The 71,139-nt window shown below is 48.5% G+C and overlaps 1 protein-coding gene across 1 annotated transcript; it reads right to left on the bottom strand.

Annotated features, from left to right (window-relative positions):
- Positions 1-14,741: 14,741 nt before the first annotated feature.
- CDH5 (cadherin 5) lies at positions 14,742-38,552 on the bottom strand. Its single transcript, XM_007940217.1, has 11 exons — positions 38,316-38,552; positions 30,677-30,965; positions 29,474-29,590; positions 28,419-28,583; positions 27,362-27,549; positions 26,914-27,164; positions 22,343-22,485; positions 18,829-18,953; positions 18,375-18,483; positions 15,623-15,868; positions 14,742-15,256 (listed from the first exon to the last, which is right to left on the bottom strand). The coding sequence occupies exons 1-11, from the start codon at positions 38,520-38,522 to the stop codon at positions 14,742-14,744; spliced, it is 2,355 nt and encodes a 784-aa protein (XP_007938408.1). The 5' UTR covers positions 38,523-38,552.
- Positions 38,553-71,139: the final 32,587 nt, after the last annotated feature.

The raw sequence follows: 71,139 nt of genomic DNA, 5'->3' as shown, positions 1-71,139 counted from the left end.
ACCGTGTGAATATCCCTGCTCCATAAAATCTGGCTTATTCCTCAGACTGGAACCCAGAATGGATTTCCAGCTAGGCTGGGCAGTGTGGGGTTTACAGGAGTTGGAACATGACTGTCTACCTCTGTCTGTGTATTCATCCATCCATTCATAAATACGTATTAGAGTAGGACACTTGGAAAAACACCAAGAAGAGATGGAAGAAAAGAAAAATGAACCATTGTTAATACTGAGATTCTTTTAATTGCATAACTCTACAGATGTCCATAAGTGGAGTGACCTTGCTGACTATAATCTCTCCTCTCCTCTCCTGTGTCACACTTTTAATGGCTGTGTAGCATTGCATCATGTAGGTTGTAATATATTTTATTTAACCAATCCCCTGCTGCTGGGCATTTTGTTTGCTTCCAGTTTTTCACACTTCTAGACAACTCTGCAGTGAACATCCTTGGGGGTAAGTCTTTGTGCATATCTGTGATGATTCTTTATGTCAACAGTAGGTCCATATATTTTTGAAGCTTTCTTCTGCATGGGGTCATATTTATAGGAGAGACCACTTCTGGACACCAGGGAAGAACAGTGTCTAGAGTCTGGTTGGCCAGGAGCAGGCAGGTTGGTAGGAAGGGAGCACCCAGTGTGGACTCAGGACAGTGCGATGCTCTGAGAACCCCCAAGTGCCCAGGCTTTTTGTACTTGCCCTGGGTTGCCCCATGGGGAATCCCAAGGAGTGGTCCTTCTTTCTTTACTTCAGAGTCCAAGATGCCATCCATCCCAAGCAGAACCCATGAGGTGAATATAATGGAGGGGCCTTCTAGGCCTGTTCAGCTTGCACTTGACCATGATTCTTCTGTCCTTTAACCTCTGCTCTACTGTCTTCCCTGCCTGCATGCACTCCCACTCCCTCCATGATGGTCATCTTACCAATTTCATTGTCATGGGATCTTCTGATAATAAGGGTGAAGGAGTTGAGGGGGAAAGACCTTCAGGGTGGTCTCAGGATGGGATGTCTATCTAAAAACCCCACCAGACCTTTTGGGAGGGTTGCCTCCTTGCTAGTATACGTCTCATACAGAATTATGTTGAAAGTGTGTCTAGCATCTTTCCAGCCTTGAATGATATTACGAAGGACGGGGCTTCCTGTATTGCCTTGGCCTTGGAGGTTGAGAGCACACCAATCTCTAAAATAGGAGGAAGATGGGGGAGGGAAACCTGTCCCACCGGCTTTGCAAACAAAGAATTCTCCTCTTTCCCTCTGATATTGATGGTGCTAAGGGGAGATGAAAGGAGGTTCTGTTTTTTGCTTTGGGGAAGACTGGGGGGTGAGGCAGAGACAAGGAGCAGGGCCATCCTAAGGCCCACAAACTCAGACTTGGCCGCTGAAGTGGGTGGGGCTCAGGGACACACCTGTGACACCTGAAGAAGCTCCTTGTGGAGCTCCAGCTCAGGGTTTTGGGTCTGCAAGGCCACCAGGGAGTGGCTCGGCTCCATGCCCCACTTTTCTGCCTTTAAAATGTGTTAATCCTTTAAAACCTGTTAATCCCCATCAGTCATGCCATGATGTTTCGGCTGGCCCAGTGACATCTCTGTCCTGGTAGCTGCAAGTGACTCCTGAATTTCTCTGCTCTTCCGTAAGGAAGACAGCGCTGTAGCTCGAGAGTAAGATCATTCTTCAATTCTAGCCCTAAGCAGAACTGACCATCTTTCAACCATAAGCCCAAATTCCAAGAGAGAATCTGATTGGATGAACTGGATTAGGTGGCTACCCTTGGTCCAATCAACTGTGACCAAAGAGATGGGGTCAGATAGGGCAAACAGGGCAGCTAGGACATATGCATGGGAGCTCTGGTGGCGTAGTGCCTAAGGCACTTGACTGCTAACCAGAAGGCTGGAGGTTCAAACCCACCAGCCCCTCCTTGGAAGGAAAGTTGGGCAATCTACTTCCGTAGTGATACTGCCTCGGAAACCCAAGGAGGGGTCTCTATGAGTCCAGTCTGACTCGATGGCACATAACAACAACAACAGGACATATGCACAAGAAGGGGCTAGTTTTCAGAGAAAGTGGGGACTTTTACACTGGGCAGAAACCCCTGCAGGTGTCTCCTATGTTACTGTAGAGGTTTGTTGGGAACAGGATAATGAATGTAAATATTTGGCACAATGCCTGGTATATGTTGTTGTTATGTGCCGTCGAGTCGGCCCCGACTCATAGCGACCCCTCCTTGGGTTTCCGAGGCAGTATCACTACGGAAGTAGGATTGCCCAACCTTCCTTCCGAGGAGTGGCTGGTGGGTTTGAACCGCCAGCCGTCTGGTTAGCAGGCAAGTGTCTTAGCCACTATGCTACCAGAGCTCCCGCCTGGTATATAGTAAAGTAGTAAAAACCTGTTGCTGTGGAGTTGATTCTGACTCATAGCAACCTCAGGTGTGTCAAAGTAGAAATGTTCTCCGTTGGGTGTTCAGTGGCTGATTTTAGGGAAGTGGGCTGCCAGGGCTTCATCCTGAGGTACCCCTGGATGGACTTGGCCCTCTAGTCCTCTAGTTAGAAGCCCAATCAATGCTTTAGCACTTGTACCGCTCACTCAGGGATGCCTACTGTGTACTAAGAACTCAGTAGATGGTAAACCCAGAAAACCAAACCCACTGCCATCAAGTCGATTCTGACTCATAGCGACCCCCATAGGGTTTCCAAGGCTATAAATCTTCAGAAAGCAGACTGCCTCATCTTTCTCCCATGGAGCTGCTGTTGGGTTTGAACCACTGACCTTTTGATTAGCGCCCAGTGCTTTACTACAGCTTTACTATTACCAGGGAACCGTCCAGTAAATGGTAGCAGCTGTTATTCATTCATTGTCCTGGTGCGTGCCTGGCTGGGACTGGACACTACACTAGATGCTGAGAATGAAGGACCAGGCAAGCAGACAAAGCTTGAACAATGACAGTAATAAAAGAACTGTTTTACAGTGTTGTCAGGATTAAATGAAGTAATACATGCGAAGTATTCAGTTCAGCTCCTGACACGTCGTAAAGTCTCAATAAATGTTGGATACAAGTGTTGAATCTCTAGTTGCAAACGAGAGGAAAAAGACATTCCGTATGGCTCTTCCATTTGTTGTCTGCTCCCCTGGCCACAGGACTGAGACATCCTTGGTTACAAAAATAGACTTTAGTGATCAAAATAATGTCAGTTGCCAGACTGACAGTTTTCAGATGCTGCATTTAAGTCTAATTTGAAAGCTTAGAAAAATAGCATTGGCATCTTCTGAACCCAACCACTGCATTATTGCATTATTGACAGTGCGTGCAGCGATGCCCACGTACATCCCATGACCCTCTTTGTTTTCTTGACCAAGAATGGATGGACCTGCCAGAATAAATTGTGTTAAAGTCCCATGATAGACCATTCTACAGAAATGGGAATGATCATACTACAGCTACATGCAACCATAAGGAAGGTTCTCACAGACATAAGGTTGAGCAAATGGAGCCAGACACTGTACGATTCCTTTTATATAAACTTCCAAAACAGGCAAAGTAGATCTGTGGTGTTAATAGCACATTGACAGTTTGTACCATCCAGGGAGGAGCTTCCTTAAATTAAGCCACACCCTTGCTCAAGTCCTTCAGTGGCTTCCCACTGCTACAGGACCAAGTCCATGCTGAAGCATGACCCTCGAGGGTCTTTCTGATTGGGTCCTGGTCCGCCTCTGCAGGGTCTCTTCCATGCACTCTCTGCCCAAACCCCTGCTCTACTCACCAAGCTCTCTTTTCTCCAGCTGTGATTCTATACACTTCATTCTGCCCTGAATACCCCTGCTCCGATGCCGGCTATTCTTCTGACACCCAAACACCTCCTTCTTCAATGCTGTTGTCCCTCACATTGAATTCATAACTCCCTTGTCTGGGGTCGCCTAACATACTTCTCAATCTAAAGTGCTAGCAATGGTGTAAGGTTTTCTTTGTTTCTTTGTTCCGCCCCAGTCGTGAGCCTTTGGAAGGCAAGAACCTGTCTTGTTTATTGCATTGTCCCCAGCACTGGAGCTGCCTCGGGGCTGCATAAACATTTGCTGCCCACATGGAGTCAGGTACTAAGGACATCAGCGACTGGGCTGCCTCCGAGGTTCTTCAGGTGTACAGGTTGACTGTCCTTGCACTATATGGCCCCAGACTGCAATGTGGTAGTTATTTCTCTCTCCCTGCCACTCCTCAGTGACACTTCTAGCTCACTTCCTCCTTTCATTGATACTTCTAAGCTTCACTTCTAAGCTTCACTGCAGGTTTCTTATGAGAACAATATCCATGATTGTGAAACAAATAAGCTATCTTTTCATACAATACAGCCACACCAGGTTTGGTGAGAATGACTTCATATCAGGGATATGGCTGTATCAAAGTCCTTTAAAAGACAAAACAAAGCACCCTTTTTGTTTTAAGATCATTTTAGACTTACAGAAAAATTGCAAAAATAGAACAGAGAGTTCCTATATACACTTTACCCAGCTTCCCCTAATGTTAACAGAATACACGATCAGAATGCAATGGCCAGCACCTGGGAATTAACAAGACCATGGAAATGAACATTGGTACAGCACGACTGAAGACAGAAGAATCGATGCATTTGAACCGTGGTGCTGGCGAAGAATATTGACTATGTGGTGGACTCCCGAAAGAACAAACCAATCCATTTTAGAAGAAGTGAAACTAGAATGTGCTTTAGGAACAAGGCTGGTGAGACTTTGGCTCACTTACTTTGGGGACATCAGAAAAGACCAATCGCTAGAAAAGGGCATCATGTTTGGTAAAGATGAGGGCCACCAAAACAGGGGAAACCCTCCATGAGATGAATTGAGCCCGTAGCCACAGCAGTGGACTCAAACGTACCAGCAGTTGTGGGGATGGTGCAACGCGTCAACGTTTCACCGTACGCTGGAGCTATTGTCCAAACCACAGACATTATTTGAGTTCATCAGTTTTTCCCTGATTGGTTTTATAGAAACTTTTTATTTGTTTCTGGTTCTTGTTTTAAGGAGCCCTAGTGGCATGGTGGGAGCTCTGGTAGCATAGTGCCTAAGGCACTTGACTGCTAACCAGAAGGCTGGCGGTTCAAACCCACCAGCCACTCCTTGGAAGGAAGATGGGGCAATCTACTTCTGTAGTGATACTGCCTCGGAAACCCAAAGAGGGGTCACTATGAGTTGGGTCTGACTCGATGGTACATAACAACAACAACAACAGTGGCATGGTGGTTAAACCTCTCAGCTGCTAACCAAAAGGTTGGAGGTTCTAACCTGCCAGCTTCTACACAGGAGGAAGACTTGGTGATCTGCTTCCGTGAAGATTCTAGCCTTGGAAACCCTATGGGGCAGTTCTGCTCTGTCCCTAGGGGTCACTATGAATTGGAGTCAACTTGAGGGCTTTGGTTTTGATCCTGTTTGGCTCCCAGATGACTGAAGTTCCTGGAGTTCTGCCTTAGCACGAGATCTGGATGAGCAGTGGAGTGTCTATGCTGCTTTTTCTTCTTCCCTGTCATTCTTTTTTTGCTTCCCTTGGGATTTACCAGTGCATGAGTCAGTTCGAGGAACAACATTATGACAAGATGCTTCTTGCCTCTTGACTTTGGATGTTGGGCTCACCATCATATTTAGACTGCTGGTCATCTTTGTAGTCAGTTATGCTATTAGCCATGTGCATTGACCATAGAATGGGTGAGGATTACACTTTGACCCTCCTTTCTTGCATATTGTTCTCCATTTCTCCCTCCTCCCCACTGCCCCCTTTTAGTACCAGATGGAAGGGGGTCCAGGCCTGGAGACCCGACACATACACTTCTCTAGAGTCATGCCCTCTGAAATACCTTCACTATGCCTGCTGGGGGAGTGGGCAGTAGATTTGAGAAGTAGGGCATGTATTGAGCTTCACAGTCTGATGCCCTCATTGATGGGGCCAGGTTGCCATGATGTTAAAGACAGGAGCAGAGACCTAAGAAAGGAGTCAACTGCGGTAACAAAGAGCCAATCAGCTCCGTCCCTGTTATACTCTGAGTCACCCTCCAGTCATAAGCCTGGACTTTTCTGAGGGACACTGGAGGAGTATGCTAAAACCGACTCACGTGAATTCATTCATTCAGTCAGATACTCCTCCATCCATTTATTTGACTATATAAGCCCTGGTTGGTTGTCATTGTTTTTGTTATTGCCATTATTATTAAGTCTTAGGCATGAGGACTGTTATGGATTGAATTGTGTCCCCCAAAATATATGAGTTATAAATCCTAACCCTTATACCTGTGGTTACAATCCCATTTGGAAATGGGTTTCTTTGTTATATTAGTGAGACAGGATTAGTGTAGGGTGTGTCTTGAGTCAAAAGGAGCACATTAAGCGATGAAGAGAGCATGGAGATATGGGGGAAGATATATGCCATGCCACATGAAGCTCACCAAGGGGCCAAGGGCCAAGGACCTTCCCCCAGAGGTGACAGAGAGAAAGACTTCTTCTAGAGCTGGTGCCCAGCATGTGGACTTGTAGCCTCTTCAACTGTGAGAGAATAAATTTCTGCTGGTTAAAGCCACCCACTTGTGGCATTTCTGTTACTGCAACTCTCGATAACTAAGACAGGGACCTAGGGATGAATCAGTCTTCAGGACACTGCTAGAGAGAGAACCAAACCCATAGATCATTCCAGCATTGTGCAATCAAGGCTGTTAAGGGATGTGTTAAGTCTGTGGAACAAGGAGAGAGTGACTAATTGTGATGGGGTGTACAGTGGATGGAGCAGGAATTCTTCAAGGATTCAGTAGAATTAGGCAGGCAAACAGGAAGAGGACTGGCACTCAAGGTCAGGGAAGCAGCCTGTGCAAAGGCTGGGGGCGTAGAGAGGCGTGGCTGCCCACAGCACTGAAAACTCCCTGTGGCCCCAGGCCTTCATTCACTCAGCCACACATTGGCTCCATCTTGGACTCTGTGCTAGGCACAGAGTCCACCGAGGTGGGACAGACCTGACCCTGCCTAAAGGGCTTGTAATTGGGGCAGGGAAATCAATGATTACTATAAGGACTGAAATACATACATGTCTTGGGGAGAAAGAATAATTTTGGAAGTAAAAATAGAATAAAATTAATCAGCCCTCCAACGGCAGCTTTGCTCAGTTTGAAAGTAATGACTTCAAAAGCAATTTAGTTAATTAAACAAAACAAAACAACAAAAACCTCTATTACATGAATATTTAATGAACTCAAAAACATTTTTTAAAAATTTAATATTTAAAAAATTGTGATTAGGGTGAAAGTTTACAGAGCAAATTTGTTTTCCATGTAGCAGTTCATACACATGTTGTCTCATGACATTGACTGCAATTTCATACAATTTAACAGCTCTCTTCCCACCTCCCTGTAGTTTCCTCTTCCCTGTGTCCTTTCCTATGCATTCCTGCCCCACGAACAATCTCTCTGTGCAAATACTGCCCTTCTGATCTCCCAGGGTTGATTGTTCTAAGGAATGTACCTATCTGGTGTAATTGTTCACCTTATATGTCTATTGTATGGCTGAAACCATGGAAGTGAGTTCAATTTCAGGCCTGAAGGGTGACTAGGGGCCATAGTTTCGGGGGGTTTCACCAAGCTTTATCAGACCAGTAAGTCGTTTATTTATTTATTTTTTTAACGATTTTGAGTCAAAACCATTTTTTGAAGCAGAAAAGTTTCACTTTTTTTTTAAAAAAATGGTATTTGAGGACAAACTCTGCCTCTCAGTTTGTTGTTTTTTAATTAGAAGAAAATATTTAGAATTAGCTTTAAAATAGCCCCCTTTTTTTTCCTGATGAGGAGCTCTGATGGTACAGTGGTTAAAGCACGTGGCTGGTAATCAGAAGATCAGCAAATCAGCGCACCCTTCACTTCAGGGAGAAATATGAGGCAGTCTGCTTTTGTACCCTATGGGGGCAGTTCTTTTCTGTTGTGAAGGAGCACTATGAGTTGGAATAGCCCCGGCAGATGGCAAGTTTTTTTTCCCTTGATTATAAAAGTAATATAAACCCATTATACAAAATTTGGAAAACACAAAATAAAGGAAAGAAACAATGTTCATAGTTCTGTAGCCTGGAGATGGATATCTATTAGTAAAATTGGAGTCTGATTGTCAGTAGGGTGCTGGGTTCTGCTTTTTTGCTTGACCTTGAATTTATCTCAAGGTTACTGCATCACAACATGCCTCTTAATGGCTGCCCAGTATTCTGTTTAAGGGATCTGCCATAATTTATCTAACAATCTCTTGTTGTATAGTTATGTTGTTTCCAGCTTTTTAGTATTATAAATAACGCTGAAATCAACATGATGGTAAGTACACCCTGTGCCAGTCTTTTAGGCTAGACTGCTGGAAGGGGGATTGATGCGTGGCCTGAAGTTTTACTTGTGAGGATTGGTGTCAAACCATCCCTTTGAGGACAGCAGGACTTGTCATCAGGATTCATGATGTGTTTTTTTGGGGGGGGGGGGGTTGGCGCCAGGAACCCGGGCCCTGAGGCTCTGTTGCTCTCTTTCTGGCAGAATCAACCCTCCGCGGGAGGCTTAGAGAGAGCTGGGCGGGGCCGGGCAGGAAGGCTGGGTGTGGACACTGAGGCAAGGCCCCGGGCACTGGGAGAAATGATTGGGTGCGCTGTGACCCCCGCAGCGTAGGGCTTCCGCCGCCAGGGCCAGCTGCCTTCCAACAGGTTATGATTTTGGTGAGGACAGCGCTCCTGGGGGTCACAAGTATCCCGGCTCTCTCCCTGCCCCCGACCCCGGAAGGGCGGGGACTAGGTCCCTATCCCGGTCTCTTCCATCAGAGCTTGGCGCTGGGGAGTCGCTGTTCTGGAGACAAAGAGGCCTGTGGGCTGTGACCGCCGTCTTGTTTGCTGATCCAAGTACTCTTTCTTGGCCCAGGACAGGCGCCCTGCCCCCTCTGAGTCTGCGGTCTAGCCGGATGCCTAGGGCGTCGCACCTGGTTGCCAGCGAGGGCTGAGCATTTGTTGGCGCACGTCGCCCTCTAGTGGTCAATTTCCTCATGAACAGCGGCATGAGCACTGGCGTTGCAATTTGTGGCCTGGGGAAAACTTGGAGCTCAGCTGCTTCCTATAGATCCATACTTTTCTGCGAACAAGGAGGCCAGGCTCTAGGCCCAACTCTGCCCCTAACTAGCTGAGTGCGCTGGCCATGTGGAACCCCTCTCCGGGTCTCAACTTGGTCATCTGTGAAATGGGAACAGTACTCACTCAGCCTCACAGGTTGGGCGAGAGGAGGGGAATGGCTCTGGGTTTGTGTCCTACCTGACTGTCAAGGCCTCTATATACTAAGAAGCCCTCTAGCTACGTGAGGGTCACTCCTCCCCACCTCAGGGCAGGAGCCCAGAATCAGGCCCCAGTGAGGGCTGAAGGGTCAGGGGCTGCCTTATCTGGAGATGACTCAGGAGCCTGGAGGGCTTCAGATGAGGAGGTAGTGGACAGATCCCACAGGCTCTAGGGATCAGTTGCGGGTTTGAGGAGCAGCTCTCCCAGAAAGGTAGGAAAACTGAGCTCAAAAACTAGCCTGAGGGGTGATATCAGCAGAAAAGGTGGAATAAGATCTCCCCAAATCCTCCCCTTCCTAAAATCAGTGAGAACACTGGCAAAAATAGTCAAAATCAACTTTTTCAGAACTTGGGAAATTAACCAAAGGCTTACAACAATTCAGAGATGTTATTCAATAAAAAGTTAAACCTTCTTAAGAACAGTAAACTTTGTGATATTTTAGCTTGCTCTAGTTGCATGTCTCTTTTCCCAGCTATATGATACCCTTGAAAGCCAATAGCCCTAAAATCAGTGAAAACCCACAGCCTAGCAGACACTAGGGGAGGCAGAGTGGGTTGGAGCTCACCTACCACTCAATTTTTACGTAAGTGTCATTATTTGACCAGTCTAGTGGTTCTCTAAGGAGCTCTGGTGGTGTAGTGGCTAAGGCATTTGGCTGTTAATCAGAAGGTTGGTGGTTTGAACCCACCAGCCACTCCGTAGAAGATAGATAAGATCGTCTGCTTCTGTAAAGATTTATAGCCTTGGAAACCCATTGGGGGTGTCTGTAAATCAAAACTGAGTCATTGGCAGTGAGTTTGGTTTCTTGGTGAGTGGTTCTCTGGAGGTCTCAAGGCTGTTTATTTGACCTGCCTCAGAGCTTGCGGTGTTTGTTAAAACCATCCATGGTAACTGTTTAACATTGAAGCTGAGGTGATGGTAAGAGGTGGGGCAACAAGAAGCTGATTAAAAAACTTAAAAGGAAGAGGTAAGGAGCTGTCCATAGCGGCTTTGAAAAGCTTTGACATACGAGACATATTTCTGGAAGGCCACATGCATGCATAGGGTTGTGCTCATGCCCAGTAAAGACCTCAGAAGGTCTTGCGCTCTCATTTCTAGCTGAACTCGAGGCTGTGAGCAAGCAGGAAATGAATGCTAAGGCAGAGTTGTAAACTGCCTGCCTGAGTGTTGAAGGTGGGCCTAACACACACATAGCACCTCAACAAAGGCTGAGAGACATATGGGTTCTAGGAATTTAAGGGAATTTCTGTGCAGTCGTTAGCTGACCAGTGATGTCAGTGTCCAGTTCAGAACACAAACTTTACAGAATTAGTTCAGGAAAGTCACTAAACAAACCAAACAGCAGCACAATAACATACTCTGGGGATTACAATAATTAAAGTCTTAATTTGAAACAATATAGTTCAGATTCATACCAACTTAATTGCAATAGTTGTGATGGTTATGCTTGTATGTTAACTTGGCTAGGCCTGGTTGAGTGGCTGGGCAGCTGGATGTAGTATTCCCCAAGATGAGACTGGTAATCAACTCCATGGTGGAATCTACTGGGAGCAGCTGAGTAGCTGCCTTTGGGTATGTCGTCTGCTTCCTGTACATAAGAGATGCTTTGAGAATGGTCTCTAGCTTTTGGCACGCTTGGACCCTGCATGTAGCCATGTTGTTGGACTTACAGTGGACTTTAATTAATGGCCTGCTGTGTGGATTGGTAACATCAGGACTGTGCCTTTTACTTGTCAACCTTGGGGCTTCTCAGCCTCAGCAGTCAACAGCTGTCTGAGTGAAGAAATGCCTGTAGCTCCAGTGGGCCAGGAGTAGGAGGCAGAGCTGGACCCCAAGGTTGAGGGGCTTTCACCCAGCCCCTAGGGCCTGGCACTTTGAACTTGGACTTAAAACCTCCAAATTGTAAGAATAAACTCCTGTTTGTTTAGGCCATCCCATTTGTGGTATATTCCTGTCAGAGCAGCACTAGGTAACCAGAACAATAGTGTACAAAACCTTTGCTCCTATTAGTTCCCTTCCCTTCTGTCTCCTTCGTGCTATTGTTGTACACATTACATCTTTACATAACCAATAACTACCTAAGACATATAGAAAACAGATACAAAATGGCAGGTGTAAATCCTACCTTATTGGTAATTACATTAAATGTAAAAGGATTAAACACACCAGTCAAAAGTCAGAGGTTGGTAGAATGGATAAAGAACAATATTTGGTCTACAAAAGACACAGTTCTTACTCAAAGATACAAATAAGTTGAAAGTAAAAGGATGGAAAAAGATATACCATGTAAACACTAACTGAAAGAGAGCTAGAGTAACTATACTAGTATGAGACAAAATAGACTTGAAGATAAAAATTGTTATGAGACAAAGAAGTACCTTATATAATACTAAAAGGGTCAATCTATCAAGAAAATATAACAATTATAAACCTATATTCCCCTAACAACAGAGCCCCAACATACATGAAGCAAAAACTGAAGAACTGAAGGGAGAAGCAGATAATTTAGTAAATAATCAGACATCAATACCCTGCTTTCAACAATGGATAGAACCAGTAGACAGAAGATCAATAGGGAAATGGAAGACTTGAATGATACTATAAACCAACTGGATCTAACACACATCTGTATTCTCCCTAGCAGAATACATATTCTTTCTCAAGTACACATGGAGTGTTCTCCAGGATAGACCATATGTTAGCCCATGAAACGAGTTTTAAATAATTTAAAAGAACTGAAATCATACAAAGTGTGATCTCTGACCACAAAAGAATAAACTTTGAAATTAAGAGCAGAAGGAAATCTGGAAAATTCACAAATACGTGGAAATTAAGTAACATATTCCTTAAAAAAAAAGGAAAAAAAAATCACAAGTAAGAATAAAAATTGGAATCGAGACATATTCACCCCAAATCTCCAAGCAGCAGTGTTTATCCAGACATTTGTAAAATATCATTCTCTGGGGCTACTGCCCAGGACATCCTACGGCAGAGGTCAAGGAACAGAGAACTTGGTGAAGTAGACTCCATCCCTCCACTCCTCAATTTGAGACCCAGGCCTGGCAAGGAGATGTCTTCTCACTTGATTATGAGGTTTTCTGGGCGGGACTCCCATGTTGGGATCCACGCACGTCAATAAAGTGTTAGCTGGTCAATCGCTGTTGTCAACCACCAAATTGGAGGTTGATTTCCTTCCTCATTCCTCATGTATCTCACCCTGCTGGTTCTTCATGCTGGAAATGAAAATGGTGTTGTGGCCCCAGTTTCTAGAGATCCTGCCTGCTGTGCAGTTTGGGGGTTGGGAGCGGGGGTGCCTGTACAGAGGCTGGGGGAAGGCACAGGGCTCTGGGAGGATAGGGGGCTGGACTAGTATTCCTCTTGACTTTTTGCTCTACTCCCTTTCCTGTAGTGAGTGTTGGAGACTTTAACTGCAAATGTCCCCTCACCCTCTTGGTTCCTCCGATGGTGGTGGTGGCATGAGTCTCTGTGTGTGTTCCACGTAAGCTCTAAGCTCTGTGATGCTTTAGTTTAATGACCCAGGCATGGACAAATTTCAAGATATTTCTTTATTAAGGTATAAAAAAACCCAAAACATACAGTACGTCCCATGCACCAGTGTGGCCAATATATACAGTGATAGGAAATAGAAGGTTATAGGAATTTGTTTATCCAACTAAAAAAAAAACTGAATTAAAATTACTAACCTGAATAGCAATCCGTTTATTATGCAAAAACCCCACTTAATCTATATGTTTGTGAGAACTAGAAACTTGTAAGTATTATTAGTAAAAAACATCATTAAAGAAAATTAGTTACTGGTTAAAAACAATGTCAGTGTTATCTATGAATGTGAGGGGCCTGAGTAGGGCCCTGCCCAGAGCAGGAATCTTGGTCCACATGAAGGGTGAGCTGGAGAGATCACTTCCTCCCTTAGTCCCTCTCAGTTGATTGATGGCATGTTCCCAAAGCATTTTTACAGTGGAATGTTTCCTATGTGGCTGATGACTGAAGTGCTTGGACAGGCAGAGGCCTCACCTTCTGCAACATGTGTGGCCTGAATGGTGGGCTCTACCGGGGCTCCCTCAGATGTGGCAACACAATGGTGCAAAGGCAGATGGCTTGTCCTATAGTTGTGCTGGGGTTTGGACACTGACCAGAGTTGCTGTGGGCCACATCTTGTATGTCCAGAGACATTGAGAAACAAACACACACACACACACACACACAGAAAGAAAAGGAGTCAGAAAACCTAAGGCACAAGATGGAGAGGGGCTGTGAGAGGGAGAGAGCAGATGATGAGGAGGAAAGGAACACACACACACACACACACACACACAAAACCCACTGCCATCAAGTTGATTTCAACTCATAGTGACTCTTTAGGACAGAGGAGAACTGCCCCACCGGGTTTTCAAGTATGTAAATCATCACGGAACGCCTCATCTTTGTGCTGTGGAGCGGCTGGTAAGTTTGAACTGCCAATCTTTTAGTTAGCTGCCAAGTGCTTTAACAGCTATACCACCAAAGCTACTTGAGAGAAGGACAGGAACAGATAACTACCTGAACAGCAGAGAGAGAAAGAGAGAGAGAGAGACAGAGACAGACAGAGTAACGACTGGGCAAGGCAGAGATAGGGAGAGGTCATCTGCTCTGGGAACATCTGCCCCACCTCACGGGCAAAACTGGAGGGGTGTTGATGAGGGTGAAATGGCAGACCTCTCCAGAGAGGCTTGGTGTGGAGGTGGCTTTTACGCTTGCTGTCACACTCAGTCTCCACTGCCCCTCAGGATGAAATTCACAGTTGCTTCAAAGCTCAATAAGCCATTTCCCTGAATTTGGTTGAATGTTCAATGCTCAGTACAGTAGTTACCACGCGGCAGACCAGCGAGGTCACTTCAAGGCTGGAGGTCAGGAGCTGCCAAGTGGTCCCTTCCTTCCTCTGGAAGGGCCTGGGGAGGGGCAGTGCAGGGTTGGGGATCCTGGGAGCAGGCGTGATGGGCAGACCCAGTCTCTCCTGGACCTGGGCTGCGGAGTCTTCTCCCCCAGGTCAGGCTGTCCAGTCCTGTTTCCAGACACACGGGCACCAGGACTATACTGGCCTCATGGGGGGGGGGGCAGTGTTCAGGGATCACCGCAGTTGGGTCCAAGCTGCTTTGCTTTGCAGCCTTGAAGAGTCAAAAGTCCTTGAAGTGGACCCATGGTGGGGGCAACAGGATTATGGGGACCTTGGAGCCCATCAGAATACTAGCCTGGCTTTTTCAGGGTTTAGGGGGTAGCGATCACTGAAATACTTTCTAGACGCTTCAGGGACCTTAATTTTGCTACCCAAGAGTAGCCTGGAATCCATGAGGAAGGAGTGCTGGACCTGGTGTCCAGGTGGCCTGGGCTGCAGCCATCAGGGTCCCCAAGCACGGAAGGCCTGGCCTCCTAATACAGCAGCTCCTCCCGGGGGTCGGAGCCGTACAGCTCAGCCAACATCTTGAACCGGGGCCCCCAGTCGTTGAGGAAGTCGTAGTCAACATCGGAGTCGGATGAGTCGGTACCCAGCGAGCTGAGTGACTCGGCGATGGACTCGGCACCCTCGTAGCCGTAGATGTGTAGCGTGTCGTAGGGGGGGCCGCCGCCATCGTTATCTGCCTCGTCCTTCTTCACCTCGATCATGGCCGCCATCTCTCCGGGCGCGCTGTGCATGCCGGGCCCGCGCCGTGGCGGCTTCTGCACCTGGGCGTAGAGCGGCGGCCGAGCGTCGAGCGTGCGCGGAGGCTGGGCCCCGCCCCGGCGCACCGAGTTGAGCACCGACACGTCGTAGCTGGTGGTGTCCATCTCACCCCCTCCTTCTTCGTCATAGGTGACCAGCTGCTCGTGGATCTCAGGCACGCTCTTGCCGTGGGCCCTAGCCTGTTTCCGGAGCCGCCGGCGCAGGAAGATGAGGAGGGTAATCACTGATGACAAGCAGAGTGAGAATTACACAAGGCTTACCTTCTGAGGCCCACCAGTGCCTCCCCGCCTCCCTCGGAATCCCTAGACTTGCCCAGATTCCCAGTGACACTTCCATGACCCGATAACACAGAACGTTTGGCTTGGTCCAGTCATCCGGTGGGTCACTCGCCTGCCCACCCCACCTCTTGGAACAGAGGCACCCAGGGAGGTGGAGCTCACATCCCTGTATCCGAGAGGCCCAGGGTAGGACACTTGCCTAGGGCTACGCAGTGACTGGAGGCAGCATTGGACCTGGATCCCTACCTCTCCTCCTCCCTGTGGAGCCCCTTCGGTGACCCATGCCCGCCCCCGGCGTGCCTGCCACTCACCAGTGATGGTGAGGATGCAAAGGAAGATGGCGACCAGTGCCTGGATGCTGACGCCCACCTGGGGTGCCACCTCCTCACAGAAGGTGAACTCCCCGCGCTCATTGCACTTGCACACCGCCACGGCCAGCGTGCTGGTGCCTGTGAGGCTGGGCCTTCCGTTGTCTGAGATGAGCACCGGCAGGTAGTGAACCTTGACACGCTCCCGGTCAAACTGCCCGTACTTGACTGTGATGTTGGCGGTGTTGTCTGGAAACACCAAACCCACAGAGTCAGGCTCTGCAGGGAGTACCCACATCCTCAGCCACACAGAGAGCGGTGCCTGCCTCCTCCAGGGAGCCCTCCCTGACTATACCAGCTCAGGTGCTCCTTCTCCGGCCTCTGCATCCCCCACCTCAGATTTTAGCCTGTTGAACTCAGACCTCTTCCCCCATAGAGGGGAATTTTGGGCAGCTGTTTTGACCCAGCCTTTAAGAATGGCTGGCCAGATGGTAAAACCCTTCCTTTCTGTTTCTTTGGGCATCTGATAGGCTTGACTTCTTCTCTTTCTGTAATCCCACTCTTACTACAGAGATGATCTCTTTTAAAGTTGTTTCAAGCTTCATGAGCAAGTGGGGGAAAATAAAGTTTTGAAAAGTTAGCATTGGGCTAACTTCTAAGGGGGTTTGCTATCCCTGGAAATCCATCATTACTAAAGTTTTATACCAGTGAAAACAATGCACGCGCTCCCTGGGGTCCTTCCAGAATGGTTGCATATGGGATTCAGGATTTCCTGGGCAGGATGGAACAGGGAATGTGCTTTAGCCCAATATCGACACCTCTTCTTTCCTGTCACCAGCTCTAATCTGTGTCTAATACAGAAGTTTCTTAAACATGCTGATTATTTGACTCCTAGCTGACCTCCCCCAAACACACACACACACACACACACACACATTTCTGAATCAGTGACTCTAGACTGACAGCCAGGCAATCTGCATTTTATAGGTTCCCAGGAGGTTCTGACTTCCGTGGTCAGAGGAAGATGGGTCCACGGAGTCCAGGATTTCTCTACCCACAGGATCGACACACTCAGGAAGCAAACAGAAAGCAAGGGAGGCATCTTTTAGATTTTCAGATGAAAGCCAGTTATGTTTCATTTTTAAGTGGCCTTGTCTATTACATTGTTGTTGTTGTTATGTGCCGTCGAGTCGGCCCCGACTCATAGCGACCCCTCCTTGGGTTTCTGAGGCAGTATCACTACGGAAGTAGGATTGCCCAACCTTCCTTCCGAGGAGTGGCTGGTGGGTTTGAAGCGCCAGCCTTCTGGTGAGCAGTCAAGTGCTTTAGCCACTATGCTACCAGAGCTCCTTTGTCTATTATAGTTGAAGGTAAATGATATGGCCATTGGCACTTCATGGGTGAAAGGAAAGATTCTGACATGCAGGGCATTCAGGATTTAAGTGAGACTTGTACATGGCTTGCTCTGGGACCAAGAGGCTTGCCTCCTGGCCACACATGGGCTGTCTGTGGGATGGCCCACAGACCTTTCTACAGACCTCTCTCTGAGTGGGGTTGAATTGGACATTGGACATCACAGGGTGACATATTTTTGCTAGTAAAAGTAGCTGGACGTTGACTGGTCTGTTGTTGTCAACACATCATAGCCTCATTCCCCACATCTTGTGTAAAATGAAAACAAACACAAACAAAAAAAAACCCAAAAACCCCAAACTCACTGTAATCGAGTCGTTTCTGACTCATAGCAACCCCCGTTGGGTTTCTGAGGCTGTACATTTTTATGGAAGTAGATCACCCTGTTTTCCTTCCAAGGAGCAGCTGGTGGGTTTGAATCCCTAACTTCCTGGTTAGCAGTCAAGTGCCTTACCCACTATACCACCAGAGCTCCGTAGACATCCTATGCAGGAGGCTCCTTAAGGGTGGGTCTGGGCCTGACCCCCTCGGTTGGTCTTGGAGAACTGACACAGGGCTCCCTTGACTAGGTCCCTTACTCTCAGGAACCCTAGCCCCCAGTCCTTCCTTGAAGGTGGCATTTGATGTTTAAATACAGTGTTTGTCATCAACCACAGTTTTGCCTATGGGGACACAGAGGAATTCTACCCTGTGCTCAGTGAAAGAACTTAGACCCCAGGGAAATACATTTTCTCTTTTTTCTAAGGGGGCTGCAGAGCCAAGCGTGGAAGCCTGTCTACTTTTGGCTGGAATTCAATCCACTCAGCAGCATCTACTGAACGCATGCTGACCAGGAACTATGGCCACTAATGACATCATAGGAATCTCTGGGCTGTGATTGGTAGATCAGATCCAGTTCCGGGGCCACCTGATGTTAAGTAGACATTGTAGCTGAATTAAAACAAAATTGGGTCTATCCTGGACATTTTTTGACTCTTCGGAAGTGATTGCGAAGGTCCATGTGCAGTTGGTAGTTTTGCTGAGGTACAGAGATCCCGGTGTGAGAAGGAGTCAGCTGGCTAGTGCATGGACTGAGCTGCCTGGTTTCTGCCTCACAGATCTGAGTGTCTGATGGGGGAATAGCTGGCTATGTGGACTTGGCAGTTTGGCTAGGGTGGAGCTGACCATGGCATAGATCAGTAGAGTCAATGGCAGGAGTTGTATGAGGTATCCTGTAACTTATACATCCCAGTAATGTCCTGCCCCCAGTTTGTTAGCCTGGTCCTTGAACCTAGGACTTCAAGACTCAAATAGCCCCACTCCAGACCCGGCTTAGCGCCTAGCTGACTACTTTGATATGTACCGCGATTATCCATAAGGGTGAAGTTGCTGTCCTCAGTGCTCAGGGAGAATCTGAACTTCACGTCTCGTGGGGTTATATCCTTGTCTATTGCTGAAATCTGCACGACCAGCTGGAGTAAGGAAAGAGGGAGACTGTCAGTGATGGTTTGGGAGGCTTAGGGTTCAGTGATGTAGACGTGGGGTTTATAGGCCTGACTCTGGCTAAACCTGCAAAACTAACCTAAAGGGTCTCCACAAAGCCACTCTTTCTAACGTCGTCCCCGCTTTACTCCACAAATTCTCTCTAAGGCTTCGTTTTTCTGTCTGTAAAACAGGGATAATGTTACCTTCCCTCAAGCCTATTTTGAAGGTTACATTAATCACAGAGAGACCCCAGCTGGCTGTGGATGAGTCAGTCTGTCCCTTGGCTTGACACAGGTGGCGCTGCCTCATCCTCCCGCCGCAGTCAGACTCACCTGGCCCGGGGCAGCACTCTCACACACTTTGGGTTCATAGGGCTGGGCAAACTCTGGGGCATTGTCGTTCTCATCCAAGATTTCAATGTGGACTTGCACAATGGACTCCTTGCCTGTGGGGGTCCCTGCAGGGGAAAAGAGTCATTGGGGCTCAGCTCCAAGGGTCTGCTCGTGGACCCCTGGAAGAGAGGCCAGGGATGGTGCTCTGGGTGAAAGATGTGTGGAAGAGTAGAAGGTCAAGCTTCACACACAGGGGTGTTCACTGAAGCGTCGCTTGTAAGATTAGGGTAACAACTTTTCACCCCTTTGAAAGAATGGAATATTTGTAGTCATTTACAATGATAGAAAAACATTTTTAAATGTAATTAAAAGTATTTTTTGAAGACATTTTAATATCATGAGAAAATGATTATGGAATAAAATTAAGTAAAACATTCAATATACGCTATTTTATATGAATAAAATATGATCTTACTTATGTGAAACATCTTTTTGGTATTCTGGTATACCAGTAAACATCTTTCTGGTATATCAGAAAACCAGAAAGATGATGACTTGTGTTTAATTGACTATGCAAAAACATTCAACTGTGTGGATCATAACAAATTATGGATAACATTAAGAAGAATGGGAATTCCAGAACACTTCATTGTGCTCATGAGGAACCTGTACACAGACCAGAATGCTGTCATTTGAACAGAACAAAGGAATACCACATGGTTTAAAATCAAGAAGGGAGTGCATCAGGGTTGTATCCTTTCATCATACTTATGCAATCTATATGTTGAGCAAATAATCTGAGAAGGTGGACTATATGAAGAAGAATGTGACATCAGGATTGGAGGAAGATTCATTGACAACCTGCGATACATAGATAACACAACTTTGCTTGCTGAAAGTGAGGATATGACTTGAAGCATTTACTGATGAAGATTGAAGACTACAGTCTGCAGTATGGATTATACCTCAATATAAAGAAAACAGAAATCCTCACAACTGGACCAAATTACAGCATCACAGTAAATGGGGAAAAGATTGAAGTTGTCAAGATTTCATATTACTTGGTTCTACAGTCAACACCAATGGAAGCAGACATATTGCATTGGGAAAATCTGCTGCAAAAGACCTCTTTCAAGTGCTGAAGAGCAAAGATAGCTCCTTGACAATGGTCCTATAAGTGTATTTGTATGATCTGAATTCCCAGGTGTATAGTAGAGCTGACAAGGTTGTAGTCACTTCTTGTTCACAGCCAGCTACCTAGAGGGACCGAGTAGATGAACCTGTGGGCTTGGGACCGTAGTCACAGGGGACATCAAGCTCAATTGGCATAACATATACACAAAGCATTGTTCCACCTCCTGCTTTGGCGAATAGTGACTGGGATCTTAAAAGCTTGCAAGCAACCATCTAGATGCAATGATGGGTCTCTCCTTGTCCAGAGCAAAGAAGAATGAAGAAAACCAAAGATTCATGGGAAGAATTAGTCCTAGTGACTGGTACATCATGCTATCCACAGCCTATATGACTATGAGACCAGAAGAACTAGATGGTGCCCGGCTACAACTGTCAGCCACTTGGAGGGGGATGTATGTAGGAGCTCCTGGATAGAGAGGGAGAACAATGTGGAACAAAACTCAAAATCATTTGGGGGGGGAAAAAAAAAGGGAACCAGGTTTGCTGGTCTCACAGAGCCTGATGGAACCACTGAGACTATGGCCCCTAGCTGCCCTTCAGGTCTGGAATTGAACCCATACCTGTGGCTTCCAGTCAAGCAGAAGACAGGCATAGGAGTTTAACATTTACGTGAGATAGTTACACTCCTTGGAGAGAACAATCATGGGAGAAAGAAGGGTAGTTAATGCACAGGGAGACAGCTCAGGGGGCAGGGGTGCATGGAGGGATGGAGACAGGGAAGGGGTGACTGTCGGGAGGAAGTGGGAGGGGAGCTGTTGCATTGTGGTGAATTGTGGTCAATGTCACGAGACAAAGTGTGTGTGAACTTCTGTAAGGAAAGTGAATTTGCTCTGTAAATTTTCACCCACATCACAATTAAAAAAAAAAAAAAAAAGATATCTCCTTGAAGACTCAGGTGCGCCTAACCCAAGCCATGGTATTTCAGTCACCTTTTATGCATGTGAGAGCTGGACAATGAATAAGGAAGACCGAAGAAGAGTTGATGCTTTTGAGTTGTGGTGTTGGTGAAGAATGCTGAAAGTACCGTGGACTGCTAAAAGAACTAACAGATCTATCCTGGAAGAAGTGCAGCCGGACTGCTCCTTGGAAGTGTGAATGACCAGACTTTGTCTCACCTATTTTGGTCATGTTGTCAGAAGGGACCATTTCCTGGAGAAGGATATCATGCTTGGTAAAGTGGAGAGTCAATGAAAAAGGGGCAGGTCATCAACTAGGTGGATTGACACAGTGGCTGCAACAATGGGCTAAGGTATTACAAGGATCGTGAGGCTGGCACAGGCCTGGGCAGGGTTTTGTTCTGTTGTACATAAAGTCGCTTTGAGTTGGAGATGACTAGATGGCACCTAACCACAACACTTAATGTGAAAATATGTGTGGGAAAAAGACCAGAAAAAATTAATACTAAAGTGCTGATAGTAAAATGGGGGGGGGGCAGTAACTGTCTTCTTTTCTGGTTTTTTATTTCTTCTGGTTTCTAAAGTAAGCAATTATGCTTTTGAAGTTAAAAAAAAATCTATGGATAAGATTAGGTGGGGAAGAAAGGGTCATGGGCTGGTCTGAAAAACACGAGGAGTCCCTTGAGGTTGGGCACAGCTGCCATGTTGGGGGAAGTGAGTCTGGGTGGCCCAGGAGGAGGTAGGGGTTTGTATGGTAGTACCTGTGGGGCATTGGACAAGTCACTCCTTCTCTGGGCTCTGGTGGTCTTCTAGGTAATATAGGGACATTAGCCTTTCTTCCAGAGGGTTGTTAGGGTTTTGTGATACTGGCGAAGGGTGCCAAACTTTGGCAGAAGTTACACCAATTTCTGGAGAAGTTAATCTCAGAGTTGGAAGCTGCTTCACATTTTGAATCCAGTGCTAATTGTTGCATAAACACTCACCAAGGTGACATGAACCAGACATCACTGATAATAGGGATCATGAGGTACTTGCTAAATAACATTCCTCAGCCCCATCTCTGGCTCGCAGAACCAGAACCTCCTGGGAGGGTCCTGAGAAGCTGTATGGTTAAGTATGCCTAGGCAGTTGTCATCGCAGGCAAGTTTGGGCAGCCTGCATTACAGCAGTGCTTCTCAGACTGTAATGTGCATGGGATTCTGATTCAGTCTGGGCAGTGGCGGGGACCTGAGATTCTGCACTACTAAAAGGTCTCAGGTGATATAGATGGTGCTGATCCAAGGACGCTCTATAGCATCTCAGCCAAGTGGTACTTCAGCTGGTGCTTACAGTACCTCTTAGGACTGAACTGACAGATGATGCCAGTCTTAAAAGAATGAGAGGAAGAGAAAAGCCCAGGTCCCCTGCTGGGTGGGATCACTCACCAGTAGAATCCAGTTCTTTGGCCTCCACAGTCAGGTTATACCAGGGGTAGAGTTCTCTGTCCAGTTCTCTTTCATTGTAAATGTTCCCCTGTTTGGTTATTCTGAAGAACTGTCCCTTGTCACTGGTCTTGCGGATGGAGTATCTGCCAGAGGAAAGAGTGTCATAGTTTTCTGTCTTTCTTTGCAGAGTTCAAACTCCTCAGCATGACAGACAAGGCCCTTCAGGATCTGTCCCCTTCGTCCTTCTCCATCTTTTGTCCCTACTGGATGCCCACTGTGGTTACCACCCAGCACAGTGAGCAGACCTACACATCAGCACAGAGGGATTCAAGGGCAGAGAGAAAATCCCTTTGATTTTAGCCATGTTGCTATCACTGAGCTGAATGTGGTGTCTGAGATTCCATCTGTAAGCACTTCTAGAGCTGAGATAGGTGACGTGATAATCAACTAATACCACAGCTGCTGTTGTTGTTATGTGCCATCGAGTCGGACCCAACTCTTAGCGGCCCCTCCTTGGGCTTCCGAGGCAGTATCACTACGGAAGTAGATTGCCCCATCTTCCTTCTGAGGAGTGGCTGGTGGGTTTGAACCGCCAGCCTTCTGGTTAGCAGTCAGGTGCCTTAGGCACTATTAGTTTATGTGACTGATGACGAGTCGGGAAGAAATAAAAGGAGCTGGAAGAGGTAAGAAGCTGTTGAAAGGAACTTAAATTTGTGAAGTAAAAATTAGAAAAGTGTTTCCAAAAATCACAAACAAAGATATGAAGAGATGAATAAGAGAAAGGAAAATGTGTGTGTGTTGATATATGTACATAAACCAGAAAACCAAACTCACTGCCATGGAGTCAATTCCAAGTCATAGTGGCCCCCTTTGGGTTTCTGAGGTGGTAAATCTTTGCAGAAGTAGATTGCCCAGTCTTTTTCTGCTGAGTGGCTGGTGGGTTTGAACTGCCAACCTTCTGGTTAGCAGTCAGGTGCATTAGGTGCTACAACCCGGAGCTCCTTGTGTACATACATACATGATGACAAAACATATAGTTGCTACTACTGAGGAAAATTCCAGGACAAAAAGAACAGAAGAAATAATAATAATAAAAAAAAGATAGAATAAAACTTTCCTAAGCTGAAGAAGGCCAAAGTCTACTGATTAAAAGAGCTTAATTGATATCAGGCATACCTTTAAAAAGAGATTCATACTTTGGTATATCCTGATGAAACTTGAATTTCAAGACTATGTGAAGAAACGGAAAAAATCCAGTCAGAAACTTGAATCTCTTATTTTTTAAAAACAGAAATCAGACACCTCAGATATCGCCACAAAATTAAATGCTAGAATACATTAATAGTATTTTTGAAGGGAAGTGGCTGGTATTTAAGGGTTATATGTCCACATACAGGTGTTATTAATATAAAAAGGCCAAAACTAAGGTAATCTGTAGATACATAAAAGCTAGGAAGTGTATTGTCCACAAAGATGGATCCTGAAAAATCTTTTTGAAAACTTAATCTTATTAACAAATGTCTCAGTATAAAGTAAAAACATAGTTTTGGAGGAATTAGAATTAACCTATGGGTTTATAATACATAGCTATTTCGTGTGTGTGTGTGTGTGTGTGTGTAATATCAATAACTAGAAAATATAAGTTCAGTAAAAATATTTAGTTTTATAGGTAGGAGTAAGTCTTCCTAGTAGATGTGAAAATAGATGTATTCTATAGATATCAGGAGAAAAAAATGAAAAATAGATTATATAGCAAAGATTAAAAAAAAAACACCACCATACTACTGTTGAGTTGTACCCATCTCTATAGAGACCCTTCCTTGGCTTTCCGAGGTGATATCACTACAGAAGTAGATTTGCCCAACCTTCCTTCTGAGGAGTGGCTGGTGGGTTTGAATCACCAGCCTTCTGGTTAGCAGTCAGTGCCTTAGGCATGATGCTACCAAAGCTCCTATAGCAAAGATAGGGAATGGGAAATAGCCATTAAATTTGAGAAAAAGAAAATGTAAAACAAGATGGAAGAAATAAGACCAAACATAGCATTTATTATGAGAAAAGTAAATACATTAGACACAAAGGATTTCAGATTGGTTTAAAAAGCAAAATCCAACTACATTCTATTTTCAGAGACACCTTAATGCTGAATGACCTAAAAAAATTAAGCATGAAGTTTGGAAAATTTGTATCAGGCAAACATGAGTGACGTGAAAATAAGACTTGATGAAATGATTTCAGGTAACGTAATTGAAGGAAAAATGTTTAAACAGAAAAAATTGGGTAATTTATTAATGGATAAGTGGCGTAGTGCCTAAGGCATTTAACTACTAATCAGAAGGCTGGTGGTTCAAACCCACCAGCCACTCCTCAGAAGGAAGGTTGTGCAGTCTACTTCTGTAGTGATACTGCCTCAGAAACTCAAGGAGGGGAGGGGTCGCTATGAGTTGGATCTGACTTGATGGCAGTGAGTTTGGTTTTTTTGGTTTTACAAGCCACAATGAAGAAGGATGAACCTTTTTTTTTTTTTGAACTGGATAGAAAAGTTAAGAGATATATAACAAGAGCTTAGATATTTTAGGGAAACATGCATGCAAATATAATTTTGTTACATCAAAGGTACAACTTAAAGCAAAACAAAATGACCTTATCACTTGGAAATGGAGGGAAAAAGGCAAAAAACAAAGCCTAAGTTATTCTCCTACATAAACTTTCATCAAATATTAAACAAAAGCAATCATAGGCTATTTGGAATAGGCTTACAATGAAATCAAAACCAAAAAACCAAACTCCCTGCCATCTAGTTTATTCTAACTCATAGCGACCCCCATTGGGTTTCTGAGGTGGTAAATCTTTACCGAATTAGATTGCCCCATTTTCCTTTCATGGAGTGGCTGGTGGGTTTGAACTGCCAACCTTCTGGTTAGCAGTCAAATGCCTTAGGCACTGTACCATCAGAGCTCCTTACAACGAAAACAGTAGTCCCCAAATTTATGGGATGCAGACAAAATGGAGGGACACATTTTATACCTTAAGAAGAAGACCTAATATAGTGCCTAAGGCATTTGACTGTTAACCAGAAGGCTAGTGGCTCAAACCCAACAGCCACTCCTCAAAAGGAAGACTGGGCAATCTAATTCCATAGAGATACCACCCCAGAAACCCAAGGAGGGGTCGCTATGAATTGGATTCGACTCTACGGCAGTGAGTTTTGTTTTTTTTTTTTAATAATATGGAAATAATAACTCTTCCAAACTTGGTACATAAAGTAAACACAATTCTCATTAGAGTGGTGGTTTTTTAAAAGTAGATAAAATAATTTGAGAGTTCATATTAAAGAGTGAATGTTTGAGAATGGACAGAAAATTATATAAAGAACAGTGAGGGGGAGGGACTTGATTACACATCCTAAGATTTAAGGTAAAGCTACAAAAAACAGTGTAAAACAGTACAGTAGAAGGTCTTTGCTATAGATCAGTAGGGTAGGGTAGAGAAGTCAGGTATAGATTCAGGTCTATGCAGGAACTTAGTTGGTACCAAAGGTGGGAAAATGATGACTTCTCTAATAAATGGTGCTAGCACAGAGAACTTGGGTGACTCAGGTGGTTTGTGTCCACTGTGAACAGGTAGGTAGGATTCTGTTTGGAAGAATCATATATTCGTAGGTCCCTGGGGTGCAAATGTTTTGCACTTGACGCCTAAGAGAAAGGTTGGTGGTTTAAACATGCCGGACAGTGAAGAAAGGCCTGGTGGTCTGCTTTTGTAAAGATGGTGCCAAGAAAACCCTGTGGAGCAGTTCCGCTTTGTAACACACGGGGTCCCCATGAGTTGGAATCATGTTTACAACAGTGGGTTTTTGGCTTATAAATATTATCGGACTCTAAAAATATGAGTTGGAAATGTATTTTTTTTGTCCCAGAGGGTAGGGAAGAAAAGTCTAGTTAAGACAAGAGAACAAGCAGCAGGGAGATGGCTATGGTATGATCCCAAACATTTTTAAGACAATAAAAACCCCAAAGAAAGCAAGTAAGCGAGCAAGCAAACAACAATTGACCGTAAGTGTATCTCTATGTTAAATATATCTCTGTTCATGTGGTTATGAAGAAATGCATGATGAGAACACACCAAGCTATTGACATAGTGATGGGAACACAAGCTATTAAGCAAATGGTTATCTGGGAATGAGGTTACTGATGTTTTCTTTATAGAGTTGTGTAAACTGAACACTTCTTACTTTCATGGTTTTGGGAAGACATTTAATAAAATACTGAATAAAGGGGCTTCAGGTATGACAGCTGATTAGTAGTTTATTTGGCTGTCATATCTCACTAGATGGGGCACGTGGAAGTTGTGGTCCCAAGAACAGAGCCATCAAGGTGTAGCAGGTGATGGTCAGGTAGGCTGGGAGTCCCTGAAAGGCACTAGGACAGAACAGGATGGTTCTGGTCAGGCCTCTGCCACTTCCCGTGTGATTACCAGGAGAAACCAGCTTTCCTCTCTGAGCCTGTCTTAGTCCAGCAGGGACAACAACAATGACACGATTGTCCCGTCGTCACCCACATACCAGCCACCCTTACCCAATGCTGTGCCGGGCTGCGTCGGGATCTGTGGCCAGCACCGAGCCGATCAGAGGTTTCTTCTGGTTCTCCCGGAGCTGGAAGTGGTAGAAGGGCTGCTGGAAGATGGGCGGCTCGTCCACATCTGTGACATTGATGATGACACGGGCGATGTTTCTGGTGGTGGTGCTGCTCAGGTAGCGGAGGTTTATGGTGGGGTCCGTGGCCTCGATGGTGAAGCTGTATTGTCGGATGCGCTCATAGTCTAGGGGCTGTAGGAGGGAGAATTTATGGTGAGCCTGACATTGACTGTCTCTCCTGGCTCCAGGGCACGGACTCTGTGAGCACGAGCCCAGCTCTGAGCTAACCCAGGGAGGGCACCTTTGATGGGGAGCAGTCCCTGAATGGCCGCTGTGGATGCCAGGAGCCCTGCACCCCATGTTTGATGTTATTGCCTCAGGCTACAGACCTTCATGGGTTTGATGATGCCCTCATTGCGGGTGGGGTCCGTATCGATGGTGAAGGTGTCCTTGTACTCGCCCTGCACGATGCTGTACTTGGTCATCCGGTTCTGGGGCTCATCTGGGTCCTCAACAAACAGAGAGCCCAGGGGGCTGCCCACGCGGATGTCTTCAGCCACGGCAAATGTGTACTTGGCTGATGCAAACAGGTCACCCCAAAGGGCATTGAGTTAATGAGATAGGCAGGGTGATTGTCCCTTCATACTACCGGACACATTTTGATACAAATAATGGGCACAGTAAAATAATGATGATGATGATAAAATAATGATATATTAGAAATAATAATAGTATTCCGGGTGTGATTCTGGATCCCAAGGCAAAGAAATTCTGCTCTGTACATCCATCCCTCCCTCCCTCCATGCAACCAGCAAGTCGTTATTGAGCACCTAGTATATACCAGATACTTTGCTGGGGCCTAGGGGGTGAATCAATTGACAAGAGAGATAGGCCTTGCACATGTACAGCCAGGCTGCTTCTGGAAAAGTGGCCTGTCCAGAGGTAGCTGAGCCTCTGAATTATGCCTCTGGCACTGGAGGGTGCAGGTGCACTGAGCTGTTGGCTTTCCTTCCCAGCCCCATCCAAGATGCATGACAAGGTTTTATGGGACGTTTTCTTTGGAGGGAAGAACCAGTCTGCCAGTGGGGCCCAGGCTTGGCCCAGGCTCTGAGGGTGGAGCTTACTGTGCCCCAGCTCATTGACTCATGGGATTTTTTTACCTGGGGCCCGGGTCTGATCCCACGGGATCTGGGTGAGACTAGTCCTACCTGGTGGGGGACTCTGGGAGTGGTAGGGGTAAAGAGCAGGGAGTGTGTCTCCTCTCTGTCCTGTGAGGGGCCATGATGGACAGTTGGGGATGTGTTGGGGCATGGGAAGCAGGGTCCCTTCTTGCACCAGAGAACTTCCCAGGGCCTTAGGCCCATGCTGGGGTGGGGAGAGACCCCCAAGTTCTGTAGTCTGGAGCACTGCCCACCCTCACCCCAGGGCCCCAGGGGAGGAGCTCACCCTGGGTGAAGATGGGGAAGTTGTCGTTGACATCTTGCAGAGTGACCAGCACGGTGGCCGTACCTGAGTCCCCTCGGAGGCCCTGGGCATCTCGTGCCTCCACCACTATCTCATATTTGGCCTTTGTCTCTCGGTCCAAGTTTGCGGTTTTCGTGAAAATGAGTCCTGCAAGAATTATCCCAGCAGAAGCCACGTTATCCCGGGAGCTTTTAAAAACACTGATGCTTGGGACCCATCCCCAGGGAATTTGACTTTAACATCCCCCAGGTGATTCTAATGCACAGCCAGGCCGAGACCACGGGTCTAAATCCACCACCTCCATACCCTGCACTGTTAGGCTCAAGCTGGCCACACAATTCAGTCCAAGGCTGATCCTAGCTACCTGGAGCATTGTGTTGAGAAAGCACATGAGGCTATATCTGGGCTCAGGGTAAAAGAGTGCTATGATGGATTGATTAGTGATGTCTGCCCTGGTGCACACAGGATTGTGCTGGTGTCTGTGCTACTATGTACCTGACAGTGTGCCCAGGCCTGGCCAGCTGTACTTCTGTCTTGCTCCCAAGACTCAGTCCTTAAAGTTTTCTGTTAAGTCACATTGAACAATTATCATGGGCCAAGCTGTCTCCAGACATTATCTATCAAACTTCACAGCTACCATGCAAGATAAATAAAACACATCTATTATCTAGGTAAGGGAACTAAAAGTCACAGGAGTTAATGGACTTGCCTGAGGTTTCTAGTAGTGGAAAACCATGTCTGACTGAGCCAGTATCAGAGCTGCTAACAGCATTTGCTGCTGCCTTTCCTGTCATTGCTTGGGTGCCAAAATCCTCATTTTGTTCTCCAGATTTGAGTCCTTGTCTTGGGCATCCTCCCACCAGCCACCTTGTCTTAATGCATGATACCAACCACTCCATGGGGCATTGTGGCTCAGTGGTTGGCAAAGCCTTTAGAAGCCAGGCGTCACTTGTCAGACTGGACTTCCCTCAGCACCTGTGTTGGTAATTCCCCATGCCCCCAGGTGATGCCTGCTCAGGAGGGTAAGTCACACAGACCAGAATCGTCGATGCCAAATTTGTCATCTCCTTTCAAGACTTGGTACATGACAGAGGCATGGTCTGCCACTGTGGGGTCATCTGCATCCACCGCTGTCACACGGATGACCGAGGTCCCTGCAGAGAGAGAATCCTGGGGGTGCTGCCTTGTAACTGCCAGCTTTGCACCCAGTTCCTGCACAAGGGCAGATGGGGCTCAGGGTTTTCCTGTCCCCAGCCCTCCCAGGCCCCAAGGGAGAAAAGGCTGCTTTGTTTTTTAAGGAGACTGTGCCAGGGGCCACGTGCTTCAGTGGGGGTCCAGCCCTGTCAGCCTTGAAGGGTACCAGGAAGACAGGTGGTTTGCATCTATGGGGAAGTTGATGGAGGGGGTGGATGGTTAGGGTCCTGAGGAGAAACTGAGGGGTTAGATGGGCTGTTTCTTTTCCTTTCTGGAAGAGTGAGAATAAGAGAGTGGACACATGCTTCCTAGGTGGCGAGTGTCACATCTTTCATTCCTTTCAAATCCAGGGTCCCACACTAACAGGAAAGTCTGGTCCCAAGGCCCTTTCCAGGGACCCTGGGCTGAGAGGGTGGGGAAGACACCCCTTTTCTTGTGTATCTTGGAGCCTAGGGGAGGGCTGAGGAAGGAGTAGCAGCTAGGTCCTGGGTCCAGGCTGGTGACACACTCTGTCCCTCCAATCTCTGCATAACCCTTAGAGGTAGCCTTTCTTGTCTTGGTGGCAGGGCTAGGTACTTTCCATGTGCAGAGTTACACACTTGGCATACCAGTCTTGAGGGTCAAAGGAAGTGGGTGGGGTTTGCTCCAAAGAGTTATGAGAGGGGTATGTGTCTTTGATGGTCAAGGTTTGGCCTGAGGCTGGAGACTGCAGACCAGGATCAGGTCTTAGTCAATAACAAGGGGCAGGTCTCAGCCTGAAACCAGAGTCAGAGGTTAATCTGATTATAATCAGGGCTCAGACTATGATCAGGGTCATGGCTCCGTCTGTGATCAGGATGGAGGCTCAGTCTGGGGCCAGGTCAGAGCTTAGTCTAGGGCCCAAGTGTGTAAAGTGGCAGCATGGGCGTTAAAACCACCGCCCTGGTCTGAACTCACTGAATCCCGGCTTTAGGCAGTGGAGCCCCTGATGGCTGCCTCCAGGCTGGGGGGGGGGAGGGAGGAGGGAGGAGGAAGGAGGGAGAGAGAGGGGCAGACTGGGTACGCACCTGCAGTGGACATCTCAGGCACTGACGCATTGAACAGTTGGTGCGTGAACACAGGCCAGTTGTCGTTCACATCGTGGACTTTGATGGTGAAGCTAGAAGGAGATTCCAGGTTTTTATCGGTGTCCTTGTCCACGATGAGGGCAACTAGGTGATACTCAGAGATCTTCTCCCGGTCCAGCCTCTCAAAGGCATACACGTCCCCTGTTTCCGGATTGACTTTGAAGACCTTGCTGGCCGACTCTCCTTTGAGCAGGTACTTGGCATTCTTGCGGTTCACACTTGACTTGATCTAGGAAGGAAGGGGTGCTGTGAGCTGGGAATGAGCAACGGTGGCTGTGTGTGGACATGTGCATGTGTGTAGGCTTGTCTGTGTGCATGTGTGTATGCACACGTGTGTGTGGGCTTCCCAAGGGGTCTTAACTGTGATCTTGCAGGATATTTTTGTTTAAGTGAATACACTTGTTTTTTCAGAGCAGTTTTAGGTTTTTGGAAAAATTGAGAAGAAAGTACAGACCAAAAAGACACCAAAATCCCCCTTTTCCCTGTACCCACAGTTTCTCCTGTGATCAGCATCTTGCATTGGTGTGGTTCATTTCTTCCAATTGATAAACCTGTGTTGATACATTATTATTAACTAAAGTCCATAGGTTACATTAGGGTTTGATCCTGTGGGTTTTGACAAATGCATGATGCCACATGTCCGCCATTACAATGTCGCACAGAGTAGTTGCACTGACAAGAACTTGTGGCTGTTCAGCAGTGAGTTGCTCTGTGCCTGGTCACTGTGAACACTATGTCATTGGGAGTTGCCCCAGGAGGCCTGGAACAGTGTCTGGAACATAGTAGGTGCTCAGGAAAGATGTTTTGAGTGAAAGAATGTACTTGGTGCCTTTGGAAGGCAAGGATTTTGAAGCAGAAAACCTGGGTGTTTTCACTTGGAAGGCACTTCTCAAAATTGTGGTTACCTCCTCTGCAGAATGGAGGTGATAGTGAGTTACTCTAATGAACAGAACAGCATCTTGGAAACAGAGTGTCAGGAAGGACTGGTTTCTTTAGATGTTTCACGTAAAAATGGAGACTGGGTCAGTGCAGCTGGCTAGTACTGAGAATCAACTTAAATTTTTAGAAGTTTTTTGTGAGGTGGTTGTTAAAAACACAGCCATTATTAAAGATTCAATTATATAAATTTATAATTAAATAAGTCATATTAAAAACTAAGGTACAATGCCCAAAATACAAACAAACAAAAAAGAGTCACTTCTGAGACTGCTTATGCTCAACTAAAACCTCACAGAATTCCGCTCCTTGGTTCAGAGGTTTAGGGTCATAGGTTCATGGACATCCCAGTTAAATGGCCTAATAATATGTTTAGTGCTTTTATTCTACTTCCTAGTTTGTTGCGCAGTTCCAAGGGTCTTAACGGCTTGCAAATGGCAACCCAAGGCATGACAGTTGGTCTCTATTCACCTGGAGCAGCAGAGGAAGGCAGTGAGTCAGGAGTAGGAGGGGGATAGGGGATTTGTGGCAAGTTGCCTCCATGAACAGCTGCCTCCTTTGCCGTGAGACCAGAACTGAATGGTGCTCAGCTGCCGTTACTGAACATTTTGATCAAATATGTTGTAGAAGAATCCAGATCAAAAGTGGGAAAAAGCAGAATAGAATTCAAATTTTCATGGACTCCAGAGTTTCTGGAGCCATGGAGGGTGGATGGACCCCAGAAACTGTTGCCCTGAGATCATTTTAAACCTTAAACCAGAAATAGCCCCTGGAGTCTTCTTAAAACCAAACAATAGTTTAGCTCAACTAATAAAAAAGTCTGCCTTGAGCATTGTACTCTTTCAAGAACTGTCTGCATGGGATCAAAGGAGCTCTGGTGGTGCAGTTATTAAAAAATTCAGCTGTTAACCAAAAGATCAGCAGTTTGAACCCAGCAGCTGGTCCGTGGGAGAAAGATGTGGAAATCTGTTCCATAAAGAGTTACAGCCTTGGAAAACCTACGGGGCAGTTCTACTGTGTCCTGTGGGGTTGCTGTGAGTTGGAATCAACTCGATGGCAGTAAGTTTGGTTTTGGTTTATGTGGGATCAAAGTGACAACGGCAGCTCCCAGTATTAGATTGGAACCTTAGGGAGCAGTGAGTTTATGTTAATGGAGGAGGAACAATTCTGAAAAGGAGAGTGAGAATAGTCGCACAACTCGAAGAATGTAATCAGTGGCACTGAATTGCACATGTAGAAATGGTTGAATTGGTGCTTGTTTTGCTTTGTATATTCTCAATAACAAAATAATAATAGTAAAAACCCCAAAGGTAATGTATGCTCAGAATTTGTTAACTTTCTAATTATTTTACATTTTACTATTATGCTCTTGAGGTTGCTCATGTCTGTTGTGTCTGAAAGATGGAAATACTAAATAATGATGTGCTAATGCACATCTGAAGTAGCTCTGGTGGTGCTGTGCTTAAAGCATTGGGCTGCTAACCAAAAGGTTGGCGGTTCAAACCTACCAGTCACTCTGGGGGAGAAAGATGGGATAGTCTGCTTCTGTAAAGATTTACAGTCTTGGAAACCCAAAGGGACAGTTTTCTTCTGTCTTATGGGGTCGCTATGAGTTGGAATTGACTCGATAACAGTGGATTTTGGTGGCCTTAATACACATCTTTCCTGAACTCTGCCTTTAGTGACATCACACTGGTAGCTTGAAATCAGACATGGTGGGAATATTTATACCACGGAAAATATTACAAATCAGAGCCTTTCCCCCTGGAAAGACAGTTGTCATATTTATCAGCAACCACCACTCTTGGTCAGTTTGGATTTGGAATGGTACATAATATGTCCTCTTCTTGGAGATTTGGTGTGTAAACCAAACCCATTGCTGTCAAGTTGATTCCCACACATAGCAACCCTATAGGACAGAGAAGAACTGCCTCATAGGACTTCCAAGGATGTAAATAAATCTTTATGGAATCAGACTGCCACATCTTTCTCCTGCAGCACGGCTAATGCTGGTAGATTTGAACCGCCAACCTTTGGTTAGCAGCCAGACACTTTAATCATGGTGCCACCAGGGTTCCTTTGCAATATATAATCCTGAGAAAAGAACTCCAATGACCTTTCTTCAGCTCAGACTTCCCATATTTCTTATACCATGCAACCCTTTTTCTTTGTAATATTTACTATTAATGTTACATTATTTGGAAAATAATGTATGAAAGCAACTTGCACAGAACAGGTTCTCAAGAAATACTGTTATTATTTATGATAGATCCACAAGTTAAAGGTTATTGGGTTAGAGTTGCTGGGCATTCCATGTACCGCATCTCAGAATTGGAGAATATTAGGAGCATGAGTGGTAAGTGGTAGAGTCCCTGCCTTCCGTGCAGGAGACCCAGGTTTGATTCCCTGCCAGTGTACCTCCTGTGCAGCCACCACCTGTCTGTCAGTGGAGGCTGGTATATTGCCGTGACGCTGAACAGGTTGCAGTGGAGCTGCCAGACTAAGACTAGGAAGAAAGGCCTGGTGATCTATTCCTGCTCCTCACTTATTGCCTGTCTTGTTATCTGACATTTCACACTTACAACAATAGTGAAAAATCTATCCAATTTGTTATACACAGCAATACATGTCTGACGGTAAGTAATGTTGAAGTGTGAGGTGAGAGTAATGCTGACTGTGATGGTTAAGGTTATGTGTCAACTTGGCTGGGCCATGATACCCAGTGGTGTAATGGTGTAGTCATCCTCCATTTTGTGATCTGATGTGATTATCCTGCATTTTCACATAACTTCAATTTTTGCATAACGACCTGGTCTTTGAAACATAATAATAATGCTGGTAGGTGAGGAGTGGGTGTTCTTCCAGAAATGAGCTAGTGAAAGTCCTATGATTTTCTGATCTGCAGCCGACCGTGGGAATGGTACAGGACTGGACAACATTTTGTCCCATTGTGTATGGGATCACAACAGGAAGTCAGGACTGTCTTGATGGCAGCTAATAAGAAGATACCGTATACCATGCCCGTAAAATACTATGGTCCTAGAATGTTAGAATGCCTGACTAATATAATTTAATTCACTTGAATCAAAACTAATTGGATGCCTACAAGATGCCAGGCCCTACCCCAGGCACTGGGACCAGAGATGGCCCAAACCCTGTTCTTGCCTATGCTTCATTCTCAGGGCCTATGCTTGAAGCTCAGAGACTGAGACTTTTGAGGAATGGCAGTGTTCAGGGGTCACAGGGAGCAAGAATCTTGAGTGAGATATCTGATGAGGACCCATTAGAGAGGCTGGAGGAGAAACAGGAGAGGCTGGGGTCTTAAGAGAGAAGAGGGTGTTTCAAGAAAGGTGTGGTCAAATCCTGCACAGTGCCCTGGGATCTAGCAGCTCCTTCAGTGGGAGCAGCAACGGATGAGGAGCTGGGTGGTAGAGTGTAGAGAAGAGTCTAGAAGATGAACAAGTGGAGTCAGGGAGTGAGGAGCACCCCTCATGAGGGATGGGAGAGAGGGCATGGCCTCTGCAGGAGGCCAAGCACCTTGGAGCAGGGCTGTGGTGTGCAGGGGCAGGTGGTCATGAAGAGATCCCAAGGCCCAGTGAGCCATGACATATGATGACCAGCTGGATGGGAGGCAAGAAGAAAGAAGAATACTGGGTGGTGAACCTGTAGCCTGGGGGGATGGTGGGGACTCAGGCAGGAGGGATAGGCTGGAGCCATGTGTGGCCACTTGGAGTTAGAATAAGGTGGAGGTTTTCCAAGTTGGTTCTGGACACTTTGTGAGATTTGACTACATACCTAAACCCACGTGGACACAAGTGGTAATGGGGAGCAAGGCAGCTTTGATCTGTTTTATTAGAGTTCTGCATAAGATTTCATCTGAATATAAGTTTCTACTCTCCTTCCCGCTATTATTATTATTCTTTAAATATCATATGACATCTTAATGCCAAAAGCCACAATGACCCACATTTGTGGATTCAGAAGCCTTCTCAGGCTTGCTCCCATGGCCCAGCCAGGTCTGTAAACAAAGGCTTCAGGGCTCTGGCCTGAATAAACAGGGACTTCCTTCCCTCACATTACGTCCTTAGTCTCTGGAAGTGATTCTTGGAGCGCTGGCCTTGTCTCCCTGGGGTGGGGACTGCCTGTGACTCCTCTGTCCCCAACCTCAGCCCCACATTGCGTGCCAAGCAAATGCTGCCAGTGGGTGACGGCTGGCCTGATGCTCTTCCGGTTGCTCCAGACCCTTGGGTGAGCCTTCCTGAGGCTGCTGGCAGGGCTGCATGGGATGCAATGGCCCCCGCTTTCCGCTAACTCTCGCTGACTCACCGCAGATTTTCCCTGGGGCTGGCCCTTCTCTACAGAGAAGGCATGTGACCCTTAATCATGGCACAGTTATCCTGTTGGGGGGGCGGGGACATAGGTGCATTAATGACCTTTTCCTCTATGACACAGAGTTCATGTTCATGTCAGGGGCAGCAGTCCTTGGTTCCCCTAGGGGTCTGTCCTGGCCTTACTGTGTGACCCTTGGCAAGTGTCTTCCCCTTTCTGGGCCTGGGTTTCTGACTGGTCTTGCTAAAGGGGTTAAATTTCCTGGTCAGTTTTTGGAGGAGCCAGGGTAAGTCAGCTGGCTGTGGGTGGGGCTGTGGGTGGGGGTGGGGCTGTGGGTGGGGGTGGGGCTGTGGGTGGCAGTTCTCCAGCTGGCCCTTCCTTCTGTGGCGTTTCTGGTGCTCAGGGAGAACTGTACCCTCCCCCCAAAGGTCCTCTCTAGCCCATTTCCTTATGACCAGAGGGCTCCGTAATCACCACTAGCTATTTGTGGATTCTTTGTCTGATGTGTGCTAGCCCCTCGACCAAGGTTGTCAAACTGTGTAAAGGGCCAGAGAGGAAATACTTTCTGATTTTGCAGGCTGTAGGTTCTTTATCAGGAGCTCTGGTAGCATAGTGCCTAAGGCACTTGACTGCTAACCAGAAGGTTGGCGGTTCAAACCCACCAGCCCTCCTTGGAAGGAAGATGGGGCAATCTACTTCCATAGTGATAATGCCTTGGAAACCCAAGGAGGGGTCGCTATGAGTTGGGTCTGACTGACGGCACATAACAACAACAACAACAGGTTCTTTATCACAGCTACTCAACTCTGTCATCATAGCTCAGAACCAACCATAGATAATTTATAAATGAATGGGTGTTGCTGTGTTCCAATGAAACTTTATTTACAAAACCAAGTGGTGGGCCATATCTGGCCAGCAGGTCATAGTTTGCTGATCTCTACTCTAGACCACAAGCCCCATGAGGACAGGGACTGTGTCTGTCTTTGTCTATTATTTTCTCCCAGTACCCAGCCTGGTGCTTAGCACTGTGCTTCCTTTGCCAGTGTTGATCTGTTCTCTCCCCTAGCTGATGTTTAGATTCCAAAAAGCTGACCTGGTGAGATTTTAAGAAATCTTGAAATCTTGAAAGAGTTTGCTCCTCATTGAAAACTCTCAAAATACTTGTTATGTCTACCTGTGTCTACTTGTGAAATTCCACCAGAAGGGCTCTTTCATTGAGTTAGGATAGTTTTGACTCCAGTAACAGTTTGACACAGTAAGACTATTTGATAGTCATTCAAATTTTCTCCAAGTTTTAGGAAGGTATACTGGACAAACTTCGGATGGACAAACTTTAAAGGGGAATAAAGGAAAGGTTAGATCTTAGGCACTGCCCTGGAGGGCAGGCTTGGGTCAGGCACCTTGTTTTGGGCTTTCTGGAATCTGGAGCTGTGTGGGGTCACAGGGAACCAGGGAGACATCATCTTAGAGAAAGGGGATTTTGAGGAGTTTAGAGGCCTAGATGAAGAGTTGGCAAACTGTGGCCTAGATAATTAACTTTGTCATCAGCAGTTCTGTAGGAGGTTTTCTGGGATTTACCTACTATATTGGCCCTTCTTTGACCTCTGTGGATAGCACAAGTTAGTGCAGTTGCTGCTTCTGTCCCAAGTCCTGAGCCCCAGACCAAGCTTGCTTTCTTAGTTTGTGGAAGGGGTGGCCCTTCTATAGCAATAGCTAGTCAACAGACCAAGGTCTGGGGGAAAGTGAGCTATAGTGTTCACCATCACCACTATCATCACTGTCACCACCAACACTACCTCCTTGATCACAATCACTATCACTGTCTTCACACCTGTGGCCACCGACACTACTTCCATCATCACTACCACCACCATGATCACTTTCTGCTGCTTCTTCACCACCGCCACCACTACCACCACCATTACTACTACCATCTTTCTCTTCACCACCATCACTACCACTGTCATCACCAACATTACCACTTTCTGCTTCCCTTTCACCACCACCACTGCCATCACCACCTTCTCCTTCACTGCCATCACCACTGCCACCACCACCACTTCCATGATCACCATCACTAACCGTACCATGACCACCATCATCCCCACTGCTTTCTTCTTATTACTTCCACCTCTGCCACTACATCTGCCATCTTCATCATGTCATCCACTGTTACCATCACCCCTGCAACCATCATCTCTAGCCCTATCACCACAACATCTGTCCTCCTCGTCACCATTGTTGCCATCACCATCATCATTACCACTATCACTGTGGGCTCGGGGCCTCTCCTGCTCTGGCGCTTGAGCCTTACCTTGCCTACATAATGGGGGAGCGGGGTGGTTTTCTCTTCATCAATGTGCATCTGGTTCCAAATCCAGTCTCTCTTCTGGCGCCGGTGGAAGGGCAGAATGCTGGGGGTGTCTGGCTGGGCGGGGTTAGGCCCTGTGGCTGCGGTAGCTGCGCCCAGCAGGCCCAGGCAGGTGCTTAACACAGCAACCAGCATCCTGAGCCTCAGCATCTTTCCAGAGGGACAAACCTGGGAAGGAGGAGAGACACATCAGGGAATGGTTGTCCCAGCCCTAGGGTGTGGATGATTCCCATGAGAACCCAAATACCTTCACCTGTTCATTCCTCCATCCTTCATTCCCTGCTGATACCAGGAGGACCAGCCCCTGCTACTGCCCCCGAGGAGCTCCAGTCTGGAGTGGGGGAAAGACAGACACAGAAACAGTTCCTGCTTAGATGCTGTCACCTGTGCTCAGATGGAAGCAAGCACTGTGGATATGGCAGTGCTTCTCTAGGGCCCTGACCCATCCCGGGGCTTTAGAGGGGTTTCCTAGAGAGGAAGATGATGCTGACGTGGATGGTAGCTCTCAGAGTCCTGTGCAGTAGGCCCTCAGGTTATCCTCAGTTTACAGGTGAGAAAACCAAGGCACAGAGAGGTTCAGTTCACACTAAAATACTTGGTAGGGCTGAGAGTGGAACCCTAGTCTGTCTGACTTCAAAGGCTAATGTTAATATTGAATAGTTATTGTTTGCCTGACTCCATGTCAAGCACAGTGTTACCTCATTGAATCCACCCAACAGCCCTTGAGGTGGGTGCAAATGGAACCCTCATTTTATAGATGAGCTGAGGAACAGAGATGTTTAGTAACGTTCTTGAGATCACCCAAGATCTGCAAGAAGCAGAGCCAGGATTTGAACCAAGTCTGTCTGGTTCCCAAGTTTATGCTGTTTCCTACCTCCTTCCCTTGCCTTAGCAGCTACCATTGGAGTGGGACTTAAAAGGCCCCCTTTGAATATAAATGCCTCCCTAGCCATCCTGAAAACGCCCATGGCAGCTTTCTTTGGATGCTCAGAATTTAGATATCTTAACGTGGAGTCACCAGAAGTGGTCAGTTTAGGAGCTGTCAGAAGGGCAAGGGTGGCACCTACAGCAACCAGTGGGCCCAGGCAGGTGCTGAACGTGGTGCCCAGCATTACAGGCACGTGAATCTGCCCAGGAGGGGTGGGGTAAGGGTGAGAGGGCCTGGGCGCTCAGGACTAGCTTCCGAACTTGCAGGGCCCAGTGCAAAGTAAAAATATGGGGCCTTGTCACAACAATTAAGGTTCAAGATGAGATAGCAGAGCATTAAAGCAAGTATGGGGCCCTTGTGAGCTGGACAGACTGTGTGCCCTGGGAGCCAGACCTGGGGCTTGGGCTCAGCCTGGGGCAGGATCTGGGGTCCCCCAGTGACCAGGGCCAGTGTCATCCTGAATTCCAGGAACAAGGTTTTCCCCTCTGCCTTACAGGGCCTGGAGGCCGTGACCTTGGCCGTCTCTGTGCCCTCTCAGCCCTGACCCTATCAGTCCATGCATCCTGGATCCCTGTGTCACTGACCTGTAGCTCCTGGGATGGTGCTGGGGAAGAAGACAAGTGGGTGGGAGCAAGGACCAGGGCTTGTGCCTGCCGGAGACAGCGGCCCGTGGGTGCCGGATGGGCACTCCTGCCCCAGCTGTCCCTGAGAAGTAGGCTGGATTTCTGTGCATCACAGGCGTTTCTAAACTCGTGTAACATTTCCCCTGAACTGCTGGCGCCAGTGGCCTCAGTGAGAGCTGAGGGTGTCTGCACTGAGCCCGCTGACCTTAGCATCCAGGCCTTCACCCTCTGGATTGGCCTCTGGCCCAGGAGGAAGTAGGACCCCACGGGTGGGTGGGGAAGAAATGCTTGAACAGGCCCCCAGAATGCAGGTGCCATGTGCCTATGGAGAGGCCCTTCTTCCCCTGAGCCTCATTTTCCTCAGTCATAAACGAGCGAGTCACATTGGAAGGTACCTGGATCTCTTTGAGGTAGGATGTAGGAGGGGCAGATGTTTAGGCAGGAGGATGGCGGTGGACAAAGGCTTGGAGCAGAGAATGCGGAGGTTGGGAGTCCTGGTCAGGAAGCTGGTCCTGACTCAGGAGGTGACAGGCATGACCCTTGCTCTAGCCTCACTGGGCCCAGGCCCTGTGGGTCATTTCCTTCTTTTCCCTGAAAGGAACTACAAGTCTGGGCTCTTTCTTCCTCCCTCGAGTGGGAAGTGATCAAAAGAGCACACGTCTGAACTTCTGTACTTGCTCGACTGCTCGTATTCTGGTATGTGCGAAGTGATAAAAAAAAAAAAAAAAAAAAAGCAAACAGAAGTGAAACTGAGGAAGAAGAAGGGAGAGTTTTCAGGCCTTTGAGGCAAGATGTTGCGTGCCTACGGTCTGCCTTGCTCCACACTGGGCATCAGGTGCAGCAGTGAGTGAGGCAGCAGGACCCTGTCCTCAGGGAGGGCACACTGTTGTGAGAATAGTAGGGAAATAAGTGAACGAGGGAATATCAGCTTATGCACAGAGGTGCCTAGGGCATTCCAAGGGAGTGGTTGACAGAATGAGGGGGTGGCTGGCTGAGACTTTAAGGGAAGGGAAGGCTTCTCTGTGGAGATGACATGTAAGCCAACATCTGAGTGACACGAAGAGTCAACCCTAAGAATGCCAGGGAAGGAAGGGCATTATAGGCAGGAGCAGCAGGTGCAAAGGCCCTGAGGTGGAAAAATGGTTGGTGAGTTTGGGGAACCTGTAGGTCAAGGGGGAGTGGGGTTCACAAGAGGTGGCCACACTGGGGTGGTGGGCTGAATGATAGCCCTTATACAATGTCACATCCTAATCTTTACAGTCTGTGTCTGTCACCTTCACTGGCAGAAGGGACTGAGCAGGTGGGATGGTGTTAAGGACCTTGAGATGGGAGGGTTATCCTGGATTATTCAGGTGGGTCCTTGTAAGAGGGAGGCAGGAGGGGCAGAGGCATAGGGGGAGAGATGTGTTGACAGAAGCGGAGGTTGGAGTGCTGTCACATTCACACACAATAACAACAAGCCGTTCTCAGGGCCTGCCTGTCAGACAAACTCCCCATTGCCTTCCCACAGAACACCCAGCATCTAGAAGTATCATCCCCATTTCACAGGTGATGAAACTGAGGCCCAGAGACTCCTAAGTGGTAGATTTGGAACCCTTACCCAGATCTGTCTTTGTCTAAATCCTGGGCACCTTTTCCACTTAATCTCAGAGAGTCCTCTCTGTGTCTTTTTGCCTTTTGTGTTATTAATTGGGCCACGAAAATGAGGGTCGAGCCAAAAGGGTTTTTCTGGACAATCATTCCTCTTCCTCGTTGGTGGAGAGGAATTTGTGGCTGGCAGGGTTTGCTGTAGCCACAGTGGGAAAGAAAATTCCCCTTGGCTGCAGCCTCTGGAGGTGTGGTCAGAGCCACAGCTGGGCAAGACTTATTGTCGCCCTTTTCCTTTCAACAAGCCAGAGTTCTGTCTCTTGGTTGCTCTCACCCAGCTTTCGGGGAGACTTGGCTGTTGCTGGGCAGATTTGGGCACCACAGAAGCCCAGAGGGTCTGAGGATTTTGGAAGTGATTCCTTTGCCCAGAAACCCCCAGCTGAATATCCTGGGAACTTGCCTGACAGTGGTGGGGAGCCAAGGGGTCACACTTGGCAACTCAGATGTGGATGCAGGGCTCCTGAGCCCAGGCGCTTGCCCATGTCTCTGTTACCCAGGATCTGGGATGATGCTCCTTTCCTTGGAGTATGTGACATGTCTTTGGGAGCAGCTCAAGATGGATTTGTGGATTAGGGGAAGGCCCTCCATGGTTTTGGTCAGTCTGGGTAGGTTCTGGGGCCCCCAAACCAGAGATCAGAGTGGCCCCTGGTAGTTGGCATGGAGCCCAGGATAAGGGGCAGGGAGCCTCTGAAAACCCTGGCACAGTGGGGTTCACCCTGGCAGATGGGAGGTCAGGACCTTGGAGAGCTCCTAGGGTCAGACCTATTGTGGCAACAGTGGGTGGGACCCCTGGGGTTAGAGGTTGGCGGCTGGGCCAGGGGGTGGCTCTGAAGGCTGAGCCCCAGGTTGCTCTGGGTACAGAGCTGGGGGCCTGTGCCTGTGTCTGCTCCTCTCCAGTTACCTGTAGGTCTCAGTGGTGCTTGGTGAGTAGCCCCCACCCCCCAAACTCTGTCACATCCTCCCGCTTTTGTACTTTGTGTTCTCTCCTGAGATTGTGACTCATCTGTGAAGCTTCAGGTCACATGTTACTTCTTCTCTGAAGCCCTTTCTGGAGCCCCTGGGATCATGCAGTCAGTCAAAAAACATTTATTGAGCACCTACTATGTGCCCTGGTGGCACAATGATTAAGCACTCAGCTGCTTACCTACAGGTTGGTAGTTTGAAACCCACTCAGCGACTCCAGGGGAGACAGACCTGGAGATTTGGTTCCATTAAGATTATAGCTAAGAAAACCCTATGGGGCGGTTCTCCTCTACACACGGGGTCACCATCAGTCAGAATCGGCTCAGTGGCACCCAGCAACAGCTGCGTGCCAGGCACTGAACTACAGATGGTGAGCATAGACCAGCTCCAGCCACGGGGGAGATGGACACAGAGCCCGTGATAAAATGTTGTCAGTTGCCATTGAGTGGGCCCCAAACTCCTGGCTACCCCATACGCAACAGAACAAAAGGCTACACAGTCCAGTGTCATTCTCACGATTGGTTGTAGAGGGGTACGGGAAACACCAAGAGACTGTAGATAAGGAGAGGACACTGATTGACCTGCAGGTTTCAGTTCCAGGGCATTCCTGCCTTTCCTGATGACCCACTACTTGGGACCCACCTCTGTTTCTGGGGTTGGCTTTGAAGGGACTGAGATGTCTGCTCAGCTCTGTGCCCTCTAGATTACAGGGCCAAAGGAAGGTCTGGAGCCACAGAGGGGAGAGAAGGAAGGGGAGGGAGGAGTTAGAGCTACTCCTTTTGGGGCTCCCTGGGACCCCTTGGCTTATAGCTAGTAGACTTAGGAAGCCTGAGCCTACACTCCTGGATTGGTCCTGACCTTGATTACTGAGCTGCCCCCTGCTTAGCCTGACCAGAGCCCTGCTCAGCTCTTGGGCCTTGGGGGCAAGTCTGGGCTCTGGGGGGTTGTTAAGCAGACTGGAGGTGGGGCAGGGGAAGGCTGTAGATCAGGGACTCATGCACCATATTGTCAGACCACACAGGCACACTGCAACATGCCTACATACCCCCAGGCCTCGGCATCTGCCCACGCCAGCTCCCACAGAGCTGTGCAGACTGGCTGGTCCCCAGGCCCTGCCTTCATCTGAGATCTTGCAGCTGAGTCCTGCTCCAGGAAAAGGCTCAACGGGCAGTGGATAAGATGCTCTGTCCCAGCCCAGCCTCCTGCTGGCTCTGGACTCTGGCCCAGAGGCCTCGGGTCAGGGATAAGGAGCTAGTGGTGGGAGGAGAAGATGGCGCAGAACACATAGGAGGTGTGCCTGTGGGTGGGGCACGAGCTTCAGTCCAGCTTACTGGGTGGCCCTGGGCCCCTCTCCCTACTGCCTGCCCACACCAACGAGCTCCAGCCTCAGGGCAGGCCATCGGCAGATCCCAGTTACCCCCAGACTCCTTTAGGGACTCTCAAATCATCTGCTGTCAACCCTGGATTTACAGCTGGGTCCTGCCAGCCACCGGCGCAGAAGGATGAAGGCTGAGACTCTGGGGGCCAGAGGATGAGAGTGTTGGGGGCAGGGCTGAGCAGCTAGGAGCCTCCCCCTGGTGTTTTTTTTTTTTTTCCCTAGTTTGTGGCTCTGTTAGGGCCTTGAACCTGGTCCTGTGGGTCTCAGGCCTCATCCTGTCCCACTGGGGCTCTACCAACATCCTCCCTGTTTCAGCTCCCCTTAGAGTCGACCCTCTCCCTGTTGACCATGCCTCCCTGGCTTTCCAGATCTGCAGGGGGAAGTCTAGCTCTTGAGTTGGCATTCAGGACCCAGCACGGCGTGCCTTGTGCCCACCCTTCCACTTCTCTCTCCCTCACCTCCCTGCTCCTTCCGGCCACAAGGAGAGTCAGTAGTTTGTGGAGTGTGCAGTGCACCTTCTCTCAGGAGCAGGCTTTCCCCACAGGCTGTTTCTTCTATCTGGAATACACTTCCTTGTTGTATTCCCTGGGTGAATGCTTAAAAAAATGAAAAAAAAAAAAAAACCAAACAAACCAGTTGCCATTGCATCATGTTGTTGTTGTTATGTGCCGTCAAGTTGGACCCGACTCATAGTGACGTCTCCTTGGGTTTCCGAGGCAGTATCACTATGGAAGTAGATTGCCCCATCTTCCTTCCGAGGAGTGGCTGGTGGGTTTGAACCGCCAGCCTTCTGGTTAGCAGTCAAGTACCTTAGGCACTACGCTACCAGAGCTCCTATTGCATCATGGTGGGACAAAATTGTACTCCACAGAGTTTTCAATGACTGTGATCTTTTAGAAGTAGACACTAGACCTTTTTTTTTTTTTGCCTGAAGTGCCTCTGGGTGGATTAGAACCACTAACTGAGCTGAGTACTTAGCTGTTTGCACTACTCAGGGACTCCTGAGGGGCCATTTACTTCTTTCCAAATGCCCGGACACCTTTGCCACAGGGTCTTCTGACTGATTCTGGCCCCAGCACAGGCTCTGCCTTCCTGGCTTGCATGTCTGACTTCTTTCTGTTTTGTGTCCCCCAGGACAACAGGACCTGGGGCCATGTCTCCACTCTGTTCCAGTATCCAGGTGCATAAACTCAAGGCCCCAGACCTTGGAGTTTTGATGTCCCCACTGCTGCCTGTCAGCTTAGCTTTGTCTCTAGTTTTGGTTTTGCCACTGGTTGCCTCCTTACTCAGGAGCTCTGGTGGTGTAGTGTCTAAGGCATTTGACTGCTAACCAGAAGGCTGGCAGTTCAAACCCACCAGCCACTCCTCGAAAGAAAGATGGGGCAATCTGTTTTCCACAGGATTTAAGAACAAGTCTGCCTATTTACAAATGACACTTCAGGTGGCCAGAGCAGGTGCAATAGTTGTTATAACTCAAAGAAGCTCCTCTTTGTCCCCAGATAGCTCCTCTAATGGCTTATCACATTGTAGGACATGCTTCCATTAGGATTTGGATCCTTTGGGAACAGTGAGATCAATTATCTTTCTTAAGTGCTTTCCAGTAAACATGCATGGGCCCATGTGCGGTGATCTGGCAAAAAGCTCATGGGTTACCAGTCACCCCTTCTTGCCCATGGCAGACATCACTAATCAATCACAGTGTTTATTCCCACTGGACTTGAACTCAGTCCCTGAATCCTTCTCAATACAATGTCAATACTAAAGGTCAGTATTATCAATTTACCAGGCTATGTTTGCAGTTTAAAAGACATTTGAGCTGGGGGTCTCTGGGCCCCAGGGGGTCATCCAGTCGATCCTCGTCTCCTGATGGGACAACTTTAAGTCTCAAGGGGAGAACACCCACCTAAGGAGTCTTTCCCAGGTTCCTCTGGGGCTTCCTGGCTTTAAGCTTGTATTGGGGGAGCCTCTCCTGCCTGCTATGCTCCAAGCAGGGCTGGGAAGTAATGAGGACAGCAAAACATACCTCACAGACCTGCCTGTTCATGAGCTGTGTGACTGCGGGCCCATCCCTTGCCCTCTCTGAACCCTAGATGCCTCATCTGTAATGGTGGCAACTGTAGCTGCCTCTCTGAACGGTTGGTTTAAAGGCAGTCATAGGTGGGAAGCCAGGCATGCAGTAGGTCCTCAGTAAGTGTGTGCTTGTCTCCACCCCCCATCTCCCCACCCCCTCTAGCCCCTGGGAGCTGTGGGCTGGACTGGCCAACTCACACGCAGCCTATTTCCTGGTTCTGCCCTGGGCCCACCTCCTCCCCTTCGTTCCTCTCCAGAAGGAAATCTCATTCACTGCCTGCCTGCTTGCCTGCTCCTCCCCCATCCTGTGGGCCTGCTTCCTTCTCCTTCTAGTATCTGCACCTGCCAGGACCTGACTGTACCCACTGAGGCCTCAGGCAGACAATCTAGTGGTTTCTGTATGCCCTTAGGGACAATTGCCCTAGAGAGATGGGAAGACTAAGGCTCAGAGAGTGGAGGGGATCTAAACTCCCTCAGTGTCTAAAGCTCCTGCTCTTCCTCCAGGAAGTCTTCGGTGATTTTCCCACCCAACATCAGCTTGGCCTGGGTCTGGACAGGTTTTCACTGTCTTCTTAGCCAGAAGTTAGGCTCCTGTCTGCAGGACCTGTCTGCTAGAACATTTCTTCTCCAGGAGCATCAGGCTCTTGGCTTGCCCTTATGCCTTAGTCTGCAGCCTGAACTGTCAGGCACAGTGTGCCCCCTGACCAGCCTTCCACTCTTCCACATCCTTCTGGTCTTCCCCTTTCCGAGCTTCGCCATGGAGTGTGGCATGGGCTGCGGGATCTGGAGGGGCTGGGCTTCACTCCTGTCCTGCTTCCATCTCATACTAACCGTGCGACCTGGGAATGGCTTCTCTCTCTCAGCCTGAGTTGTCTTATCTGTCAAATGGGACTCCCTTTGGAGCTCTAGGACTGTCTAGAGCTGAAGAGAGATGATGAGTATAGCAGGGATGGGTCCACGCAGGTAAGGGGCCTGGGATTTTGACTGGGCTGGTGCCACTGTGCCCACTGTGTGCCCCCAAGGCAGCAACAGAGCAATGAGTCATCGACTTTGGGAGAAAATCAGTGTGGCCCCCTCTGGCTTCCTGCCTCATGTCCGGTGCTTGTTTAGCAGCACAATTGCTGCAGGCGGGTGGCTTAACCCCTTTGAGGCCAGCAGACACCCCCTCCCCAACTAAGCCAAAACTGGTGGGGCTGCCTGGTGGCTCAGCAGCTCCTTGGACCCTTGGAGGGTCCACAGGCCAACTGGACACAGGCCAGAGGGGAGACAGGCCTCCCTACCACTTGAGGATGAACCCGAGCTCCTGTGCTGTCCCTTGTGGCCTTCAGTGTCACCAACCCTCCTTGCCCTCTGCCACTCCCTGCTTGAAAGAACCTGCCAGCCCCCCAGCCTGCCTGGGGCCTCTGAGCTGCTCAGGCTGCTTTGTGTCCCTGGAATGCCCTCTTCATGTCCCTCAGAATCCTGTCTGCCACCACACAGGGCAGAGTCCTGTCCCCCTGCACTGGGGTGTGGAGCACAGTGCGCAGAAGGTTGTAGGTGCCCAGAAGTGCTCCCCAGAGCAGGAGCTGGCGTGGCAACCCCTCACTTCCACCTACTGCCTCTCACCTGAGGGGCCCCTGGGGTAGTAGGTCAACCAGCCACAATTCCTTAAGGATCCTACTTGGTGCCATTCCTAGTGCCAGGTATGGACACCAATCACCTCATTTAATGGACACATGAAAAGACTGGTTCTTATATTTCACAGATGAGAAGACAGTGATAAGAAGCCATGCAGTGTTAGAAAGAACTGGAGCTTTAGGGCAAGAGGTCCTGGTGCAGACCACCATGCCAGCTCCTCCTGAATTCCTCCAAATGTTGCTTGTCACCCTGAGGATGGAGAAAGGCTGCCTCCACCTCACGGTGGTGGTGATGGTAGTAAGGCAAAGAGCCTCTTTGCTGGGGGAACCTTCTGTGCACATGCTGTCCCCACTCAGACAAGCAAACTGAGGTTTCCACTGGTGGTAACTTTCCCAAGATCACAGGGAGAGCCAGCTGTAGATCCAGGACCTGTACCCAGGCTGACTGGCCCCAAGCTGAGCTCTGTCGCAGAACTGCCTGCCTTCAAGGCCGTCCCGGGAGCTGCCCTCGGATGTGAGGGCCTGGGTGCTTGGGGCCCAGCCTTTGGGCCTTGTTGGGGAAGGCTGGTCTGTTTCCCTGACCACAGCTCCATCACATGGTCAGCCCCTCCATGGGGCAGGGAGGGGAGGGAATTCCATAGGCCGCATCTTAAGTGCCCAGGGCAAGCCTCAGAAAGTGGGGGCCCTGGCTGATGGGGGCCGAGGCACAGAGCTCTCCTTTCTTATTTCCTCTCCTGCATCCCAACACAGAACTGAGCTGGGGCTAGGAGCCATGTCAGGCCTTGGTGAATCTGCTGTAAGGGGGAAGGGGCACCTGGGGGGGGGGGAGCCAAGGCCTAGGCATACTGGGCGACACGGGAAGAGTCCTCTCCCCTCTGAGTCTGGCACAGATGGAAGCCAGTGGGCCTCTAAGGCTGAGTGGGCCCTGGGGTGACGCTGAGCTGGAAGGTCCATCTGTGGGACAGCGAGCCCCCATCACCTCGCCTGGCCCAGGAGCCCCCTTTGGCACCACCCCTGGGCGTACCTTCCCCACATCCTCTGGCAGGTCCAGGCCCAGTCTGCCCTCCTTGGGCGCCTGATGATTCTGCAGAGGGGCAGTTGAAGACCCACCCATCTTGGGCACATGGCAATGGGTCTGGGACCCTCACTCACCGTGCCTGCCGGCTGAGGGGTGTCTCTGCTCCGTCAGCTTGTCTGTCCAGGGCTGAGTGTGGTGTGGAGGAGCTCTGTGCTGCTCAGCTGGCCGATTCTCGGGGGTAGCCACACCCAGCCGGCAAGGGAGGTCTGGCCGCCACCCCTTCAGGTTTTCCAGCTGGCCTCGGCCCACTTTCCCCCCGGGATGGTTTCCTGTTATTGTTCCTTTGTGAGGGCCGGGCTGGATGTAGATAGGCAGGTCCCGTGGTGGGCGGCTGCCTCGCTCAGCCAGGCCATCCACACAGAGGCCTAGCTCTGGACCTGGCCTGGGATGCTGAACTCGGACCCCAACTCTGGGCTTCAGCCCTGGACCGCTGAGCCTAGCACCTCGGAGGGCCTGGTCCATCCTATTTAGTCCTCACTGTAACCCTGAATGGAGACGTTATCACCCCTCCTTTACAGCCCAGGAGACTGAGGTTCAGCAAGTTTAAGGCACTTGCTTACCTAGCACAGGAGCCCCGGGGGTGCAGTAGTAACCACTCTGCTGCTCACTGAAAGGCTGGAGATTCAAAGCTGCCAGCAGCTCCATGGGAGAAAGACCTGGTGATCTGGTTCTGTAAAGATTTACAGACTAGAAAACCCTGTGGGGAAGTTCTTCTCTCACGTGGGGTTGCTGTGAGTTGGAATTGACTCTGTGGCGCCTAGAAACAGCACCATTCACCTAGCAGGGCTGTAGCAGAGCCAGAAATGAAGCTGGGGCCCACCTGACCCCCATGACCCTGTGATAAACTCGGGTTCTTGCGGGGTAGGTAGCTTTGCAGGTGATGGGGAAGCTTCGGGGACTTGGAGGTAGGGTAGGCAGGAAGATGGGAAGCAGGCACTCTTGGCTTTAGAGGACTGGATGGCCTTCTTCATAGTGGAGATGGGAGTGGGGTGGGTTCCAGCTCTAAGGAGCCAGTCTGGGTTTGTGGGGTTTGGTTGGGTTTCACAGTATCAGCCAGGGAGCCAGGTGTCCTGCTCTGTTTTTGCTGTGACTGTGGGCCAGTCGTGCCCCTCCCTGTGCCTCAGTTCCCTCATCTGTAAAATGAGCATAACCACAGCCTTGCCCACATAAGGCTGTTGAGATAAACAAGAGTCCATGAGGGTCTTAGAAGACAGTGAAGTAGAACATGGGCCCAGAACAAGTGAGAGCCAAGAAGCTGGGGAATGGGCTCAGATTCTGTCACTCAGGGGTCACCTGGGGAGCTTTGACAAACTACAGATGCCTGGCCCCAGCCCAGACCAATGGATTTGATATCTCCCAGGGCAGGGCCTACGAATCTGGCCTTTAAATAGTTGTCACTGTTCTTCCATGGCTGGAAGTCCGTTATACAGGTAGGCAGACAGGAGCCCCAGGAGGGGAGAATCTTGCCCTGGGCACTCAGTTAAGTTAGTGGACATTGGCATGGAGCTGGAGAAGGGGTGGAGGAATACATTTTTTTTTTTTTTTTTTTTAAAGTGGAGGGCTAACGATTTCTCTGTTTGGGCATGTTAGATTTGAGTTGACCATTAGACATCCAAGTGGAGACATCAAGTTGGGCATGCCCCAGCCTGGAAATGAATTCTGGAAGCCATGAGCCAATGGCTAGCCCCTGAGGCCATGGGAGTTGATGAGCTGACAGCCAGAGAGGTCCCCAGCTCTCCAATGATAGACCTCTTAGAAGTGGAGGGCCCATTGAGTAAGGGGGAAAGCAGGACAGGGCAGGGCTGTGAGGTCAAAGTGAGGATAGTGGCCGTGGTCAGCTTGGGCCAGCTCTGGCCAGAGGAGGGCAGAGCTCCACCACTGGCTTTGGAAGAGGTCATCTGTGACTTTGACCAGAGCAGTTTGAATGGGAAGGAGTAGGCAAGACAGACTGGGGAAGAGCTGAGGAGCGTGAGGCAGTAGAGATGGCAGCTCCTTCCCAAGTCTTGCAGTGAGTGGGAGCAGAGAAATGGGAGGGTGTTGTTAGATTCTGTCTTTAAGCTGAGGGCCTTGGCGGCATGTTTGTGAGTAGAGGGCATGTCCAGCCGTGGTAAGACAGGTGATGCCCGGGAGAGAGAAGGGTGACCTGCTGGAAGAGCAGTCCTCTGAGGCGGGACTCGGGACTCGTGGATCCAGCACGTTCAGTCACTGTTGGTGGAGTAAACGAACAGCAGCTCAGTGTTTCCTCCTCCTATAGGATTAACCCTACCTTTTTCTGCCTGCAGCTGGGTGACAGCAGAGGAACTGGGACAGGCCAGTGCTCTGTTCTCCTTTACCCCAGGTCCTGGGTGCCAGCCTGCTTCCCTCTTCCCAACTGTGCGGAATGTCTGTTCTTGTGGTCCACGTGTCCCAGAGGCGTGCCTCCCACACCAGCCTGGGTATCACTTCCTGTCGGGTCTCAGACTTGGTGCTGGTGGCAGATGGGAATGGTTCCTGCCTGGCTTCTTGTTGTTGTTGTGTGCCATCGAGTTGGACCTGACTCATAGTGACCACTCCTTGGGTTTCTGAGGCAGTATCACTACAGAAGTATATTGCCCAATCTTCCTTCTGAGGAGTAGCTGGTGGGTTTGAACTGCCAGCCTCCTGGTTAGCAGCCAAGTGCCTTAGGCACTATACTACCAGAGCTCCATCTTTCAATTCCCTTTGTACTCCCAGTCCATGGGGAGGTTGACTCTGCCCTGATAACTTGCCATTCATTCCTGTTGGCTGTCAACAAGGGCAGGGTCTGGGGCAGGGAGCCTGGTCACTATAGCTGAGGTAGCCCAGGCCACTGGAGGGGTCCCACTTAAGATCTCAGGCCCAATTTCTAGCACTGCCCAGTCCCTGCCCCAACCTCTCTCAAGGCTAAGGAGGTAACCGGAGGGCACTCGGTTGGGAAGTGCCATCAGGAACAAAAGAGGCAGCCCTCGGCCAGCAGGAAACGGGATGGTCTGGGACATCTGATTAGCAGCCGGAGGAGGAAGCAACAATGTGGGGTGTGTGTTTGTGTGTGTGTATTTATGGGCGGACGCCCACCTAGCCTGTGCCAGGGCACAAGCTGCCTGGGGAGGGAGCCCTGTGATGCCTTGCTTAGAGAGGAACAGGCTTGAGGATTGCCAGACCAACGTTCAGATCCCACTGTGGTCTGTTGCTGGCTGTGTGACCTGGGGCAGCTGACTTAACCTCTCTGAGCCTCTTGTTAGCTGTGAAATAGGTTATCAGTTCATACTTTCCGGAGGGTCAAATGAGACAATGAAGATGATGATGGTCTCAGCAAACATTTAGGGAGTGGGCTATGGTCAGGCTAGGGAGAGGCCACAGGCTGGGGAGCCACAGGCCACTGTGGCTAAGGATGCTGTCATGGAGGTGGGGGGCTGAAGAGCTAAGGGCAGCCTCTCCTTGGCCAGGAAGGACCGACTGAATTCCTGACAGTGAGAACAATGCCCTGCGAGGGAGGGAGGCGTCTGAGCACTTGTGCAGATGTTTCTCGCTTTCCTCTCTCAGCATCTTGGGAACGCTGCTGGGGCAGCGGTGCTTGGTGCTTGAGTACTGAGCACCATGGGACAGGGGAGACCCCGGGGCAGGGAGTTAAGAGCGTGCCCTGTGCTTAGGTGCTGGGGCACATCCTGCCTCCACCACTTATAGTTGAGCTGATCTGGACCTGGCATGTCGTCCTTGGGGCCTTAGTGTCCTTCTGTAGAGAGGGGGTGATTGCAGTGCTGTCCTCATGGGAATGCCGGGGGGGGGGGGCGGTTCTAGAGAGACAACCCTGAACGGTATAGAGCTGTGCCTGGTATACAGTAGGTGCTCAGTAAGTGTTAGCTATGACAGTGATGCTGCGCAGTGGTTGATGGTAGGGTACCCCCGAAGGCGCGAGCTTGGGCATGGCACGTGAGTGGCATTTGTGTGCCAGCTGTGTGGCTATGTGTGTGTGTAAGAACATACGGTACCTGATGGATGTGACCGTGTATGGTGTTTACGGGTGCAGGAGAGGCCTGGGGAGTATAACCATGGCCAAGGGAGGGCCAGGCCCTAGTGCAGGACCTTCCTTCTCCATTGTCTGGGTTGTCTGTCCCCACTTGCACCCAGTGAACAGCGCCCCCTCAGAGGTGCAGGTCAGAGAGGGCAGGGCTGGCTTGGGGCTGCCCAGCAAGCCTGGCAGGGCAGGATGGCACCAAGGCCTCCGCCTCCCTGTCTGGAGGGCAGGCCTGAGTCTGGCAGGAGCCTCCCCTTGCGGAAGCCAGGACTTCCTGTCTCCAGGCCCCACATTCTTTGCATCCTGTCAAAGTGTCCCAGGGAACAATGAGTGGGAGTCTTGGCCATCTGCAGGGCAGGAAGGTGGGTCAGGGGCCACTCTGTCCTTCCTCTTGATAGGGCAAACACACCAGCTCTGGTACTAGCCCTGGGCTTGGCAGTGCTCTGGCAAGGCCAGAACCAGGCCTGTCTGGGTCCCTGGGCTATGGCCTTTTGGCTTCTGTACCTCAGAGAGGAGCTGTCTGCAGGCCCGTGAGCACACACTGCCCTCTTGGGTTTCCTGGGCAAAGTCCAGCTGGGGCATGGGAATCTGGGCTGGTGGTGGGAAGGAGTTTGCCCATGGAGAACCTAAGGCAGAGAACCTAAGGCTGGTGGGGATCTTGGGAGACCCCCAGGCTCACCTACCCTCCATGCTACTGATAACTGAGAGGCAAACAAACAAGAGACTCCGACCCTGCTCCACCATGAAGCTGAGCTGAGACCAAAGGCAACAACATAGAAGGGGAGAATGAGAAGGAAGGAGGGAGCCCCAGGAGGGTGAACCCACGTGAGCAAAGGCAGGGGCCCATCAAGAGCAGAGCAGTGGGGGCAACCTTGTGGGAACCGCTTCTCTGAGGGAGCCGACCTGGATGAGAGGATGGAGCTGGGGACTCCTGGAGCTTTTGTCTGTTGAGGACTTTTCATTGGGGGAGCTGTTCTTCCTCTACCTCCTTTCTGATATTGTGCCTGAGAAGCGGCAACTATCTGGGGTTCCCCTGACTTGTGCTGGGGTACCATCTCTGAGAATGGTCTATTTATGAGAAAGTTTCCTTCTGCCTCTCAGATTGGGCTGGGACCACTCGCAGGAAACACATGGTGGTCCTTAGCTGGAGGGAGGGGAGAAGTGGGTGGGAGGCTTGTCTGGAGTTCTGCACCTTCCTGGGGTGAACCTTTTGTGGGTTCCCCAAGTGGCTTTCATTGGAAAGTAAATGATGAGTGATGTCGCCATCTAGTGGTGGTGAGAACCGGTGGGCATCTCCAGGAGGCAGAATGGCGTTTCCCAGGGGACACGTGGGGAGAAGTGATGATTCAGTTGGTTAGATGGGCATTTTTAGGAGCTTTGGGTCCATTTTCCCAAAAGGTGTACTTTGAGAAGGAGAGTGGAATGACAGCAGGGTACAGTTTAAATGCTGTGATTAGTAGAGTTCACTCACAAGCCTTAGGTCCCAAGCAGGAGCTGGATGAGGAGGACCACAAGACCCCAAATACTGGTGAATAACCAGGACAGCAGGGCTAGGTCCACCCTCAGGGCTGTCAGACCTTGCTGGGGCATGGATTTACTCAACAAACAGCCACTGTGTGACAGCCGTGAGGGACTGCTGTGGTACAAGGGTCAGCAGGCCCTGAGGCCAGCCTTCACAGGGCTCCGGGGCACTGGAGAGAAGCATAGAACACTGAGGGTGCTCAAACCATGGGGTCCAAGCAGGTCTGTTCTTGGCTCTGGGAGGAGGCTCCTTGTGGAAGCAGGTGGGGGCAGGAGTGGACAGGTCGGGGTTCCACTTGGGGGACCTGAGATGGGCGTGAAGGGGCATCCCTGGGAGCTGATGCCGAGGGCCTGAATAAAAGCCACAGAGGTGAGTCAGAACTGATGGTTACTCCCGTTCAGCTGGTGCTCACGGGCCGAGATAAGACGCTCTAGGAAATGCCTCTAGATCTCCTTGGGGTTCTCACCAGGGGCAGGGACAGTGAGGGAAATAAGGCCATCTGAGGAAGGGGTGAATGGTGCTATGTGCAGGGCGCTCCCAGGCTGGGATTCTTTTTATAAAAATGAGCCTTAGTGGACAAAACAAATGTAGGCTTGTATTATTGGAAGAAGAAGCTCTGGTGGTACTGTGGCTAAAGCACTGGGCTGCTAACTAAAAGGTCAGTGGTTTGAACCCACCAGCAGCTCTGCTGGAGAAAGATGAGGGAGGCTGCTTCCATAAAGATTTACAGCCTTGGAAACCCTGTGGGGCAGTTGTACTCTGTCCTGTAGGGTTGCCGTGTTGTTGTTGTTGTTGTTATGTGCCGTCGAGTCAGCCCTGACTCATAGCGACCCCTCCTTGGGTTTCCGAGGCAGTATCACTACGGAAGTAGGATTGCCCAACCTTCCTTCCGAGGAGTGGCTGGTGGGTTTGAACCGCCAGCCTTCTGGTTAGCAGTCAAGTGCCTTAGCCACTATGGTTGCCGTGAGTCAGAATCAAATCCACTTGATACTCGATGGCACCACGTTTTTTTTTTTTTTTTGTTGTTGTTTTTTACTATTGAAAGGAGGAGCCCCTGGGTGGGTGTTATACACTGTTAATGCACTCAGCTGCATTCAGCTGCTAACCAAAAGGTTGGAGGTTCCAGGCCACCTAGGGGTGCTTTGGAAGAAAGTCTTGGTGATCTATTTGTGAAGAATCAGCCATTGAAAATCCTACAGAACATGGTTCTATTCTGCCACATATAGGTTCACCATGAGTCAGAACTGACTTGATGGCAACTGGTTAGTTAGGTTACTAGTGAAAGGTAGACCATGTATCCTGGAAGCTAAACATTTAATGTTGTGTATATACCTTTTTTTTTTTTTTTTTTTTTAATGGAAATGCTGCTTTAGCACCTGTTGTATGCTTGTATGTCAAACTTGCTTGATTACAGCCTCCTTCATTCCCAAACACATATTTCATATTTGCATTCCATGGTAGACAAAGGTTCCATGGAACACAGTTTGGAAAACACTGACACAGATGTCTCCATCCTAGGCCCATCCAGATCAGCATTCTCTATCAATGACTTAGAAAAAGGCATAGATTGTCTACTGACCAAATTAATGAGCTATTCAAGCCTAGGTGGGATGGAGAAGATACTGGGCAACAAGGTGAGAATCTGAAAATGTCTTAACAGAGTGAAGAAGTGGTATGTAATATTAGAAGGATGAGAAGACACTGCACTTGTATTAAAAAAAAAAAAATCAAAAGCAATAGCCCAGAGACAGGGGAGATAGATATGACAGAGACTGAGGGCCCTTGGTCAATGTTTCGGATAATAAGAATATTAATAAAAATAATAACAGTTAATATGGTTTATATACCACTCATTACAATTTGTCTTACTGTGGTAGCTTGTGTGTGGGTGTGATGCTAGAAGCTATAGCACTGGTATGTCAAATACCAGCAGAGTCACCCATGGTGGACAGGTTTCAGTGGAGCTTCCAGACTAAGACAGACTAGGAAGGAGAAGCTGGTGATCTACTTCTGAAAAAATTGGCCAGTGAAGACCTTATGAATCACAGCAGACTGTTGTCTGATACAGTGCCAGAAGATGAGCACCTCAGGTTGGAAGACACTCAAACTACGACTGGGAAAGAGCTGACTCCTGAGTAGTTGTTGTTGTTATGTGCCGTTGAGTCGGACCTGACTCATAGCGACCACTCCTTGGGTTTCTGAGGCAGTATCACTACAGAAGTAGATTGCCCCATCTTCCTTCTGAGGAGTGGCTGGTGGGTTTGAACCTCCAGCCTTCTGGTTAGCAGTCAAGTGCCTTAGCCACTATGCTACCAGAGCTCCCAACTTAATGAGATGGCTGGAGTAAAGCTTTCAGGACCTTCATTTGCTGATGTGGCCTGACTTAAAATGAGAAGAAATAGCTGCAAACATCCATTAATAATTGGACCATGGAATGTGTGAAGTACGAGAGAATTGGAAGTTGTCAAGAGTGAAATGGAATGCAGAAAGATCAACATCTGTTCTGGTTACCTAGTGCCACTCTAACAGAAATACCACAAATGGGATGCTTGAACAAACAGGAGTTTATTCTCTTACAGTTCGGGAGGTTGGAAGTCCAAGTTCAAAGTGCCAGGCTCTTGGGGCTGTGAGAAGGCCCCTTGACCTTGGGCTTCAGCTCTTGGCTGGAGCTCTTGCTCCTGGCCCACTGAAGCTAGAGGCATCTCTTCATTCAGGGAGCTACTGGCTGCTGAAGCTAACAAGCCCAAGGTTGACAAATGAAATGGTACCGTCCTAATGTTACACCAGACCACATGGCAGGCCATTAATGCAAGTCCATTGAAAGTCCCAAGGTTGGCAGAGGATGGCAGGCTGCTGAACAATGACATGGCTACATGCAAGGTGCAAGAAGCCATAAGCTAGAGACCATTCCCAAAGCTGTTTCTTATATACGGGAAGCAGACCACATACACAACGGCAGCTACTCAGCTGCTCCAGTAGATTCTACCATGAAGTTGATTACCAGTCTCACTATGGGGAATAACTACATTCACCTGCCCAGCCACTTAACCAGGCCCAGCCAAGTTGACACAACTTAACCTCCACAACATCCTAGGCGTTAGTGGGCTGAGATAGACGAGTATAGGCCATTTTGAATAAATCAAACATACGATCTACTATACTGGGAATGACAAACTGAGGAGGAATGGTGTCACATTCATTGTCAAAAATAACATTTCAAGATCTGTCCTGAAGTACAACGCTGTCAGTGATAGGATAATATCCATATGCCTACATGGAAGACAGTTACTATGACTGTTACTCACATTGACTCACCAACTGCTAATGCCAAAGATGAAGAAACTGAAGACTTTTGCCATCTTCTGCAGTCTGAAACTGATCAAACATGCAATCAAGTGCATTGATAATTACTGGTGATTGGAATGTGAAAGTTGGGAACAAAGAAGCAGCATCAGTACTTGAAAAATATGGCCTTGGTGATAGAAACACCACCAGACATTGCATGATAGAATATTGCAAGATCAACAACTTATTCATTGCAAATACCTCTTTTCAACATAAGTGGTGACTATACACATGGACCTTACTGGACTTTACACAGGAATCAAATTGACTACATCTGTGGAAGGAGATGGTGGAGACGCTCTTATCATTCAGAACAAGGTCAGGTGCTGACTGTGGAACAGAACCATGCAAGTTCAAATTGAAGCTGAAGAAAATTAAAACAAGTCCACAAGAGCCAAAGACTTTGAATATGTACCACTTGAATTTAGAGACCACTTCAAGAATAGATTGGATGCATTAAACACTAATGACTGAAGTCCAGATGAGTTATGGGATGACCTCAAGGACATCATACATGAAGAAAGCAAAAAAAGAAATGACCCAAATGGATGTCAGAAGAGACTCTGAAGCTCACTCTTGAACATTGTGTAGCTAAAGCAAATGGAAGAAATGATGGAATAAAAGAGCTGAACAGAAGATTTCAAAGGATGGCTTGAGAAGACAAAGTAAAGTATTATAATGAAATGTGCAGAGAACCTGGAATTAGAAAATCAAAAGGGAAGAACATGCTTGGCATTTCTCAACCTGAAAGAACTGAAGAAAAAATTGAAACCTCAAGTTGCAATATTGAAAAATTCTATGGGTGAAATACTGAGCAGTTCAGGAAGTATCAACAGAAGATGGAAGGAATACACAGAGTCCTTGTACCAAAAAGAGTGGGTTGATGTTCAGCCATCCCAGGATGTAGCATACAAGCAAGAATTGACGGTGTTGAAGGTATTCAAGCTGCACTGAAGGCACTGGCAAAAAACGAGAGTTCCAGGAGTGGGTGATGTTTCAGTAAGCAGAGGCGACGTGGAAGTGCTCGCGAGTCTTTGCCAAGAAATTTAGAAGACAGCTACCCGGCCAACGACTGGAAAAGATCCATATTTGTTCCCATTCCAAAGAAAGATGATCCATCAGAGTGCAGAAATTATCTAACAGTATCACTAATACCACATGCAAGTAAAATTTTGCTAAAGGTAATTAAAAAATGGTTGCAGCAGTACATTGACAGAGAACTTCCAGAAGCTCAATCCAGATTCAGAAGAGGATGTAACATGAGAGATATCACTGCTGATGTCAGATGGATCCTGACTGAAAGCAGGGAATACCAGCAAGATGTTTACCTGTGCTTTATTGACTGCAAATGCTTTAGACTGTGTGGTTTAAAATCAGGAAAGGTGTGCGTCAAAATTGTATCCTTTCACCATACTTACTCAGTCTGTGTCCTAAGTAAATAATCTGAGAAACTGGACGGTATGAAAAATGTGGCATCAGGATTGGAGGAGGGCTCCTTAACAGTCAGCAGTATGCAGATGACACAACCTTGTTTGCTTAAAGTGAAGAAGACTTGACGAATTTACTGATAAAGATCACAGACTACAGTCTTCAGTGTGGATTATACTTCAACATAAAGAAAACAAAAATCCTGACAACTGGACCAATAAGCAACATCATGATAAATGGAGAAAAGATTGAAGTTATCAAAGATTTCATTTTGAATCTAGTCAGCGTCCATGGAAGCAGCAGTCAAGAAATTAAACGGCATATTGCATTGGGCAAATCTGCTGCAAAAGACTGCTTTAAAATGTTTAAGAGCAAAGATGTCACTTTGAAGACTAGGGTGCTCCTGACCCAAGCCATGCTATTTCCAATAGCCTCACATGCAAGGGAGAGCTGGACAATGAATAAGGAAGATTGAAGAATTGATACCTTTGAACTGTGGTGTTGGTGAAGAACGTTGAATATTCCATAGGCTGCCAGAGGAATGAATATTGTGGACTGCTAGAAGAATGAATAAATTGATCCTGGGTGAAGTACAGCCAGAATGTTCCTTAGAAGTGAGAATGGCCAGACTTCATCTCTCCTACTTTGGTTATGTTGTCAGCAGGGACTAGTCCCTGGAGATACTGTGCTTGGTAAATTTAAAGACAGAGAAAAAGAGGAAGACTCTCAGTGAGATGGATTGAGACAGTGGCTGCAACAATGGAGTCAAACATAGTAGTGATTGTGAGGATGGTGCAGGACTGGGGAGTTCTGTTATAGACGGGGTCACTATGAGTCAGAGCCAACTCAGTGGCACATGACGACAACTACAACAACACGGGTGGTGTTCGGTCTTCAACAATGTGTAAGGTCGGTTGTTGTTGTTGTTGTTATGTGCCGTCGAGTCAGACCTGACTCATAGCGACCCCTCCTTGGGTTTCCGAGGCAGTATCACTACGGAAGTAGATTGCCCCATCTTCCTTCCAAGGAGTGGCTGGTGGGTTTGAACCGCCAGCCTTCTGGTTAGCAGTCAAGTGCCTTAGCCACTATGCTACCAGAGGTACTGTTATTAATTCCCATCCATCAGATGGGGAAAATGAGGCTTGCAGAGGTTAAGTAACTTGCCTGGTGGTTACTATTAGTGATGTTAGTAGATGACTGAGCATTAATCAAGGTCAAGACTTCCACCAGTGCCTGCTGCCTCCACCCTGCCAAGACCCTGCTTGGAGCACTGTGTTCCTCCCTTTCAGAGCAATCATACAACTCATGGGGATTAACCTGGAGTGGAATGAGGCAAGAGAGAGCTCTCCGTCCCTGGGCATGCTCAAGCAGAGCCTGGAGGACCTTTTTAGGGCTGTTACGGGGATGTGGACTAGAATAGATAACACGGAAGGTCCCCTTCCTCTGTAATTCCGTAATTCTGCTATAGCAGCTTATTACTGTAAAGTCAAGTTCATGATATGGGAGAATTATATATTTTACACACTGGACATATGCATTATTTATAATCCTGTGGAGTTTTTCCTGTGACAAATATGCACATGATGTTTATTCCCAAGTTCTAAGACTTGTGACATAATTTTGCATGACCATTTAGGGTTTACGCTCTAGCTGATTATTAAGACATTTATAGTTACTGTGCATTTATATTCATGACACAGTGTTAGTCGTATTTATGATCTACTGGACACCCAGTCATTGGTCAGGAACCCTAACTTTCTTACATTGCTCCTGTGGGATGTGCCCGCTTCATGACAATTCATTTTATGAGGTGGTTCTAGAAACTCAGTGACTTGACTTTGGGGAAGAAAACCACCCACAGCTGCTGGGTTCAGGGAAGTCCGTATATTTAGAAGTAGATAGCCTGAGTTAGCTATGTGGCTGGAGTGAGTTTCTCAACTTCTCTGTGCCTGAGTTTCCTGTTTAGGAGTTGGAGGGGGCATTACTGAGGTGGGGTGTGTGGCAGTGCCCAGTGTCTGTCTCCTCTGCACACGAAAGCACTCAGCAGTGAATCTTTCTTCTCTCCTGTCCTGCTGGGTGTTGATGACGCTACCTTGGTACTATGAGCCTTGAAGACCACAGGGGGTCCCGCCTTTGGGAGCCTTCCTTGGAATCTTCTGGGGAAGCAGGGTCATTTCAGCAAATGTTGGGATTTTGCTGTGGCCCTCCCAACTAAACTAGTTTCACCTCAAATAAAAGAAATCAATTCTGCAGAAATCAACAGCTGCACTGAGCTGTTGCTACTACATTGATTGGGCATAAATTCTTAGACAGCCTGGCTAATAAATAAGCAGAAAGGCAATGAGCGTTAAGGAGGATTGTCTGTGAGGGGATCAGGCGGGCTGCTGGGAAGAGTAGAATGGTCTGGCCTTCCTCGTCTGTCTCTGCTGCTTCTCCCAGCCTTGGAGACCCTTGTCCACTATGGGACGAGGTTTCTTGATTTGTGGAAATCACAATTTAGGGAAATGAAGGAGGGCCTGTGAGACTCATGGTTGCTCAGACCGGCTGGGCAGAGTGCTGGGAGGCCTGCCCCTCTCTGGCCCATGGTGTCTACCCACTTAAGTGTGAGTCCTAGATCCTGAGCTATGTGAGCACGGGCGTGTGAATGAACCTCTCTGTGCCTTGGTTTTCTCCCTGTGAAACTAGAGTTTCTTCTGGCTTCATTGTGAGAGGCAGGGACAGTGTCACCGCAGTGGAGCACTGCATGTCAACTATAGTTTTCACACCATAGGGGTTAAAGGAGGAGTGTGTGCAATGGGGTGTGGCTGGTGTTACTATCCTAGGGAACACAATAGGGAGCTTTTAGGCCCTACCCTCACGCCCTGGACGTGGCCCCTTCTTCCCCACCCTAAGTCTTGCTGCAGCCCCGGATGACCCATTGTCCCATGCCCTTCAAGCTCCTGGACTGTCTCCTGATTCCTAGGCCCAGAGTTCAGTCCTTGACCTCTGCTGGGGCTCCTCCCATCCTTACCACTGTGGGCCTCTCTGGGCTTGGTGGCCACAGTCCCTAGGTTGTGGAAGCTATCAGGGTCTGCAGACATCTCTGTATCAGCTTCCCAGGCCCAGAGAGCATGCCTCACCCTTGCTGCATGATTGCTTGTTCATAGTGTGTTAGCAACTCAGTTACCAGTTAATACCCCACTGCGATCCAGTCAATTCCTACTCCCAGCAACCCTTCAGGTGAGAGTAGAACTGTTCCATAGACTTTCAAAGGCTGTAGTCTTTAAGGAAGCAGCCTGCCTCATCTTTCTCCTAGGGAGTAGCTGGTGGATTTGAACCACTGACCTTTAAGTTAGGAGCCGAGTGCTTTAAGCACACACCACTGGTTAATAGGAACCTCAGATAAAAGAATTCTCCGCCTCTGCTCCCTGGTAGGTGATGAGGAGAACACAAGTGCACATTTGAAAAGTAATACATTTCCCCCAACGTGATTTCTGTCTCTGGTCACAGATGTCAGAGATAAACGAATCTGTTTGATTATGAATCAGCACGTTGGTTTGGGAAGGCCTCTGTGGGCCATGGATGGTGGAGCCCCCAGAACCCTCCCCACTTCCCCTGTACTGTGAGAGGCTGCAGGGACTGTCTTCTTGCTTGAGTCCTGGGGGCCTTGGCAGAAGGCGCTGAGTCAGCCTCTGCTGGCAGGCGTTCCACCCCGCCAGATCCAGGTCCTCCCAGGTGCTGTGCCCATTGGTACCAGTGACTTTGCTGTCCCATCCTGATGTTTCCCAGGACCCTGGCCATGGCTGCGTACTCCACAATCAGGTTCAGAGTCAGGTGTAAGGTTGAGCTGGCTTCCCAGCTTCACACCTCCTGCCTCTGTGACCTGGGGAGAATTGCTTGCACTCTCTGAGTGTAGCAGGCAGAGGAATGGCCCCCTATCCCTGTGGGTATGTTACATTACATAACAGAGGGGATTAAGGCTGCAGATTTAATGTGGGAAACCAGCTGACTCTGAGATGGGGAGGTTGTCCTGGGTTACCTGGGTAGGCTCAACGTAATCACAAGGGTCCTTGAAGCAAAAGAGGGAGGCAGGAGGGTCGGAGAAGGAGATGTGACGATGGAAGCAGACATTGGGGTGGGGGTTGCTGGCTCTGAGGATGGAAGGAGGCCATGAGCAAGGAATGTGGCCATCTAGAATATGGAAATGGCAGGGAGACAGACTTCCCCCCAGGCCTCCAGAAGGGAACACAGCCTTGCCAACCTTGATTTTAGCCCCGTGACCACTGTTGTACTTCTGACTTACGGAACTGTAAGAGAATAAGTTTGCATTGTTTCCAGCCACTAAATTAGTTATAGCAGCTAAAGGAACCAACGTGTTGGTTTCAGTCATACACTGAGCCTCAGCTTTCTCAGCTTTACAGTGAGAACAACATCCCAGGGTTGATTTTGTCTGTTAGGCACAGTCAGCACTGTGCCTAGGGCCCAGGAGACTCTGAGGGGCCACAAAAATATTTCAGTTTCCTTTAAAATCAGAATGAATATAATCGAGGCTGGATTGCATTCATCTTTCTATCGATGTAGTCATAAAATATAATTTTTTAATCTTTGTTTCATAGAGAAAGGGCTGGCCCACAAAGGCGAGAGTGCCTAGAGCCTGGGAAGTTCATATGCAGTCCTGATAGTACATGCCCATAGGCTGTTAATGGGCTTATATGGGAGGTTCTGGCAAAACGTTTGCTGGGGCACCCACTAGGGCATGCTGGTCACACAGCAGGACTCGGAAATGGTCCCAGGGGCTGTGGTTGCTTTTGTGGTTATGGTCAGTATCCCTTTCAGCCACTCTGGTGCCATGTTGGGGGCCTCCCTGTTCTGAAGCTTTGCTCCCCAGTTCACCCATGGGCCAGAACTGGAACCTGTGCTCAGGACACCGAGAGCTGTGGGACCCTCCTCTCGTAGTTGGGACCTCATTGACAGGGGTCCATGTGGACCAAACTCCGGCTTGCTGTGTCCCTAACGGTGGTCTCCCTCCTGTTCCCCTGCACGAAATCTCCTGAGCATCTGCTCTGGGTTTCTACTGGGGGGTGGGAGTGGGTCTGAAAGCTTATCAGCAGCCCTAGAGCAGCAATACATGTGTGTCCTTGAAACCACTTGATGAGGCAGGGACCGTGTCGGGATCCGTCATCATACCCAGAGTCTGCGTGATTCCTTCCTGCACCTTCCCTGACTTCTCTGATGAGACTTTAAAATAAATTATTCAACTTCTAAAATAAAATATTTTCATGGGCCCTTAAAAGTCTCCTGGAACTCGCAGCAAACACAGCTTGCCAACGCTGTCCGACCTGACTGAGCCTGGTGGTGCCTCTCCCTCTGACCAGCCCTGTCTTCCCACTTCTTTACAGGCGTGTCTCCCGGGAACATGCCCCAGTCAGGCTTCTGCAGCAGCTCTCCATCCAGAGTCTGTTTCCTGGGAACACAGTCTAAGAGACCCACGTACCTGGCAATTCTTTACTAAGATCTGGCATCCCAAGAAAATCATCTTAGAGCATCTGGGTTCTTCTATGGCTGGAAAAGAAAAAAAAAAAAGTGGGTTTGCCCACGGTGGCTTGTGGCTGAGCGTCTGCTGTTGGCTGAGTGTCCCCTGGGTAATTTGGATACTGATGCAGCCACCTCAGATGTTGGCATAAAACAAGGAGAGGCAGTGAGAAGTATATTCCATTCATAATCAAACTGAATCCGGATGATACTCCAGGCTGTCTCTGGATTATGAACGAGTTCTGTTCCTAAGTCTGCCTTTAAGTTGAATGTGTAATAAGTCAGACAGTTAGGTGTGGTTTGTATCTAACATCAGTTTGTCTTAGTATATAGCGTATCTATGCATAAAAAATAATAAACTTCCAGATGCACTAAAAGATCTTCAACATAATAATACAGTACTAAAAACATTTTTATGTGTGTTGCAAAGTAACACTGCTTGTTATTACGAACCCTTGTATGTACCTCGGGCTGGTAGGACACAGGTGGCTGTGGTGGGTTGCTGCCACGGCAGGCTGGACAAGATCTGTGAGACGCTGGTGCTGAGTGGCGGGCCTGGGGCCGGTGGACCAGCTGCTGTGCTGCGGCAACTTCCAGGCGGTACACAACGAGGCTGACCTGCATTGCTGTGCCACCCAAGTATGGCCATGGGAGACCTTCTACAGGTGAGGGGCATGGCCTGCACCTCAGACACTGAGGAGCGAGGTGTGACTAGCCAGCAGTGGGGAGGGAACCCAGGCTGGGTTCAAATTCCCTTCTGCCACTGACTGACTAGCTACCTCCCTTGCATTCTGGTCTTTGTTCATACTGTGTTTGAAAGGCCTGGTGCTCAGTGAATGTCACTTTCCTTTCTCCTGCCTTACTAGTTTCATGAGATTGCAGCCTGAGGGGAGTGAATTAGAACTCAGAGGTGGAAGCTGATAGATTGAGATCTCTGCCTTGTTCTTAATAGAATTCTGGTACTAGTTCATTTAATGACCCAGGAATGTTGGGTGCTTTATGGGAGCTGGTTTGTAACTGTGGGTTGCATGTAAGTCAGGTATCCATAACTCGGCGATTGCCTGTGCTCCATAGTTGTTTGGGAGATGACTGCTCCACCTCCCTGCTTGCCTCCCACTCTGGGGCTTCTATCTTGTCTCAGCCTGTGTTTGTCTCTGGCTTTTACGTAGAAGTGCAGAACTTAGGCTTCTGCCTTTTAGTTGACCAGCCCATCCTGGAAAGATATGCCTGGTGGGCCAGGTGATCCCTTCACCAGCCACCTGAGTGATACTTCCAAAAACCAAGTCTGTCTTGGTCAGTCCCTGCCCAGGAGCTCTCATGGGCACCCTGTCATCTTCATAATAAAATTCAAGGTCTGTGGTCTGGGATTTTGGGCAGCAATGATCAGGTCCCCGAGTGTCTTCCGCAGCCTCCTCTTGAGCCATTTTTTCTCAAGCACTCTGTTATGAATTGAATTGTGTCCCCCCAAAAGATATGTTGAAGTCCTGGCCCTGGTACCTGTTGAAAGTGACTGTGTTTGGAAATAGGGTCAATGAAAATGTTATTAGTCAACAGGAAGTCATACCAGAGCAGAGTCCTAATCCAATCATAGTCTCCTTATAAAAGAAAAGAGACACAGAGACAGACAGACAAATGGAAGATGGCCATGTGTTGACAGAGTTAAGCTGCAGCTCCAAGTCAAGGAATTCCCGGGTCTTCCAGAAGTTGTAAGAGACAAGAAAGGTTCTTCCCCTAGAGTCTTTGTAGAGAATACAGCCCTATTAACACTCTGAGCTCAGATTCTAGCTTCCAGAACTAGAATGCAATAAATTTCTGTGGTACTTTGTGCCAGCAGCCCTAGGAAACTAACACACACTCCAAGTTCCAGCCATACTGCCTCACCTGCACTTTTCTTGAACATGCCCTGCTTATTTGTGTCTTGGTGTCTCTGGACATGCTGTTTCTTCTGCCTAGAAATCCCTTTGCTCTTTGTGTGATTGGAGAACTTCTACTTCTCTGGCAAGACCCACTTTGAATTTCACCCCTCTGGGAAGCCCAGCCTCACTATTCCAGACAAAATTAACCTTTACCCCTTACGGCCATCTACTGAATCTAAAGCCCCTTCTAGCACAGCCACTAATCTCATGACTTGGGTGTTTTCTTTTTGTTTGGGAATTATGGGCACACGTCCAAGTTGACCTATGGTAAGCATTGGGGTCCACACACCAGTATTTTTATCTCTTGCCTGGGATTGGGCCTCATATCACAGAGAGAGACTCTTCCTTCAAAAGCGGGACATTTGGAAGTTCTAAATGAAAAATTCACTTCCTGCCCCGGGCACCTTTGGCTAAGAACCGTTGCAGAATGTCTGGTCTAAATTCTGTTCATTTGTCCCAGGTGTTCTTGCTCTGCTATATTGAGCTATTCTAGTAGAAATCATCTAGACATCTCATATTAAAATAGAGTTTGACAAATCAAGGAAGAAAATTCATGTTTCCTACCTTCCCACTAGTTTCTACCAGAGAGCTTTCTGTAAGTAGAGCAGCCCAACATCTTGACACCCTTCTCTCCTTCCTAGGTAAGTTAGAGCCCCTCTAGCCCCTTCAGTCTGTTTTTTTTCTGTCACCCGCTAAGATCTTCCTGAAGGTGTCTACATCTAAGGCAAGTTTGGACCCAAACACCGCTTGACGCCCAAGGCATGGAAAACATCCTGTGGTCACTAAATTTTCCATCTTTGTATTTGGGAAGCACTTAAATAATGCTTACTAAATGCCAGGCTTATCACATGTTGTTCCTGCTGAGAAAGTGGACTCTGACTCAAAGATAACAATGCAAGGTATTTATGGGGTTAGGGTGTCTTGGGATCAGTACCTGGGGAAGGAAGAAGTAGGAAGCAGGATTGGGCAGAAAGAGAAGCTGAGCTGTGAGATAATTTCAGCGAAGAGCTTAGCCAACCCCAGAGGTGGCTCTGGAGCTGGCATGGTCCTCTGGAGTTGCCTGAGTTGCAATAAGGGGACTAGGCCTTTACACCTCTATGATGCAGGTTACCCTTGGTAGGAGGTGTTACCTCGGGCAAGGCAGTTTTCTGCAGCTGAGGCAATCCCCCAACTGAAGGCTGACATCTGAGGGTTGTCTTCTGACAGCATTCCTTAGAGTTTGGGAAAGAAGGTTTTCATTCCTGAAAAGGAGAGGCACATCACAACATCCACCACCCGTACATTGTCTCGTTTAATTCTTAGAACAAGCTAGTGAAGTTGGTGTTACTACCACTCCCATTTTACAGATGAGCAAACTGAGGCTCAGAGAAGTTATGTACTTTGCTCAAGGTCCCGTAGCTTATGTATGGCAGAGCTGGAGTTCCAGCCCAGGCAGACCAGCCCCAAAGTCTTTCTTGGAACCAGTCTTTGTCTTACTTAACTTGTCCCAGGACCCCCATAAGATCATGTCTTCTGAAAACGGGGCCCTGGGAATGTTTCCTTACAGCTGTGTAGCATTAAAAATGATAAACTCCAAACATTTCTGCATCAGACTTGATTAAAATTGAGTTGAGTCCAGAGGCTTCAAGTTGCAGTAGCAGGTGCCTGGAGAGGGCACAAGCGCTTTTGAGAATTGCAAAGTCTGGGATTAACCATTAGCCTTTATTTAGACAGAGGTGAGAAGGGCTGCAAATATTTACATACCAGCTACCATGAAATCCAAGTTAAATCTGTATTTATTTTGTATCTTGTCATCATGAAGTTGATTTTCTGTCCAAGTGTGCTCCCCAAAGGGACAAAGAGCTTTCCTGAAATATTGAAAGGTTTATTTTAATAGTTCCAAGGACTGCAGGCTTTTATATTTGAGACGATGAATACTTGTTAAATAAAACGAAATTTGCTAGAATGTTTGTTGTAGCAAACACTTAAAGTTATAAACTATGATTTTCCTAAGAGGTTGACTTTACTCACAATCTCTGTGAAAATGAGCTCAGACTTCAGCATCTTGTTTTAATGAACCCAATGAATGGCCTCAAAGACTGCCCGTTCCCTTAAAATGAGGAATGCACATAAAGTCAGTTATCCTTGGAATACATATTTTATAAGAGAAAGAAATGAGAGCTCTAACAGAAAACTTGAAAACAGTGCAGAACCTTGGTTTTCCGTGAACTGTCTGAGGTGGTCAGTGCACTGATGAGTTTGCCCCTGGAACTGGAGTTGGTCTTTCTAAATGCTCACTTGTTCTATCAGGAATCACAGGCTCAAGTTCAACCCCAGGGTCCTTCTCAGTTCTGTTATTAAGGTGGTTCGGTCTGGGCTTTCCCGCGCTCCCTCAGTCTTGCATTCTGCTGCTCCTTTCCTCTCATTCTGCCTGCTCTGCCACAAAGGGCCAAAAGTCGCTTCCTGATTAGGGTCCAAGCTGCCACAGTTCACCATGCCCGCCCCTCCCTGCTCTTGCATGCCTCATGCAAGCACTGCCCCTGGGGAAGGAGGAGTAGTGGTAGGTCAGTGGTAGAATCCTCACCTTCTGCGCAGGGGACCAGGGTTTGATTCCCAGCCAGCGCACCTTAAGTGCAGCGGCCACCGGCCTGTCAGTGGGGGCTTGCATGTTGTCGTGATGCTGGACAGATTTCACTGGAGCGTCTAGACTGAAAAGGAATAGGAAGAAGAGGCTGGCAAACTACATCTGAAAACCAGACAGTGAAAACCCTGTGGATCACAGCAGTCCGATCCTGTTGTGCACTGGGGTCACCGGGAATTGGGGCCGTCTCCACGGTAATCAGTCACCACCACCACCTCTGGGTGGCAGCTGTGTTCTTGTTAGTGGGTGTTCTTTCCTTGTTTCCTTTCTGCCTACTTCCCCTCACCTGCCTGTCTTGCTGCAAAAAAGGTCCTGCCTTTTGTCCCCACCCCTGCGTCCTGCAGGTGGTGAGCCCCTCCCCTCCTTTGACTCCCTGCCCCGCTTCACTTCCATTGGTGGTTGGTCTCAGCTCCAGCCCAATACTCCTATTCAGATGTTCCCCTCTGCCCTTGACCCTGTCTCCCAGCCGCAGGTTGTCACAGCTCCCAGGCCCTGTAGGAAGCCCTGGTGCCGTCCACTTGTCATGGCTGAGATTCATTCCCCTTTTCAGCTTCTTGGTCTTTCTTGGGTGTCATTTTTTAAATGGAAATTGGCACCAGGTTGATGATAGAAAATCTGGAATGTGAGAAAAGAAATTTACTTTCCCCCGGTGAGGCAGGAAAACACATACATACAGGCCGTGGGCGCAATTGTGAAGCTGGGTGTGGTGAGCGACAGCGCGCTGTGGGTAAGTCTGTGAATTCCAGTAGGTAGTTGTCCGTGTGCGGTTACACATTTGCGTGTGCAAGTGTGTGTGCCTGTGTCTATTTGTGGAAAGTGTGCATGTGACTAAGTGTGTGTGAGGATGGGCCACTGGTATGTGTGCAGACTTGTGGCTGAGTCCATGCATATCACGAGTGTCTGTATCACGTGTGTGAGGGTGCACTGGCTGTGCCCTGGGGTCTGCAGCCAGCCAGAGAAGGGGCTGGAGTAGGACTAATTTGGAGGTGGGACCTTGGAGGAGGTTTGCTGACGGATGAACATTAGGTTCTTCTGCCAAGCATTGCCCAGGAAGTTGGATGCCAGCTCTGTGTTTGGAGGCAGACTTGCCAACTTCCTGAGCTCCCTCAGTGAGCGGTGTCTGTCCTGTTTGCCTGGTCCCAAGTTCACTGTCCCTGGTGAGAGCTTGGAAGCGTAAGCAGTGTCCCTCTGCCAGGGCCTGGCTGGAGAGGCCCCCCTGTTTGCATTGCATTCTAAGAGTTTGGAGCACCCTGTCCCCACTCACACCAGCCGGCTCCTGCCAGAGGCTCTTGGCATACCCACTTGTCATCTGAGTCTGTGCTGGACGTGGCCCCAGAATGCCCCTTAGCTGCACCGTCGCCTGGCCGCTCGGATGATTGGCCTTCAGGAATCCGCATAGTGGGACGCTGTGCACTGTACTCAGCTCCTCTCCCCGCAGTTTCCATGTGGAGAGGCAGTGCTGCTGCCGGGCACTGGGGAGGTTACTCCACTTTCCCTCCTGGTGCTTGCAGCTTCATGGGGGCTCACTCCCCCAGCTTCAGAGCTACCTTCTCCAGAGAAGGCCTTCTCCCAGTGACTAATGCTGACCTGCAAAGTAGGGCTGTCTGACAGGAGCCTGGTAGGCTGGGCTTGCATTTTCAAATCTGCATCAAGGCCTCAGATGGCTTCTTTTGAAGAAGGCACTTTTCCCTTAAGCTCTTCTGGAAGAAGTAGAGGATGAAACGAATGAACAAACAAAACACACAAAAACCAAACCAGTTGCTGCAGAGCCAGCTCCAACTCATGGCAGTTTCATGTGTATCAGAGTCGAGCTAGGCTCTACGGGGTTTTCGGTGGCGACTTTCTGGAAGTAGATCAGCAGGTCCACTTCTGAGGCCCCTCTGGATGCCCTCGAATCTTCACCATCCAGGAACACTCCCAGAGAATGGAGTCCCGTATGTACTCAGAGTCCAGAACAGGGCACAGATGGACATACCCTCTCTGGCTTTTCTAAACTCTCCCGTGTGAACCTCCTAGTTAGGCCTTGTCCCACTCTGTCCTGTGCACATCGGCCCAGCCCCTGCCTGGGGCAGAGCTGTCCTCCCCAAGCATCAGACCATCCCCTGCTCCA

This window comes from Orycteropus afer, unplaced genomic scaffold, assembly GCF_000298275.1.
Source record: "Orycteropus afer afer isolate SDZICR_OR568_19922 unplaced genomic scaffold, OryAfe1.0 scaffold00067, whole genome shotgun sequence".
NCBI lineage: Eukaryota > Metazoa > Chordata > Mammalia > Tubulidentata > Orycteropodidae > Orycteropus > Orycteropus afer.
Note: the sequence above shows the minus strand (reverse complement) of the source record. Positions and strands in the feature narration are given on the sequence as shown.

Bases quoted from the DNA above. Each gene is read 5' to 3' on its own strand.
- CDH5 (XM_007940217.1), bottom strand. From the start codon at position 38,522: ATGCTGAGGCTCAGGATGCTGGTTGCTGTGTTAAGCACCTGCCTGGGC. The intron at 18,484-18,828 runs GTGAGTCTGACT...TCCTTACTCCAG, and splicing joins AGAGTGCTGCCCCGGGCCAG to CTGGTCGTGCAGATTTCAGC. The intron at 15,869-18,374 runs GTACATATCAAA...TGGTGTTTCCAG, and splicing joins CACCCTTATGGATAATCGCG to ACAACACCGCCAACATCACA.